Here is a 72,089-nt window from a genome sequence, read left to right on the forward strand (position 1 = left end):
AATAGCATCTACATCCATTGGATTTTGCCCGTCAGAATAAGGAATCATTTACCCTTTGTACTGATGATAATTACATAAAACTTACCATAATGTACAGATTTAGCCCCACCTACCCCACCCTTGTAGATACCTTTCCTCCATAAGTCATTTCTATGGGCTGCTTCACTTGCAAGTGATGAACTATGATAGTAATATGAAGTACTGATGGCTGACCCTTGCCACCTCTCTCACCCCCCTCTACCCACCCCACTCTATCCACCCACCCACCCCTGGGTTGCCCTATTTGCAAGTGAAGAAGTATGGCAGGAATGTCAGATACTCCACTTTGCTGATGGCTGATGAATACTCCTGTGAACAAAATCAAGAAGAAAAAAGTTTTAGTGTAAGTGAGTTTGAATGCTTCTAAAGGTGCACCCCTCAAATGTGGTATTATCAAATATGAAAGATGAAAATGTCCAGATTTTTTAATCATAAATGTGTACATCCATATCAAAATAATGCACTTGTCGGCTGCTAAATGTGCCTCATTTCACATAATAGGTAGGAATAAATACCACACTCATCTCAAGTGGAGGTCACTGCAAATCATCCCCAAGTGACATGGTTATGGAATGTTCTCTGTATTAATAAGCCATGTGACTTGGGGATGATATAAAGTGACCCCCACTTGAAATGAGTCTGGTATTTATTCCCAGTTATTATGTGAAATGAGACACATGTAGCAGCCGACAAGTACATCCTTTTGATATGGATGTACACACATGTATTGGCTACAATAAATTGCAAAAATTGCAGAGATATACATTTTTGGAATTACCAAATACCAGAATATTACTGTAAATTGCCCATATATAAACCGTAAACTGTCTTAAATAATTTGCAGAGTAAAAGTTGCGACCATTGGCAAACCCAATTGAGCACTTCAAAAACTTTTTCCTCTATAGTCTTTATAATACAAAGGGACAGTCTACAGTTATCTTAGGTTCATCAGTATGGATGATCACAACAATGTCTTTTCAGGAGGAAGACCATCGAGTAATAAGCATGCTCACCTGACCTGATGAACAAGATGCTACAGGGTTTCCTAGATGTAAGTCCCCAAGACTTTTGAAATAATTCAAAAACCAATTGATCATTTGTAGAAAAATGCAACTTTTTTTGGCCAAAACTTTGGCCATAAATGGCTGTATTTCTTAGCTATATTGAAGATTATAAAAGGTAGCAACAAAAACCTGCTCACTTGATGCACAACTAACCAGTCATGAGTTCCACTTCAAAATAAGAGAAATGAACGATTGCTTTTTGGATTATGCCAAAATGTCATAGGGGGACTTACATCATGGGAACCCTGTATTATACCATAATTCATCAAAACTTTGTTTCAGTTCATATTTGGTAGGGCAGTAGGTGTGTAATTAGCTGGTTGTGGTATCAAATCATGTACCGTATACTAACCTAATCCAGCAGATGTGTGTTTCCAACACAGCATTATAACAGTGCCAATGTCACCACCAAAGTAGAAGTGAAACGAAGTGCATTCTCAGCTAATACCTTTTGAGACCCAAGGTTTATTATTCATTTATGACTACATGTATTAAATTTCAATGTTTATCATGGTTAAGCTTCAACTGGATAAAATTATGACTAATGGCCATTCAATATACCTTGTCAATAGTTTGTAGCATTGTCTTATAGAGCTGTGTATGTATTTTGAGATCTTTATCAAATGCCATCGTCAGTATTTCTTGTAATGCTTCTATAGATATAGATCCTGTCTGCTGTCGATCCACAGTAGAAAACAGAATCTGTAATTATAAACAGATATCATTTTATTTACTACAACTTATTAATCAAGATATAAAGTACTAAAACACATTGCAAGATCAGTTCAATTGCTCAATGCATAGCTGACCTACAATTTGGTTCACCTTATGTTCGGTAGTGACGTACATGTGTATTTTGCTAGCCGCAGTATCGTATCATGCACATAAAGTTAAAAGCTCTCAGTGTGCAGACACCCCTACATTTTGGGTGGGTGCATATTTTTACAATGTTTTATAAATACATAATTGCAAACATATAAAATGGCTCAGAATGGCCATCCATCATCACTAGTGTGTCATATGTTTCAGACCATGATCCAGTTTAATATATCACAGTTTGCTTGTTGTAAAGACTCTGGCTGGGCGCTTACAGGGCGGCCCTGATTTGGTAAAATGATCTAACTTGAAAATTGCTGTTTCGAGTTTTTAAGTTTGAATACTTGTCGTTTTTCTTTTTGAATAAAATAAATTATCAAACACATCTAATATCTTAGAAAATATAAAAATCTTTTTCATGTGCAAAAATTTGGCTAATTTGGTTGAGTAGTTTTGAAATTACAACCATTTTTAGGAAGTTAGATTGTTTTACCTCGTAACAAAAACAAACATAGGGAGACTCATTAATTTGGTAAAATGATCTTTTGGTTGTTTTGCTGTGTTATCATCAATGTGTTAGGGGTTATCTGACGGTCTCTAGAAGGTCTTGGCTAATGTGGTAAAATGATCTAACTTTGAGATAGCTCATTTTACCACATTAAATACATGAAAAGTGACAAAAAAGTGTCAAGATAGATTCTGCTATCTTCAAAATGAAGCACGGTGGTGATTTGAGGATGTCACCAATGGAAAGAGCACCCTCACATTACCCAAGATGTGGATTTATCTCAAAATGTCCAAATTTCAAGTTAGATCGTTTTACCAAATCAGGGCCGAGGGGCATGGGTGATTATGGAAAGAATACGGTACCTGCTTTGAGGGGTATGTCTACAAACTTCCTAACATACACAAATCTAATCTTTTGCAACTTGGCTTGGTCCGAGTTTTTTTTGTCCAAATCATTTTGAAACCCATACTCCCCCTGTATTATGATGTTACCTATATCTTCCAAAACTGGGTGAGCCTTGTACCCAATTGTATATTCTATTCAAAATTGATACACCCTGTGTGGATGACTTTAGCAAAATCTTCCACAGGGGTAGTGTGGATTGGAATAGCCTATTGTGACCAAAGCATTATGATTCTATGTACTTGATGGCTCTATTTGCTACTACATGTATTATACTTACCACATACTGTGATATCAATTGCTCAATCATACTGGCATCTACCTCATCATATGATGCTTTGAGCTGCTCAGGTAACTGCAGCATTTCCTCACATAGGCAGGTCACAGTCACATACTCATCCATTCCAAAGAAAGTACTGGCACTAACCAACTCATACACCTGTAATCAATAAACATAAGAAATTTTTGATAGATAAACAGATTTTGTTATGGATAAATTTAGATTTTTTTAAAAGTTTATTGAATGTGATTGAATTGGATTTTTGAGGCACACAAAACTTTGCATACTTTTGATAACACCTTTTTCCTGTTACAGTGGTGCATGAACGACAGCTGCTAGGGCCTCCACTTTTGTCATTTGTGGGAGAAATGTACCAAGTCATCACAAATTGAAGATTTGGACATCATTTTCTATGCAGTTTGTTGTATCACTCAGCAGAATTAATAAATTTCCATCACCCACCTCACTTTATATTATTCTGCAAACATATGTATGTCAAATCAGGAAATGCAAAACAAACCATGATGGTATCATTTTGTGTTTTTACCACTAATTCAATGAAGGTTTAATAATGGAATCGAAAAAATCTTACCAAATAAGAAACAATAACTTCTGAACAAGACTTCAGATTAACTGCTGCCACCCAAGGAGATAAGGATGACGGTTAGGTTTTAAGGTCAGGATTAGGGTTAGGGTTTTGGGTTCGGATAATACTGGGAGTAGCCACCACTATTCTGAAGTTTTACAATAACTTAAGACTACCTCCAAGAGATAAGGATTATGGGTATGGTTTAGGGGTAAGATTACGGTTAGGTTTTTAGGTTGTGATTGGGGTTAGGGTGGTAAGGAGTATATGGTTTTGATTAAGGTCGGAACTATGGTTTTGGATAGTAATCAAGTCCTTCATCTTGATCCTTTCATGCTAAGATATATATTATGCATTTCAGTAATAATTTTAAAATGTTTAAAAAAAGGGGGGGGGGGACTTTGCAGTGTCACTTTCAACTGTTTTTTATCATTTTAACTTAAAAAAAACTTGAAAAAGATTAAAAGAAATTCAATGTATTATACTGCAACTACAACAAACAAGATTTTGAAACCATAAATGAAATAAAGTAGGGATCAATGAATTAATACACAAATGTAGTGAAATAAAAAGCTCAGAGTTGGGAAAAAAGCAAATGAAAATAATCATGAGAACTGTTATAAATAAAGGAAGCTAGAATGGAGTTACCAAACCTGTACAACCAGAGTAAAACAGCAAACTTTTGTAGTTGAATTGAGCTCAAAACATAAAAATGTAATCACAATGTTAAAGAGACAATCAGAGCCTTGTTAATCCATGACACCCTTAATTCTGAAAATTTTTATTTTTGTACAAAATATCAAAATGATTGATGGTACCCATCAGTTTTGATAGTTATTGGAAATTTAATCTACTTCTCCCAAATGCAACATTGGATCATCTTGAAATGACCAAAGAAAAAGAAGAATTACGCATCACACACTAGCACAATTAAACATGAAATTCCAAATGGAAACATGACTTGCTTTATGACTGTTAATTATTACATTTGAACAAATTATGTGAATCCTATGTTGCATTTTGATGTGGCAATCACGTCCATAATCACTAGAAACTGATAGGTACCAATCATATCAGAATGGTCGACTGCAGATCCGTCGGATAACGGTTTTTCAATGGGAAATGAACTTTGCTGCTTGAATGATGTTACGATGAGATTATAGCATTTATTCCGTGTTGAAAGGCATGTTCCGACGTATCTGCACTCGACCGGCCTCATATTTGATACAGCCAGGATAAGCATCAGGGTTTTTCTTCAAATTTACTCAAAGCTTGTTGATTGTTTGTTGGAGCAATTATGCAAATGAATTATACAGAAACCTCTGATTGTCTCTTTAAATCAACATTTTACTGTGCAATGATTATGAGTACTAGAAAATAAGTGTTTCTATAATCTATCTGGCTTTCTCAAGAAAGTGACATCAGTGCGTGCTCCAGTGCACGTAGTATAAAATTATGCACAATGACTCATAGAAATGACATGTTTGCATGTGCAATCAAAGGCGGTACATCTGTACACGTGCATCTGTACAACTCTGACAAAGTACCGATATTCTTGTGAAAGCCAACTGGATTATAGTGGAGGAAGCATATTATTTTTCTAATTAATATAAAGCTTATATAATATTTTTGGCAAAAAATGGAAGGCTTGGCAATTAAGATATATAGAAATAGAGAACACATGGTTATATATAATTCCCCTTGTGAGCATAACTATTGTACTGCCCTTTGAAGTTCACACCCATAAACACAAGACTAGACAACACTCACCCTTATATACTACAGGTTGAACAGCAATGATAGCAAAAAGCAGACCATTTTGAGATGATGTTAATGGAAAGACAATTTTCCAACAATTGTAAAATATCATTTTGATTTAGTGTAATATTTGCTCAATTCAAACCTTTATAAAACATCAACCAATCTTGTTTAATAGTTTTTAATAGGATATTCCGCACATGAACGTAGCAGAAATATTATATTTGATCAATTCTTTTCTGTGCAGTTTACACAAAGAATAAACTAGAAATTGGAGCTCACAAATGCACAATGACATGGTCGAACAAAGATATTTGAATTGGTTCTGTTCTCAGATTCTCAGCAAATATAGATTAGTTTCTACATATACACATTTGAATAGTTACAACTATATTCATTATTGTAAGTTCTCCTCATGTATACTGACATATAATGACACAGTCTGATACAACCAAACCAAATGAGGCAATTATTTGAGCAATTATCATTGTCCGCTTTCTCAATAACCTTCCATTCTTTTGCTAAAATCCCTACATTCCTATAGGTTGCTTACTCATGAGCTTCTATAATGCCAATTTTCTTTGCATATATTTTTGCTTCCTAGTTTTGCTTGTTATCTTAGTTTCACAATTGCTACCTTTAGCCTGATTGGTTCAGATTACTTCACATAAACACCTCAAAAGAAATAAGTCCCCCTCTGAACATGTCGTCATAACATCGTAAGGTTTCGTTTTGTACCAACAAAACTAACTTTGAAATAATTATATGACTGTTTACTAAGTGCTGTGTAAAAATGAGAGATTTCCATGACTTCAGGGCTGAATGAGCCTAAATTGAAGACAAAAAGTGCCCTTTTCAAAAGTCACAAAGTAGGCCTATGCTTGTCACAAAGTAGGCCTATGCTTGTTAACTGCAAGGCGTATTGGGACAAGGAATGGAACTGACCATCTTACAACTCACTGTGCTGAACTCTGCACCAAGGGGATTTGCATGGCTGAATGATCAAGAATCGATACACATTTCAGTAAATGTTCACTTGGTGAGGATTTTAAACTGCACTCAAACACATGGGGTTTTCCATTAGTAACAAGCCATGAATCAACTTTTGTGACAAGCATAGGCCTACTTTGTGACTTTTGAAAAGGGCAGTTTTTGCCTTCAATTTAGGCTCATTCAGCTCTGAAGTCATGGAAATCGCTCATTTTCACACAGCACTTAGTAAACAGTCATATAATTATTTCAAAGTTAGTGTTGTTGGTACAAAATGAAACCTTACGATGTTATGACGACATGTTCAGAGGGGACTTATTTCTTTTGAGGTGTTTATATATGTGACCTGCCACTAAGAAATGAGCGTTAATTTGCAAGTTGGTAGTTTCGGTCCTGGCTGCTGCGTTAGTGTTCTTTGTTTCACACACACCTGTTCAAGCCAGTAGTATGGATGTCCTTTGTGAATGGCTGCACAATGAGCCAATCATGAAAGACATACTACTGGCTTGTACAGGTGCACAGCAAACAAAGAACATCAACTCAGCAGCCAGGATGTCTCGGAACTACCAACTTGCAACTTAATGTCATTTTGTGGTAGCAGGTCAAATTTAATGAATAACAAAAGAAGGACAATTAATGAATATGAATGAATGAATGACTGTGATGAAATGAAATAAAACACAAACAGAAGGACTTCCAATTCAAGGTTTTTAACCTTGCATATGGGTCAGTCCATGTCGAAACAGATTGAGTGTACACCCACCCTCTTGGATTTTGCTCTCCTTTGGCTCAGAGGTACCTTTCATGGATCCCTAGGTGAGGTCACAAGAAAAAAATTCAAATTCCATTTCGTTTGCGAATGGCGGGCAATCAAAGTTTGGCGACCTCGACCAAAATTGTGAATTTAAGGGGTCCAAATGACAAAGTGCTCTCTTTGAGGGACACTTTCTTCTTAATTGAATCAGTTGTGATCCTCTTTTTGAATGTGGTCACTCACTGGCTGTGTCTGAAATACCTAATGCCAAAAAGATAGATTTGAATTTCGTTGGGATTTCAGAGGGGTCAAAATCAGCACTTCGTACTGTTCAATACAATTATTTTGATTTTGAAGGACCCATGATAATGTCACAGTGCACTTATAGGTCCTAATTATGTTCAGAATGGATTAACCATATGCCAATGTCTATGAGCAATTAAAAAAAAAGAGAAATTTCTAGACCCCTACAGAATTTTAGGCCACCCCTAAAGTGGTTCAGCCACAAATGACACTTAAAGTCGGCAAATTTTGACCCCTAATAACTTTAGGTGTACACCAGATATGAATTTCTAGTCTTTTGCATCTGAAAGAATGTAGTTTAATGTTACTAGGAACATAAGATTTGTTTTGTATTTTTGTGTTTTAGTATTAAGTTGACGCTTTCAAAAATAGTCATTTTTGCCTAACATACCATGCATACAGGATACGGTACAAAATGCCAATTTTAGTATGATATTTTTTATATTTTTGATCACTTTATAGCCATTTGTATTATTTATCCTGATATTTCAAGTTGCTCTTGAGTCAAGTAATAAGAAAAAACTACTTTCTAATCCTCTGTATGGATTTTTAAGGGGGTCAAAATGCACTTCCTGGCAACGATGCACATGCAAAGTACAGGTTATGGGGTCAAATTTTCAGAATGCTCCCAATTATGTCAAGTAATATATCAAATTACTCGTATGGTCATGAGGATTCCAAAATGTATAGTTTGTTATGTGTCAGACCTTTCAGGAGGCGCTATGACGAAAAAATGTTCATAGGTCAACGACCTTTTGAAAGTATCAAAACACAAAAAATACAAAACAAATCTTATGTTCCTAGTAACATAAGACTACATTCTTTCAGATGCAAAAGACTAGAAATTCATATCTGGTGTACACCTAAAGTTATTAGGTGTCAAAATTTGCCGATTTTAAGCACCATTTGTGGCTGAACCACTTTAGGGGGCCTAAAATTCTGTAGGGGGTCTAGAAATTTCTCTTTTTTGAATTGCTCATAGACATTGGCACATGGTTAAGCCATTCTGAACATAATTAGGACCTATAAGTGCACTGTGGCATTATCATGGGTCCTTCAAAATCAAAGATAATTTGATTGAACAGTATGAAGTGCTGATTTTGACCCCCTCTGAAATCCCAACGAAATTCAAATCAATCTTTTTTGGCATTAGGCATTTCAGACACAGCCAGTGAGTGACCACATTCAAAAGAGGGTCACAACTGATTTAATTAAGAAGAAAATGCCTCTCAAAGAGAGCGCTTTGTCATTTGGACACCTTAAATTCCCAATTTTGGTCAAGGTCGCCAAACTTAGATGGCCCGCCATTCGAAACGAAATTGAATTTGAATTTTTTCTTCAGACCTCACCTAGGGGTCCATGAAAGGTACCCCTGAGCCAAAGGAGAGCATAATCCAAGAGGGTGGGTGTACACTCAGTCTGTTTTGACATGGACTGACCCATATGTTATGATTGCACCTGCATTTTTGAAAAAGAATCTTGTATGTTAAACAACAAATCAAGTTGAATTTTAGGGTCAGTTATTCTAGAGTCCGAAGTTTACCGTTATCTAAAATCCATTTTCCGTGTTGTAATCCGTGTTGTAAAATTTGTAAATCTGTGTCATGAATAAAGCTTAAAATGTATAAACAATGATATTAATGTCACAAAAAAGTGTTCAATATCGCGATCAATGTGTTCTAATTGGAATATTCTCACGATAATAGGCCGACTATTACAATGTTTTTAGGGATATAGGGGGTTCATTCCTTGATAATGTACCTTTATTTCGGTATTATTAAACAGTATTGATTGTTTTTAACATTTATTTCTCTTATCTTTTAACAATTTTTGTCACATCATACAAAAATGTCATTTTCCGTGTTGTACCTCCGATTCAGTGATTTTCTTCCGTTTTCCCTAAAACTTCGGACTCTAAGTTATTCAGTGCCTATTTTGACACATTTTCCCTCTGAAAAATATTCTCAGTGAAACAGGGTACAAAAGATGATTTTTTTTACCAAATTCCTTCTGAATGGGACAAAATTAACTGGCCCATTTGCTGATTATATGCACCTGACTACCTTCCTTCACATCACAACAATTTGTAAACTGCTAGAGCTTGCTTAATAATAAGATTTGTCACCACAGCACATTTTGACGAAAAGTAAACCTGCCTAAATTGTCACTTATTGCAACGCTTAAATGCATGCAAGATGTAAAACTCTATGTATTGTCCTTTATAGTTACTGTCGCACCTAACCACATTTATTATTTTGACAAAGCTGTAAACATCATTATTTATCAACAAACAACCTATTGATAAATCCTATGACCCTACCTCTTTGATGAACTTTTGCTGCCCTCTTGTGAGCGTATCAGGTAATGTCCTCTGCAGCTCAGCCATACTTATATGCCTATGAACAGATAAGGTGCAAAATACACAGAATTCTGTCAGAATAACTTGCATTTTTCAACAGGGTCTTTTAAAGAACAGTGCATACACATACATGTAACACTAGTGAGTGTCAAAATAACAGGCCATTCTAAAAGATAACCATATAGGATTGGTTAATGTGCTAATAGGCAGTTTATTTGAATATACCTTCTGAGAAAGATTCAAACTGAATCTTCCAGAGGGAGAGTGAATATCATACAGGATTGGTAAATATGCTAATTCCATTTGAAATTCATACTCCCCTGTGGAAGACTCTTCATAAATCTTCCACAGGGGTAGTGTGGATTTTAAATGGAATAGCCCAATAATCAAAGTACCTACCCATCTTGGTCCGAGTCCAGTTTACGGAAGACAGCAGCCAATTCCTCCCTCCGTTCTGCCGATATATTGAGTGTCAGATCAGCAGACTTCAATGGGTTGGGGGATACGGCTTTAGGCGTTGTTGGACTGAAGGGTAGACGTAATCTACTGTTGGCATGTTCATCTTCCGGTGTCATTTCTATCTCCATCTCGGATTCAGGTCTGCCATGGCCAGTAGTAAGTGGTCTGCAATTATAACTACAAAGGTTAAGGATATGCTAGACTGAAGGAATAATCTACTGTTGGCATTATCAACTTCTGGCATCATTTACATTTTTGTAAAAAAACAAAATTTAAGTACTCTGTCATCTGGAAGTAATTGATTATTTTTTGACATTTCTTTAATCAACCACAAATGATTGTAGCACTTGGCTCTAGGTCCAGGGACTCTCCTCCCCCCCCCCCCAAAAAAAATCAAAACAATTTTGGAATTCTGAAAGTTCGTAAATACAATCTGACATCTCTGTAATATGTATAATAAGCAATCTTACTACATTGCCAACACTGTATGTCCTGATCAGGGTTTGAATTCGTTTAAAAAAATTTTGCGTAGCAGTTTTGGGCTAATTCATCATAATCAGGATACTTCCATAAACTAAAGCACTATGCAAAATTGGGTAGCAGTTACTTCAAAATAAGGAGCAAACTGCTATGCGATACAGCCAAATTCGAACCCTGGTCCTGATATGTTTTTTGATTGTAATGCATGCTGAGAGTTTAACTTTTAACAAAAATGTACGTCTGCTCAGTTTGGCTTCCCACCACATGATTTTCCTTTGCATGTGTGGAAGTTGTTTAATTGTGAAATAAACCAATTTAATAGCAAAGAAAAAAATAACCAGTTTTAAGCCTGAATGTACGATCTTTTTTCAGAATATACTTTTGTTTTTTTCAAAACCGATTTTTTGGCATGTTTGTAATACTTACACATGTTCCAAGTTACATCTATGAGCAAACTGTCAAATTCGCCCTATTTGTAGTAAAACCACTAAAACGGGATGATTTTCTGTTGGTCCGACATATTATCATAATTTTCAGATTATGATATGTTGGAATGATCACAAATCTTAGTCTCCTCTGGGAAGCCAGTTTGTTTACGCTCCCTCCAAACATGTGGAGGGAGCGTAACCAAACTGGCTGCATAGGAGACTAACTCTGAGGCCACACTTAGCGTCCTAATCCAAAAAGTGCGAGATATGATGTTGTTTCTTTGCAAATTTCCAATGTTTTTCGCGTCCAAATGTATTGGGAACTTTCATAATGATTGCATATTATCATTTTGGAAGAAAAAAAGAAAAATTTGCAAAGATCGTACATTAAGGCTTTATAGTCTAATAAAGACCCAATGAACAGATCACCCAGGTTACAATGCTACTGAAAATCACTGGCAAGTTCAGAATTTTGATTGCCAATGGCCTATTCCTGTTGTAATCCATACAACCCCCTACGGAAAACATGACCTTAATCATCCATGTAGGGAGTGTGAATTTCAAATGGGGTTACCTGAATGGGCGACTCCATTTCAAATCTACACCCCCTGTATGGAAAATTAAGATCATGTCTTCCACAGGGGGTGTATGGATTTCAATTGGAATAGTCCATTTTGTCCATCTCTTAGACTCTGTCTTACCTATCTTCCCCAGTTTGCTCTTCATCAGGTAATATAACCTCTGGTGTCTCAAGCATTATGTCAACGGATGGTTCCAGTAGTCTGTCATTATTGGTGGATTCTTCAGTGACTTCCATGTCATTGTTTTTGTCTAAATCTTTGGTAGGAGATTCCATCCTGTAAATAAGGTCAAAGTTGTAATTATTAGCATGCTACTACATTAATATTTTACTGTATCATATGTTTATGTATTATACTGATGTAATGTACCACATAATGTACCAAGGTTTGTAAACTATTCAGTATCGAAGTTAAGTAATGTTACTCTGTCAACATGATCACGCGCTTGAGTAATGAACCACGATCGAAACAATCACCACACAAAGTATATGGCATTCGAAGGCATACTAAAATAGCGTGATCCGGTAACCACAAGAATTACGTAACCACTTCGATGCTGAATAGGCAAAATATCTGATTCTCGATCATGGGAGGATGTACCTTCTGTGTCAGTGCACTGGTTTCAATGAGAATGCTGTCAGACATAACGTTTATCAAGCTTTTTACATGTGGCTGACTCAATCAGTGTCAGAGCCACTTCTGTTGAAAGCTTGACAACTTTATGACATATCCGATGGCATACTTGAATTACCAACATGAGAGCCTTCATACTTATTCTAAATCTTCTTAAATTATAAGCATACTCAAACATTGAGGTCCAACACATATATAGTCCGTCTACCTTCCTCGAGTCAGTAAATTGAAATCAAATTTTGAGATTTTCTCAAAAACTGTTAATTTTTGCAGGAATTTGTTATGCAAGTTGGATTCCTTGCATCACTTGCTTTCTGAAAATGTATACTTTTATATAATTCTCACCATTGCATTTAGAGATACAATAAAAAGCAATATCTAATTACTGACTCGAGGAAGGTATACAGACTATAGGAAGAAGAATAAATAAATAATACAGGCATTTGTATCACCATGACATTTTTCACCCTGTTGTGGCAATAACATCAACAGGTTGAAGCATGCAATGTCTTTAAGCGTGTGTGTGCAGGTAAACGGTAGCGATTTGAGGCTGCGTCACTGCCACATCAGGGTGAAAAATGGTATAGACTTATATCCAATGTCACTGCCACATCAGGGTGAAAAATGGTATAGACTTATATCCAATGTCACTGCCACATCAGGGTGAAAAATGGTATAGACTTATATCCAACGTCACTGCCACATCAGGGTGAAAAATGGTATAGACTTATATCCAACGTCACTGCCACATCAGGGTGAAAAATGGTATAGACTTATATCCAACGTCACTGCCACATCAGGGTGAAAAATGGCATAGACTTTCACTTATATCCACCACATGGATCTCAATGCAATGTTGTGAAGTGCAATATTATACAAATATTAACTGTCTATGAGTGCGATGGTCGAAATATAATCACGAGGTGAAAGATGGATTGTTCCATTCCACTCGCCAATACATCTTTCACCAAGTGATTATATTTCGACCATTACACAAATTTAAGACAGTTAATATTTGTTTTATATCACTCATACATAAATTTTATTATTAAACACTGTTTAATGTAGGAAATACATTTTTTCATCAACATATAACACCATGTTTTGCCGTGAAATACTTCACATTTTGAGGTCCACCCCATAACTCAATCGACGAGTCTAAGAGTCAGCTCACGGCTTGGCGCAAGCGCACTACGGCGCAGCACTATGATGGTAAAAACTATCACACGGAGAGGCTGATGGTAAAAATGATAAATGGTAATCAACCAATGAACTGTCTAGAATTTATGTATGAGTGATATAAAAAAAAATTGTGCTATAAGCGCAATTTAATGCAGGTATGGCACAATGAGGTGAGCTGGATAAAATAGGACAGGAATATAGGAAGAGGTCTCATTTTAAAATGTAGGAAGCAAACAGGAGTACTTGGGGGAAAAACCTGTGAGGATGGCCATGGAGTGGATTGGCAACCATTCTCACTTTATGCTGCTGCGGGGAATCGAACCTGGGCTGCAGTGGCGAGAGGCAAATATCATGACCCTACAACACCAACCCATCTTCCCTTCTACAAGTTCAACTACCATGTCTATACATGCATGTGCAAGAGGGTGTAGTCAGAGTTGACCCAAATTAATTAATCAACTTTACTCAAAGATATGCATTAAACTATGGAGAATATATGGATTTGCTGAGGCAAATGGGAAGAAGCAAAAAGGATATATCTATAACAAAAACACTTTCTTATAAAGTAAATGGAAATACTGGGATTTGAGTATGGAGGTGTGAATTTGAAGTATGTGCCAGAACGGTAAACTGCATATCCGTCAATACACGCTTTTTCAATGGGAAATGAACTTTGCTGCTTGGATGATGTCACGATGAGGTTAGCATTTATTCCATATTGAAAAGCGTGAACTGACAGATATGCAGTTGACCGGCCTCGTGCTACCACATTTCACAGCATTTCTACAGCGTAAATTACAGCACCAGGCCCGTACGCTGCCCCAAAAATTTGCTTAAAAGATCCGCATTATGGGAAGACGGTCCTCCTCCCTGGAATAAAAGGTCCACTCTTTCAAAATCTGCACCCCCACACAAATCCTGCATATGGTTATGTACAGCACATCTTATTTTTACAACAGAATTCAAGAGCAACATAAATTGAACCTCTAAACAATAATTGGTATACTGTGGTTAGCTTCAATAACAATACTTGGTATAATTCTGGTTTGCCCTGCGCACCCTGTGTTTTAGGGTTAGGGTTATAATTAGGATTAGGGTTAGGTTTATAATTAGGGTGGGTTAGGATTAGGGTCAGGGTTATAATTAGGGTGTCTTAGGATTAGGGTTGGGGTTATAATTAGGATGGCTTAGGATTAGGTTAGGGTTATACTTGTGCGCAGGCTATACCAGAATTATTCCCAATAACAAAACAGATAGTAGCAGTGTATACAATATTTTACCATCTATAACCCCAAATCTCACAAACATGACTTCTGCCTATGACTCTGCAATAAGAAATGTATGGGAGTATCTTCTTGTAAACAAGTCATTATAGTAAATTAAAACAATATATATCTTCATTCCCTATACAAACAGTCAACAGTCCACATTCCCCCAGTGGAAGATTTAAGAAATATCTTCCACGGGGAGTATGAATTTCAAATGGAATTAGCAGATCAACCCACTACTCGAAACTAACCCTCACTCTGTGGAAGATTCAAGAAGAATCTTTCTCAGAGGGAGTATGAAATTCCTTATATGTTCATTCCATTGGAAATTCCCAAAATTTTCCACATAGGGAGTGTGGATTTAAAATGGAATAACCCAATGAGCATGATGAAACCTGAGTTTCTTTAAAATATAGGAACTGTTAACAACTGGTAATCGGTTGTTTTGAGGACCTCATGAAGAATCCAAACATTTTTCTCATAGAAGAGAGAAATATCCTGTATGTGGGATGCAAATGCAGGTTTCTCAAAAGGTCTAAAGCAAAATTTTAAGATTCTTCAAAACTACCTGAAAAGCAATTGATGCCAAGTCATTAACTATCACTTTCCAATTACACCTGTATAATTGTGTCTAATTTTAACTTTATTATTATTTTGACTACATGTTTCATTTTTTAAGACTTTATTATTTTTTAAAGATTTTCTTATTTTTATTATTTTAACTACATCTTTCATATTCACAATCTGCACAAATCAATCATACATTGACTGCTCCGTGCCAGAAGTGGGTGAGTGCAACACCTGCCCTTTGAACATTTAACAATTTACACACAGTATATTGAACTCATCTACACTTGGCAGCTACACATGACAGCTATTGCACATGCCCACTTCTGGCACTGAGTAGTTGGCATGTACATGTACATACTTCAAGAAATAGAGATAAATGATGAATTTCTATGGTTTCAGAACTTACTGTAGTTGTGGAAGAGCGCCACCATCAGGTTTCTCGATATTCTTACTAGCAGGTTTCGGTTTTGGTACTATTTTTCCTTTCTTCTGATCCGCCTTCCCTTGCCCATTCCTCCTCACCTCACTTCTTTCTCTCTTCGATTTCTCAGATTTCTTATCGTATTTCCCACGACCTTGTACATGATAATCACCCCTGTTAGATGGTTTACTGTACTGTTTCGACTTAGACTGTTGCACAGTTTGTTTTGTATTAGTGCTGTCTCCATCAGCCGAGTGTGATCTGACTGTGTTAGAGTCCGAGTCCGAGTTTATAGCGGTCTCTACTGGTATTGAGATGGTTGCTGGGGCAGAGCTGGGGAGTGCATATTCAGCTTGCAAATTTTCTTGCCATTCTTTGAGTTTTCTGTTACTGGAATGTGATCTGATGGAAAAAATCATTAAAAAATTAGTTTTGACACATTATATTTAAATTACTATCCGGTATTTTAGAGGTAATAACACCAAAACTGATCATAATAAGGTCTGATGAGAATAGGTTACCTGAGAGGGAGCGAAATTTGATGAAAAAGGTCAAAAATGGGCCAAAAATACAAAAAGGTATAACAACCTTAAATATCAGATATTGAACTGAACTAATACATGTAACATCACTGCTCTTCTCCATCTGACTCATTAGCTCAGTTGGTAGAGCATCGGTCCGGTGATCCGAAGGTCCCAGGTTGAAAGTCTGGATGGTCAGTGAATTCTGTTAAAAACCTTTCTCATATTTAAATATCACTGAGGTGGTCAGCATCACATGAAGGTACTTCTTACAGGGGGAGCCTTTGCCCCCTGCTATGCCAGGCTCCCCCTGCTATGCCACTGCAGAGTATCTAGAAGAAAAAGGGCATCTGTACTTACGCAGGAAGCTTAAAGCCTTTTCCCGTATATAATTCCTGTATTTCGCTTGGTACTACTGTATTTCTCAAATTGGTCATTTCATCTCTATAATCATCTCTGGAACCAAAAAATTATCAGAACATAACATTATTTATGAACAATCTGCAAAAATATCACAAAATACTCCTTCACTACTTTTCATAATGTAATATTTAAAGCTTGAAGATTATATTAAAATGTCTAAGAAGAGCCTAAGAACTTTAAAGGTTGGTTTATAATCCCCAAAGCAGCATGTTTTTAGGTCAAGAAAAAATGTTGTTTGGTTGTCCTTGACCAACTTGTGGAAGACAGGGATGGTCGGTCAGATTTATTTTTCAAAGGTCATAGCCAAAATCAACATAATTAATAAAGACTAAATTGGGATCTTTCATTACTGTATTACTTCATTCATGTTACAGTTGTTTAAATATCTTTTCCAAATGGCAACATTTCGAAAAGGAAAAAAAATTCTCTTAATTTCCAAAATTAGGGCCGGTATTCTTTTGTACAGTAAAACAACATTTCTCCATTTTCAAGATTTCAGGACACCAAAACTACTTTTGTTTTGGCCTTAGCTTAGGGTGTGGTGTTACTATCTGAGGTGCTGTGAGGCAATAAACCTTTACACAAAATGATTGCCCGATTACAAAATATAGACCTACTTTGGATACAAAGTCCCCATGGCTTTACACCTATGCTAGGCATGTTCATAAAATTTTGAAATTTAATAAATTCATCTAAAATTGCTTTCATTAAAAAGAGAATTATTTAACTGAGGGGTCAATCATGTATGTAGGCCTACAATTGGCAATGTTATGAGGAAAAGTATGCTCGCCTGAATGTCCCAAATTTTGTGTCCCAGCATTATCAATGGCTTAATATGTGTGTATGTATTTTATGGCTAAATTTTTTTACACAAATGTGCTAATGTTTCATGAAATGTGGCTTTCACTACTTGATAGTATCAAATAGTATTCAAATGTAGTTTTACTCAAATTCATGTTTGAATGGAGTTTTGAGGGTCAAAATCCAAATTTTCTTCCTTTTCCTATTTGGTTTACACAGTTAAAACAGGATCTTGGTGCACAAGAAGCCCATCCTCACATGTTAAAATGTTATACACTATTCAAAACCTCACCTCAATTCCAACTTAGTGACTTGTCCTCCGATATGAAGGTCGTTGAAACCCTTGCGATGTGCTGGCACGCTATATCTACGCTTATGGCCTCTCATCTTCTTTACATGCTGTTCTTCAGCTTGGAATTTATCTGGCAAGCTTAGAGGGCTCCTGGAGTAAACAATTAAAAAGATTAATGCTATAACCTAGCAATTGCAACAAAGTTTTTTTCAATGTCAAGACTCTGATGGTTTGGCACCTAGATCATGGTATACAAACATTTACTGCTCATGAGGGATCTGGTGGAATCTATTGGTACTGTAGAATGTGGGCCAGCAATGCAGTGGCGTAACTAGGGGGCAGGGTGCCCTGGGTGCCACCCTTAGGGGGCGCCAAATTGACCAATTCAGCATTGATTCTGCGCCTCTCCAAGTGATGAAAGTCAAAAATTTTGCGCGCTTTGGGTGCATTTCAGCACAAAATCAATTGAAAGAACATTTTAAGATCGAAATTCAACTTCTAGTAACCAAAATTAATTAGTAGTAGACCTTATTTGTCCAAACTTTTACAATTGTTTCAAGAGTTGATATATGATATGGGGGGTAGGGGCACCAATTTTGTTTCTTGCCTCGGGCCGCTACCAACCCTAGTTACGCCACTGCTGTAATGTCGTTATTTTATCAAGTTATCATGGAGGAATGTTTGATATTCCTGCATGGTACATGAACTCCTTTTCAATCTTGAAGTAGCCAAACCTCCTTCGAGGACAGAGTGAAAAACGGGTACATTTCTTAAAAAGAGCATATCTTCAAAAGTTGTGAGCCGATTGAATTTTTTTTCTTTTTTTTTTTAAAGCTAATGAATAAAGGTTTTTTTACAAATATATTTGATCAACTTTTCTAAAATTGAGAAAGAAAAAAAGAGGGCGCAATGAGGGTTCGGTTTTTCTTGGGACACCCAGTAGCTCCTCAATCTTGACTCCATAGGAATGGTCTATACTGGTCTATACAACACAGCTGCACAACAGCGTGACGACTGTCCGAATGTGTATGACGCAGAAGTAAATCCGACCATGCCAACTCCCTTGTGATTGGTGTGTATTTTAATTATTGTAACCAAGGTTGTGCGTTCGCGTAGTAATTTGAAATACGTAATATACGATCGCAGTTGGGTCCATCGAATACAGCTGTTGGGTCGAATACAGCTGTTGGAAATTTGTGTTCATTCAATTGAAATTCCCAGTATAGTATGTATGTAACAGTATAATATGAAATGATTGACTTACTGTGTTTTTGTATTTGTAGTAGTTCCTCCATTTTGTCCCCATAGGAATGGTCTTGTATGTACAGGTAACACTCTGGATTTCATCAGTGGTGTTGGCAGTGTCTTGTACTGAGTTAGTCCAGCAAATAGGTCTCTTTGACGCTTATTAAGAGGAACGGTCTTCATCTGAACAGATGATCTGAGACAATCAAACCAGCAAATATAAGATTTACGTACATCATATTATCATAGTAAAATATATGTTGTGGTTTGACCCAACATCTTTCCTTGATCATGTCATCAATTAAGGGGACAAAATTCTAAGCAAGAAATGTGACACTAGATGGCAAAGAATAATGGAATCTATCTAGAAAAGGAAGAAAAAACATAGTGACTTTCTAAGTCATGTCTATGACCCTATCATCACGATGAGTACTATACCCTCTACAGGCCGAAGTTCATCATGAAAGATTTTGGGTCAAAGTTGAACACTCTGAGGAAGAATGTCGCCAAGAAATTCGAAAACTGTCAGGTTACTTAAGTTTAACTGCTTTGATTTTGGAAAATAGACATTGTACTCTGATTTTCTACAAAACTGATGAATCTATTTACAGCTAGACGTATGTTGTGCTATTTATTTTATTTGTTATTATTTAGTTTGGTTGCTGGAAACAAATTATACTGCTCCTGCTCAGCCACAGAAGGTCTTGCTTATAGTGCGCTACAGACAAGCACAATGAGATGCTCAAACTGATAAGTTGTTTTTGTGCCTCTCTTAACCAAATCTTTTACCACCTTGATGTGCCAAAATATGCTCACTCAAAACTGCTCAGCCTTGCCTGTGAGTTTGTCAAACATTACCCTCCCCCACACGAAATAATCACTTCACAGCCCTAATTAGGCTTTAAGTTATACATTTACCTGAAATTGATATTGCGAGGGATGTAGCACATGAATTATGTCGGTCTGTTATCTTTCGTAAGCCAAAGAAAGAAAAAAAGGTTTGTCTCAAAGCTTTGCGGCAGATTTGTAAAATTACAAGATATGAAAAAAATTTGTTAGTTTTTCCGGAAAAATCGGTGAAAAGACTTTTTCTCAATACCAAGTCGGGAATAAAAAAAAATCGCATTTCAAATTTGTTTTCAAAAAACTTGTGAGCTTTGAGACAAACCTATTTTTCTTTGGCCTTACCTTTCCCCAGATGACACCATTGCTGATCTCATAGGGGGGTCAGTAAATAAACTTACCTGAAACTTTTAAACTGATACGGCAAGGGGTTTGGTGCATGTATTCTGTCAGTCAAGTCATCTTTACCGACATCGTCAAAGTCATGTTCTTTTACTCCTGGTTGGGACTTCTTTATCTACACATTAAGAAAATTACAAAAAACAGTTACAACCCTCACAAAGTTTATTTTATATAAAGCCACTACCCAGCAAATACAAAACGTTTTAAAGAAAATGTTAAAAAGGGTACATGGAAAACGTTTGAATAACATTTTAAGATAGTTTTGAAAACATGATTCAAAATATTGTAACATATTATTTAAATGTTGACAATATATTTTGCATAAATGTTTACAAAAAAGAATTATAATAAAGTTTTTGACACCATTTTCAAAATGCTGTTGTAGCATTTTTTCACTTAAATAATTAGAAAATATGTTCACCACCTTTATAAAACCCGATATTTAAATGTTATTAAAATGTTTCAACAAAAAACTGTTTTATATATAAACCTGTATAACATTTTAGAAACATTTGTGTTTGCTGGGTACTTACTTGAAACACCAGATGTACAAACTGTGTGGTCTTACAATGTATACTATTGGGCAATTCCAGTTTAAATCCATACACCCCCTATCATGGAAGACACAACCTTGTTCTTCCACACAGGGAGTGTGAATTTGGGGTTACCTGAATGGGTGACTCCATTTGAAATCTACATCCCCTATGTAGAAGTTTGAAGTTGTGTCTTCCATAGGGGTATGGATTTCAACTGGAATAGCCCATTATTTGGGTATGAGCTCCATGTTTACACCTGTTGATATTACTTCATTCCCATGGAAAATGAGAATGTTCAAGTATGGTGGCTCATCCTCAAATACCTATGCCCTTTAAGTTCCAATACCACAATATTAATAAATGTGTGTCATTAACATACATGTGTGAAATCTCTGAAATAGAAATTATACATGTTATTTTTCAACACAAAATGTGAAAACAAAACTTATCAAAGTACATCTACCAGTGCATCAACCATAACAACACAAAAAGTGCAACCAGATTACAAGCTGATCAAAATAGGTTTGTCCTATGAGGATTGTGCTGTGCAAAGGTGATGTGCTCAAAAATTTACAATGTGCAAGTTAAAACCGTAGACCAACAGGTTACAAAGATTGGTGGTTTGGTGCTAATGTATAGCCATATCCCGAGTATTACAGACCATCTCCCTCATATATCATATCATGATATCATGCACTACATGTATATGGGCACCACATAATCTCAACTCTGCATGCATCTGATGAACATAGTGCAAAGCCCAGCATTCATATTAGACTAACTCCATCAATCGTCTACACTGCGTATGATTCAGTTGATGAATGAGGGCAGCAGTCTACATTCGAATACTAATGACAGTATGAAATGGGCTATTCCAGTTGAAATCCACACACCCCTATTGAAGACATGACCTTAATCTTCCAGTTCATCAGGAAGTGTTAATTGTAAATGTGGTTACCTAAGTGACTCTATTTGAAATCTACACCCCCTGTGTGGGATATTAACAATGGGGTTGGCTAGCTGAACGGGTGATTCCATCTGAAATTTACACTCCCTGTGTGGCAGATTAATATCATGTTTTCCATAGGGTGTTTATATTTCAACTGGAATAGCCTATTTTTTTAATTCATGACAACTTCACACATTTTGCAATTGACATGGATTCAGGAAATTTTCATGCTCGCAAATTGTGATGGTAAAAACTATGAAAAACTTTAGTATTCTTTTGTTTTTTCAACAATTACTGATCTAGTAAAAATATTGAATATTGACAATCAATCAACCAATGAACTGTCTGGAATTTATGTACATGTACAAGTGATATAATGAAGGATATGCAGAAGATAGTCTAGATGGCCTTAACATTATAATGGCTAAACTGTAAAAGGGTTATCTTCAATAATAATTTACTTTCTTTTGCCATGGTTTAAGTTAAGGCTCTTACCAATTCCCGGGTACCCAAGTTCCCGCCCATTCTTGGCCTACCCGGGACAAATGCCCGGGTCAGAGTACCCAAAAAACATCCAAAAAATGAAGGTTGGAAACCAGAGAAAGGCTGCTACGGTACTTAAAAAAAACCAATAATAATAATAAGTTGGATAAAGATTGAACAGCTAGCAATATATACTAATTCAATGTGTCCATGCCTGTTCAGTAGAAGCAAAATTGAAATGTACAACTTAATCCAACTTTGAATAAAAAAATGGCAATTTTTTTGTAGCAGCATTTCTCTGGTTTCCAACCTTAGCAGTCAAGTTAGCTCATCGATAAGGCGTTCGACTATGGTGCGAGTTCGAACCCTGGTGGTGCCTAGTACACTCTCATGGAAAAATTAAGTTTCCCCTGGACAAGGAACTTGCTGCTTATTGTCTCGTTTCTAACCCGTACGGAATTCGGAGAGCAGATCCTGGTTGCGAAGGTTATTTGTGGAATGTCTAGGGTGTGCGCTCTTGAAGCTGCAAAGTCCTCGAGTTGATGTTAAATGATTTTTGGAATGATGTGGTGCCGTATAGTGGTCAGCGACAACCTGTAAAGTGTGCCGAAGCTTGTGGATCAACGTCTAGGCGTTGTGCTTGTCTGTAGCGCACTATTAATTGCTGGTTTTTTAATAACAAGTAATTTATGACCTATAACTTCTTTTTTTCAATTTTTTTTACTATTAAAAAAAAATGATTTTTTTGTGTGTGTATTTTCGGTACCCGGATTCTCGCCCAAAACTTCAATTCAATTGGGTACCCGAGTACATAATAACCTGTTAGTTGAGAGCCCTAGTTGAAGTTAACTTTTCTATTTGCATCATGTAGAAAAAGGTTGTAACAAACAATTAGATTTTAAACAATGTTACAAAGTATTTTCCTGACTGTCTTTACAAGTTACATCTTTTAACTATATCAGATATGAGAGTCAATGAAAAAGAATGGACCACAAGCTTTGTGGTAAATGGAAGTAATATGTTAAACACCTTAGGCTGAAGTAACAATGAGATACACCCTTTTACATAGGGCCAACTTAGAGTGCAAGAAATCAATACAAACACTTGTGCTGCTGTTAATGTGCATCTGTAAACTCAACGATGGGACAAGCTCACGACTCTGACATGCCTTCTCTATAGCTTGCTGAATACTACGACCGCCTCCTTCACGAGATACGCCCTTCTGCTTGGATGGAACCTGATGATGGGATCAAATGTAAATGAAAAGAATTAGTAGGTGATATTTCTTACAGCATTTTAGACTTGCTAATTTTAAGCGAACCTTTCGTGAGTGTCATGAGATGATCAATTAAAGTAAAGCTTCCTTAATTAAGCTCAATCCTCTCCATGCAATCCTCTTCAACTGTTAAGGTATGACAACTGATTCTATTCTTATCATGTTGCTGACAGGGTGTTCGCTAGCCACCTGTCCACCCATCGACAGGTAAAATTAATGGCTGTGATATGCTAAATTGTATAAATTATCCTTGGGTACTCAATTGCCCAGTTACTGTAAGCACTGTGCAATATTATGTGTACCCCTGGGTGGTGAATTCTCAGAATGGTTCCACCAAAAATTGCTTGCTCTCCACCCTTTGGCTGGTCAAAAAAAAAAAATTGCCCTCCCCCTTTTGAAGTGCCAAAAAACCTTTGCCTCCCCTTTTACGTGCCAAAAAATCTTTGCCCCTCCCCTTTCATCTTGCATGTATGCAAGATGTTCTAGGGAACCAAAATGTAAAACTTTAAAATGTCACTTTTCACTTTTCCCCCTTTTGACCTGCCAAAAATTGCTCTCAATTCCACCACTTTTGACCTGCCAAAATGCCCCCCCCCTTAGCCTGCCAACCCCCCTCACAATAATTCACCACCCGGGTTCAAACATAATTATTTCACCACCCTGATTAATCATCTCAAAATAGAAACAAAACCCAAATTACAAAATGTAAATCCTAAAAAGAACAAAGAAAGTTATGAAATATCATGATGTAGCTATGTTAAAATGAAACTTGAGAAAGAATCTTTGAAAAGATAAAAAATTAAAATGTCTTCAGAAATTAGTAAGAGTGTTAATGGTTTCTTTATCTTGCCTCTCAGAATCCCAAGTATGGTACTGGTAGTCTGGTACTGTACCTGGCAGCCCCAGAGCCCAGACAACCAATTTTTAGTCAGATCAAAATTCACAATCTAGATCAGGACTACATGTTGTATCATCAGGTACCATAAAGACAATAACTGGAAAATGATTGAAAGCAATAGGCCCATTCTAAGAGCAAATTTTAAAGGTTTATCTAACTATCAAATACCGGCATGCATACAAACCTCTAATTAATCTACAAAAAATGTAGTACTTATATTCTACTAGCTACTAGAATGTATCGAATTAGTATTCAACCACTGTGTCATCTACCATGGTAAAAGAGATAAATGTATGGCACTATATTGCTAAATGAAGGAATGAAGTCATTGAGATGAAATTTTTAAATATTGTTTTTACCCGCAGCAGTCGCATAAGAGTTGCACCTGGAAAATCTGAATGAAAAAGGTATGGTACTGTACTTGTTACATACATACTACAATTTACAAAAAATCATTTAAAATAGAGTCTTGGTCGCATGTCATGAATTGGTCATCTTTTGTGTAACATGAAGTAAAATGAGAAAAATATCACCAATTTTGATTTAATTCAACACAACTTTTAATGAATTTTAGACCATTATAAGTATATATTTCTGGAAAGCTTATATTACAAGGATGCCAAATCAACACAGTATAACATCATAATACAGGGTGGGTAAGAAATATACAGGGTGGAACAACAATAAAATTAACATTTTTCTTGTCATGGCAAACTCCAACTGGTCCTTTTCTGAAAGTTATGTAGATCAAAATAAATATGGATTCAGAAAGTCATTGCATGGGTCCTTCAAACAAATTAGGAAGAAAAAGTTTGGTATCCCTTGCGTTCAACATACAGGGTGGTCAAAAATTGTAAAATAATTTTTACAATTTTTATGACATTTATCAATCAAAACTTTTTTCCTCCATTTCTGGCACTAAAACTAATAGCATAATTGAATTCCTCATCAAATTTCCTTAAAAATAGGTGTAGGCCTACTTTTGAATAAGCAGGGTGACTCAAGCAAGAGATAGTCCATTTAGAAATGTCGGAGCATAATATGCACACTTTGCACAGTAACATATAGGGAAAACTGTCTTAATTAGGATTTAATTAGGTAATTTATTAGTTGCATCTTTTGTTACAGTTGATCTACTATGAAGTAGATCTACAATCCAGGATGATATATTTGCAATTTGAGGTCCATGCTAGTTGTACTTTTTAAGATACAAAGGTTTGAAGTTTGCCATATTTTCACAATTTTGTGTATTACCCTATGGGGCTCCCCCGACCCGGCTCCCCCGACCCGGTTGTCAAATTGACTTTTTGTATTTAAAAAAGAACATAATTATCTACAAAATGACACCAAACTTTCTACAATAGGTATTATACATTTAGAATAAACCTAACTTGAAGTGTGACAAAAGCGTTTTCATGTTACGGCTGCTCCATTTTTGGGTGACCTATTTGTGACATGCGACCTGTTATGAGTTTAATCTGTGTACAAGGCTACACATTCCAGGGTCAGAATTTCGGCGTGAATCAGAGAATCGATTCTCGTAAACAGATTTGCGTGAATCAAAGTTGATTCCTGCAAACGTTTGTAGTTTACACAGAAGTTGATTTGCAAGAATCAAATGATTCCCACAAATTCATTCTGCAAGAATCAAGATTGATTCCCGCACTGTGAAACGAAATTCTGACCCCGACGTTCAAAGGCAAAGCCTAACTAATTGCATACATATTTTTAATTGTTACCGGTACGGTACTTGTTTTGTAGCCGCAGTTTTATCTTTTACAAGGTTCCTTGCGCCAGGCAGTTAGCAGTACCGTTACGCTTTAAAATCTGCAAAACATTATCGACTTTTGTAAATTGTATCGACTATATTGTATTAAACTGGGACAGATTGGTGTAAGCAAAGTTTAAATGAAGTTTTTGAACAATTCTTGGAGCAAAGTAAACGATTTTGTACACAATATCTCTACTAGAGATCTGTGTGTCCTTTCTCATTTCTATATATAGGTGATTACACAGAAAGTAATTAATTCAAAGAAGACATGATGCGTGCATAAAGCACAAAAGAAATCCATGTCTTCTGAGGCAGATTTGAAGAAATGACCTTTTGTGAAATCACCCCAATTTTTTTTTTTTTAATAAAAAGATAAACACTTCTTACGCTTGGTAATGTCGGTTTCAGTGCATCTTTGCTAGCATTAGATGGGTCCTCAGCACCACCATTACTCTGGTCATATATCTGTGGAAGCTCAATAGCAGACCTGCCTGTTGCATAGTGTCCTCCCATGTCACCCGGTGGTGGAGTTGCTTCATCATAGTCATAGACAACCCCACCAGGTGTTGCTGCAGCTGGTTGAGGGGAGAGTACTGGAAATGTTTGCTTATTGGGGTCTGGAAGTGACGAGCCCAATTCATCCATTGTAATCAGCATAGTTTTAGCAGTGTCTTGAATTCCTACATTGCTAGTTTAGGTCTTTGGTTGTGTGTAGCTTCCGTGCAGACGAATACATACTTTCACTGATTATGAAACTGAAAGTATTTAATTTTAATGAGGCTGTAGTAAATTGAGCCTCTTCATGGTCAATGTCAAATAAAGTAGCTGCACATGCATGAATAACAGTGTGCTTTGAAAGGTTGGGGTTTTTCTAGGGTCTGTGGTGTTAGTGTTCACGCCATGGTAATCCAATTAGTGAGCCACATTTCACTATCATGACTGTTCACATTCACGTCAATCAATGTTCATGATGTTTCATTTTCAGTAAGCTTAAAAAATAAATAAGTGATTTAAATAAAACTATACAAATGTACAATGGTACAAACGTTTTCTAGTCCTACTCAAATTTCATTCACGTCTATTTCCATGTCTGACAATTGTGTTGCTCGCAGAAAAGACAAATATTTCGGTCCTAATCTTCTGACTTTTCAACTCCACCATCACGCATCGAAGAGTCGCCAGATCAACAACAGGTGCAGGGAAAGTAAATTGGTCTGCACATGCGCAGTTAGTTAGGGTACCACTTTCTTCTTCCAAGTTTGCATTCATTTTTAACCCAAAAGAGCAAAATGAAACTCATTATTTTTCATAAAGTACGAATACACACTTAACGTGTATATTTCTGCATTATTTTGTTAATGATGTGAATTGATGTCAAGTCATATACAATAAAAACTTTCACTTTCTTCTCCGTTTCTCCTGCATATAGCTTCATGTTGTCAAGGAAACGTAGTTGAGGGCGGTAAGCCTATGTTATTTTAATGTTATTTTGCAGGTGCCTGGATTTTGTCAAGCCCCAAGCCTGTTTTTTTTTTTTTTTCGCTCAGGTACACCTGAGGGGTGGTGCAATAATTATGTGTACCCCCGGGGGTGAATTCTCAAAATGGTCTGCCAAAATTGCTTGCCCCCTTTGGCCGTGCCAAAAACCTTTGCCCCCCCTTTCGACGTGCCAAAAACCTTTGCCCCCCCTTTTGACGTGCCAAAAATCTTTGCCCCCCCTTACACATGCAAGATTTTGGGGAACCCAAATTTAAAACCTTAAATTGTCTTAACATATAATGCGAGCGCAGCGAGCAGGAAATTTTGCATATTTGAACGGGTTCGTAACGTTTTCCTACGCCTTTTTAGGGCGTAGGCCTAATATAGAAACGGTGCCCAAAATATCTGTGCCAAAAATTGCTTGCCCCCCTTTCGACCTGCCAAAATCGCTTGACCCCCCTTTCGACCTGCCAAAAATGCTTGCCCCCCCTTTTGGCCTGCCAAAAATCTTTGCCCCCCTATAATTCACCCCGGGGGTACACATAATTATTGCACCACCCCTGAGTGATATACATCCAGTTTAGACCTTGGAATTAAAGTAGACCTTTGAACCTAAGTAGCTCCAAGTCGGGCTTCTTCTGCAAATGCTTTTGCTTTGTCTTCACTTGAAATATTTTATAGGATAAGGCCAATGAAAGTCGATTTTGAGTTTCCCGTCACCCGCCCTCACTTCATTTTCTGACCCTCACTTGAATTCATTATTGTGATTTTCCAAAAAATACCGATAAAAACTGGTTATATTTGCAAAAAAAGTTATAAATATCCCTTTATTTTTTGTGGAAAAATCAAAATCAAAACATACATTTTGCTGTCAACCTTGCAGACTCTTTTTGATATACTTTTGAATCTCATTTGGGCTAAACATCCATCTTCAAGTGAGTGAGCAGCAAATAACAACACATTTTACATGCGTGTGGTCATATAATGAAAGGCAGAAAAATAATGAATAATGAATAATGAAAAAGTTACCTCACTTATTTTCAGAAATTATGTGACGGGAAACTCAAAATTGACTGTTAGGGGCCGAATATTTGATAGGATAATGGAAATGCAGACTATAAATGCTAGCTATTAAATTAACCTCACTCCCTATGACATAGTTCATAATATATATGCAGCTTGAGGTGGGCATAGAATATTAGCCTCATTTCCCATGAAATTATTTCATAAAACTGTGTTCTGTAGCCCATAGTGGAGGGTTTTTACCTGGGGATGATATTAGTTTCAATAATCATAGGTGTTGACAGATTGATAGTGGTCTGGAAGTTCAAGTTTATAGTAAATTACATAGGCCCTACTGCTCATGAACTTCTTTAGATCAGATTTTGTTTGCCAGCCAGCTAGGTCAGTGTGCATGGCCAATACAATACCAAATGCCCATAAACTTCTTAAATTTGCATTGAGAGGTAAGAAGGCTTGTTCTGACCAGGTATATGGATTTGATATAGGCCTACTAGTAATCAGCCCAGCATTTCCCTGATAACACAATGCCGTCGGCCCGACGTTGGCGACTGGTCGGCGAAGTCGGCAAGGGGTCGGGGTCCTGCTGAAGTAGTCGGGCGGACATCGGCCCTACGTCACTAAGTGAACGTCGGCCTGCTGACTTTGGGGCGACGTCGGGTTGAGGTCGGCCCTTCATCACTAAGTGAATGTCGGCTCGCTGACTTTGGGGCGACGTCGGCATAGGGCCTGCACTTTGGCTCGTTTTTTGCAGGTTTACATGGTCCAATAATCACAAGATGACTGACATGTGGTAACAAAGGAAGCAGTCACTGCAATTTGATTATGTCCCATATGATTGGCCATTCAAGACACCCCTGTGAATATACTATAGCGGCCTTTTCAAAATATAATACCTGTTTGCTTGACTGTATATGACAATACCCGGGAACAATACACACAGTATATGCATTGGACAAACTTTTTACAATAAGCATGATAAGTGATGATGTGACCTCCAGATTTATACATCGTTCGTCTCGCACACTGAAAACATTTGATTGAATGGACTGTAGGCTACTGCGCCGTGATTACGGTGAAGGACACCGGTTCAAATCCTTTGTTTGGAGCCAATCGATAAAAGCATGCAGGGCTTCTATACCCATGTACAGTTTATCCCTACATAACCTATGTCTTGAATACGCTGGCAAAGTTATGTAATAATCGGATTAATACTATATAGCAGTAGGTAAAAACAAGTTTTGAATAATCCGCGCTATAAAGTCCCATTCAGTGATCCCAGCGAAAGTTAGCCTTGATCAAGTCTTCCGCCTTACTTTTTCTCTATTCATGCTCTTCTTTAGGACCAATGGTCAAAGTATCAAAAAATGGATATGACTTTACTTAGTCTAGGCCTACTTCTTTATAGTTAATGAGTTGGTTATATCTTTATAATTAATGAGTTGGTTATATATGAGCTGTAAATTAATTATCATAATAGCCAATTACTAGGCCTAGATCCACTGGTAAATTAATGCAATTTGGATTTTACGAAAATACTAAATTGTGATTGTAGGTCATATGCCATGAGCTGCCATCCGTAGACATTTAAATTTAGGATATAATTAACCGTCAAATCTGTTTTCCGTACTTCCGGTTTACAGGAAAAAATGCCGTGCATCGTGCGAGACACGGCTTTCTGGTCTCAGTAGAAACAAGCTGGGTAACGGTGGCCGGATTATGATCGGTATTTTGTGCCCGGAAAATAGCGGGTCAAAAAGCCGTACGCTCAGTATAAACACGCTGTTAGTACGGTGTACCATCTCCGCCAATTTCCTTTTTAATTTCCCCTTTTTTTAATTTCCCTTTTTTTTAATTTCCCTTCTTTTTTTAATTTCCTTTTAAAATTAAATTAAAAAAAGGGAAATTAAAAAAAGGGAAATTAAAAAAAAGGAAATAAAAAAAAGGAAATAAAAAAAGGGAATTAAAAAAAGGGGAAAAAAGGGGGAATTAAAAAAGGGAAATTAAAAAAAGGGAAATTAAAAAAAAAGGGGAAATTAACAAAAAGGAAATTAAAAAATAGGGGAAATTAAAAAAAGGGGAAATAAAAAAAAAGGGAAATTAAAAACAAAAGGGGAAATTAAAAAAAGGGGAATTAGAAAGGGAAATTGGCGGAGATGGTACACCGTATGTTAGTCAGGTCAGAATTTTTATGTAGCTTGGCGCTGGCAACATGAGCTAGGGAGGAAGTATACCTTGTGGGCATGGTGTGCATTTTACCCAAACACTACCCCTGCAGTGCACAGTATGCCTGGGGTAAAGTATGATAAGAAAGTCCACTATCTAGCAATTCTAATGTCAAATAGATTTTCACAAAGTGATGATGGTAAATAATTATTTCGAAAACATAGACTTCAAAACTTTGGAAAGAAATAGAAATTTTTGGAAGATTTTTACAATTTTACATTCACTAACTATGGACGCCAAAGGACTTGAAACAAGTCTAAGCGAAAGTGAAAAAAAAATCAAATTGTTACGTTTATAAATTTTTTTGATGAAAAACAAATGGCAAAAAAACAAAACAGGAAAACGACAGTATTGACGAAGTTGAAGCCCCATTCAAATACATGTAGCTAATTTATATACTGTCAGTACCGGTATATAAATTACAGACTCGCGTAAATGCATTATTTTTTTGTCTTAGACACGCGGTTTTCGGCTGAACCACTGCATTAGCAAGCTATGTTAGCACATCTATGACAATGACGAAAGGTACAAAATCAGCCATAGGCCTTTAGATAGCAGAAGACACAAAAGTGGTGTTTTATGACCTTTGACATTCTTTTGTGGCGAGTGACATGGTCTTTCAATTCACGCCGAGTGTCCTTGACAGGTTTGACTATGCTTCAGTGGTCATGAAAGAATTCAAAAGATAACCTCTGCCCCAATAATCCCAAGCAATTGTCTGAAACTGCTCCTCGGATCATAAGAACTCAGTCCTCAAATGATAGTCATAATAATGTCCAAAATTTTGATGATTTTTACGATCGTCGGGATGAAAAAAATCAAAAAATCACTGAATGGGCCTTTAGTTCCCTCTCCTTACCCTGGCAATATAAATCAAAGAAAAATAAAGAAAGAAAACAAGAAAAGAAAATTAACCAAATTAAGGGATCTGGAATGAGCGTTTTGAGCGTTTCGATAGTATTTTTGTGGGACATGAGAGCACATCAGACATATCGAATTGCATTCTGAATACGAAGAATGTCTTTCTGATATCAAATAAATTTCATTGTTTGAAATTCACGATATAATACAAATTTTATGACAAATTATTAAAATTTGATATTTTTCACATTTTTGATAAATAACAGTCCTCGAAGTAAATATCATAAATCTAATGTTATATTCTTAAACAGTTCCTGGCATGATACCATACATGTAAAGGCCTATGTATAGTAAATTTGTCTGCTTTATCTGTTTTGTGCTGTTTAAGCAAATAGTTAAACATAATTTCCATAAAATGTAAGCTTTTACTGTCAGCTAGATATGTCCCCTTTTAATTTTGAGCAGAACAAGTGAGGTAAAACAAAGAAAATTGAAATTTACTACTACTAGCGCCAATGAATGTTATACGATTGTAAAACGGTACGATCCTCTGGGTGTGTGTGTGCGTATGTGTGTCCTGCACGCGTATTTTTTTTCTGCAACTATAACGTTATAAGAATCAAACTTACAAGAAAGATGGCTCTTGTCAAATCCTACAATTCTGTCAGAGAAAATATGCATATTTGCATTAAATTTTTAATTAATTGACATAATTGATTAATTAATAAATATTTTATTTAATGATTTACCATAATTCCAAATATGTCAAACAATATGTCAAATTAAAGCTAATGAAATGCTTTATAAATTGGTCAGAGCGCATTTTGCAGAATGCATTTAGTACTTTAGTTACATGATTCCAAACATTCTATTCCAATTTTTTGCTATACACGCATAGGAGCTGTACTTTTAAAATCCGCGCCTAATCAATAATAATAGTCTTTCACTCCATTGTCAAAGTACTGTGCTCCCTGTAGCTGTAGCATTATGGAGTGACCAGGTCCTAGAGTGTGATGGTTTTGTAGCAGATGACAGTGCTCATTCAAGCCTGTCAAGGTCAGTTAGTAGCCACTTGCTGAATGGATGGCCATGATCAGCTATCAAAGAGATGCCTTGTGCAGCTGCCAATCACAGTAGAGGTTTGATAACATTTTGTTAAAAACCCAAATGTGATATAAGGACAAAGCTGTGCATGTTGGTACCTAATTGTTTGGATTCTTACGTTGAAATTCCCTTGTATTAGTATTTTTATGTGTAGTGTATAGTGGTCATAAATTATATAGCTTTTAAATTTTGGGCATTTTTGCTCTGTTGCACTGTACCATTATGGAATTTGAGCAAATCAATTACCGACACAAGCAGGTATACAGTGTATTATATTATTTTTATTTCGTATCTCAGGAGCACAGCTCACTTGGTAAGGCATCAGAATTTGGTACGCTAGCGCTTCGAACTTTAAATCGGAAGGTGGTGAGTTCGAGCCTCATCACGGTCACATTAATTTTATAAACCAAATATTGTTCGAACTTTTCATATTTGTTTTTCTTTTATTGTTTCTTTTCTTTGTCTTTTTTTTTCTTGTTTTCTTTATTTTTTCTTTATTTTCTTTGATCCATATTGCCAGTGTAAAGAGAGGAGGGAACTAACGGCCCATTCAGTTATTTTTTTTTTTTCATCCGGACGATCGTAAAAATCATCAAAATTCAGATTTTGTACAAGACTGCAGAACTCAGTCTTCAATGATATAGTCAGTAATAAAAACTAATAATCTTTTGGTCATTATATGACTATCATCATTTGAGTTCTTATGATATATCATCCGAAGAGCAGTTTCAGACAATTGCTTGGGATTGTTGGGGCAGAGGTTATCTTTTGAATTCTTTCATGACCACCGAAGCAGAGTTAAACCTGTCAAGGACACTCGGCGTGAATTGAACTGACCATGTCACTCGCCACAAAAGAATGTCAAAGGTCATAAAACATCAACTTGGTGTCTTCTGCTAGTGGTTCAGCCCTAAGCAGTGTAGGCCTATTTAAGACAAAAATAATGCATTTACGTGAATCTGTAATTTATACTGACAGTATATATAAATTAGCTACATGTATTTGAATGGGGCTTCAACTTCGTCAATACTGCCGTTTTCTTGGGTTTTGTGCCAATTTTTTCATTAAATTTTTTATAAAAGTAACAATTTGATTTTTTTTTTTTCACTTTCGCTGGGATCACTGAATGGGGCTTTGCAACGCGATATATTCAAAACTTGTATTCACCTACTGTTATAGCATTAATCCGATTATTACACAACCTCGCCAGCGTATTCAAGACATCCAATGCAAATAATCACCTAGATTATGACGTATCATATCGTAAATATGGCGGAGTACTCAAATTCATTGAACAAAAGCATGATTACAAGCTATTGCAATCTACCGCGACACTCGTCTCACGCACATAACAAATGCACAAATACGATCAAATAGGTTGACGACAACGTTTGATTGAATGCACTGCATTGTGCCATGATTATGGTGAAGGACACCGGTTCAATTCCTTTGTATGGAGCCAATCAATAATTTCACGCACATCCTCTATTATTGCCCAATTATTGCCCGGGATGATTGCACACTGTAAAAGAGCTATTGTTATAATGTTTGATGAAATCGTGTTTAACTACCGTATTTGCTTAAGAACGGCACAATACAGATAAAGCAGACAGATTGACTACATGTGGTACATGTATATACATATTAATATAGGGAATGTGTGTGAGTCGAGTATTACCTAATTATAATAGGGGCGTATCCAAAAATGAATTCACGCCCCTTTCAAATGTCGAGCCAAAGTGCAGGCCCTATGGTTGAAGTCGGTGAAATTCCGGTGAATGAGTGCCGCCCTATAGACCTTTTTCCCTCTTTCCCATCATGCACTATTCCAGGGGGGTATGAGTGTCGCAAAATACATCATCTCCCCGGGGGAGTACAGAGTTATGTTCATCACATTCTGGAATACGGACATTTCGACTGGTGCCTTCATCACAAAAAAGGAATCCCCGATAATGATGATAATGGCGCCATCGTCACTAATACCTTTCGGGGGCAAATAAAAATTCCTTTAAAAAAGGAATGGGGCGCCCAAATTATGTGAGCTTGGACGTGATATGGTGAATTCCATGGCATGGTGTTTAGATTTGGTCCCGGGGATTTGGTATCATAATGATTTTTTCTAGGGAAGAGTAGAAGATGATCAAATGCAAGACAAATGTGTTTGATTGGGGAAGGTGTATCACAGGACCGTTTTGGATGAAATAAATTGAATTGGAATGAAGCTGTCGTGTCAATTTGCGATTATGTGGGGTGGGGAGTTCAATTTTGGGGCATATTGTAGTGATGATATTGCTTTGGATATTGAATATTGTTGAATTTCGTTATGCAGGGGGGTATATGATGGATAGTATAGAAGAGGATCTACCCCTATTTTGACCAAAAGAAAAGTTTTTATGAATGTATAACGTCTGTGATACATATACATCATAACGTCTGTGATACATATACATCATCTACTTGCTAATACACTGAAAATCTAATAGAGATGAAGGATAAAAGACAATTACAGAACATTCATTCTTCAAAAGTAGCTATATGGGTATACAATGTTTACAAGATAAGAACGTTAATGTTTTGTACATGAACGTAACATCTTTGATACATAGTTGTTAACACACTGAAAATCTGACTAGAGATTTACAATTTGATGATATCCAAAAGAATACTTACTAACTTAGCATTGAAGAATTAAAATAATTACAGAACTTTCATTTGTTAACATACACGTAGCAATGATTAACAATGTTGAAAATACAAACGTAACGTTTTGTTCATAAACATAACATTCCTCGACACATCTAGGATCCGCATAATTTGTTGATTAATGTCATAAACAGTCACAAAAGATTTATGGTCTGATCATTTTATCATTTTAAGGGGACCCGATATTGCATTTGGAAGAACCAGGCTTTTCAATTACTATCAAAACTGCTGGGTACCAAACTTTTTGATACAGCTTGTATAGTAATTTGTTCTAATTTCCATGCAAAAGGAGCCAGTTGTTTCATCCTTAAAACAAATAGGCTACACCATAATTTCCAATTACCCCCATGCAGATAGATAAGACCTTGGTAAGATAAGCGTGTTAATTGTTATGTCACTATCACTATCTTGATCTTGATAAGATGCCTGACTTTGAAACTTTGGGTACAAAAACTCATACTCTGCAAGTTAGGTCAAATTTTGCACTATGATTGTTTATTTGAGCTTATTGGACTATGCCATTCAGATTAGGCTATTGTAAGTGTTGGTCACCGTCTATCGGGTTCTAAGAGGCGGTAAACTGGTTACAAAGGTCAAAGTGGTTACAAAGGTCAAAGGTCTCGATTTATTTGGTGTTTTTACAAATCCATTAATTTTGTCTTTTAAACAAAGAATATACGCACACCATTTTATCCTGTGCATAACAGAAAACAATAATAAAATAAAATCCAAGCATATTGTGGATTTATTTCTGAGCAAGGGCATAATTTTAGCAAAATAGCACAACAATTGCGGAGTAAATCTAGTAAGACTGAAATTAGAAGCTACTCACAAGTACATGCCAATATTGTGGGACGCCTCCGTAGAGGGCGCCCCAAAAACAACATTTCTATGCCTTATGGACATGGTGTATTCACCCAAAAAAGTTTCCTGTGATGACGGGACACGCAGTGATATTTTACCGGCATCCGTTTCACTTTTTTTTTCGGAGTTGAAAATAAAACGAACACAAAATCTCTTACACAAATATAATCATACAAACATGCGCTAGTTGTAATGTTTGAATGTTTCCATGTTCCAGTGTATCAAGGGCGTAAATCGGTGGGGGACAGGGGGACACGTCCCCCTCACTTTTCAAAGTGGGGGGGACACAATATCAAATGTCCCCCACATTTTGGTCCCCACCCCCAAAAAAAAAAGGGAAAGGAGAGAAGAGAAAGGGAGAGAAAAAGAGAAGAGAAAGGGAGAAAAAGAGAAGAGAAAAGGGAGAAAAAGGGAAGAAAAAATGTTTAATTGCACGTAATTGAGTAGGCCCATCACTGCCCATACCTAAAAATCCGCACAGCCGGGTCGATCGTAAGTATAATATTATATAGGCCTGTGATTATTTTGTGCAAATTGCTTGAAGGCGGGTCCTCGGCCCAAAAGCCCGTCACATTTTATCACCAAAGTCAGTTTTAAGACGGACTCAATGCTGACTTCAACATCAATCCATGCATGCTTTAGTAATAATTCCGAATCTCAAATCTCAAGTAAAATTTTGCTAATTGAGTTCAGTCCCTTTTTTGTATGTTTTTATGATAACAGTGTAATATTTTTTGCACCAAATGACTTCAATTGGACCTTCATTTTGCAAAATTTTCCAACGTCTGAGGGGGGATGTTCCGCCCCCCTGCGTATACATAAACAAGTGGTCGCTTTCGCTTCTGTTTTAGTGAAGACTTGTCCACAAGTTAGGACGTCATTTCACAGTTTTTCAGCTGTTTCAAGCTAAAATTTTACACAATAATACATGTAGTGCCAAATTGGTCCACCAAATGGCTTCAATTAGGTCTTCATTTTGCAAAAGTTTCTTACTTCTGAGGGGGCACATCCCCCTCAGACATCCCCCTATGTCGCGAGGGCACGACGTGCAGCGCTGTCGCGCCAAAGTATCAATGACTAATAAGCTCTAATAATTCTCATTGTGTCCCCCCCACTTTCAAAAATGGATTTACGCCCCTGCAGTGTATGATGCGTAAGCCTCTTCCTCTGTTTGTATGATTATATTAGGCTGGCGGGTAAGCATCATTAATTGATCTCGTACACTGGTGTGTAATGTGTTGTTTGTACTGTTCACCCTTGACTGCTCATATCCATAAGTACCAGACTTGAGTCCTGTTTATCAGGGACAGTCTGTGTAGCTCAGTGGTTAGAGCGCTCGCCCGACAAGCGAGAGGTCTGGGGTTCAAGTCCCTGCACAGGCAGGTATGTCCGGAGTTTTTTCTCTGGTATATCTGCCTATGCATGTTATGTTTCCATTTGTAAATTCATGTTTAAATGTGCTAGTGTGCGATGCGTAATTCTTCTTCCCCCTGTATATTGATATATTAAGAATAACGATTAAGCGTCATTAATTTGATCTCGTGCGCTAGTTGTAATGTTTGAATGTTTCCATGTTCCAGTGTATGATGCGTAAGCCTCTTCCTCTGTTTGAATAGGTTTAATTTCATTACCTTCAACTTTTACTTTTACTCTCTAGTTGAAAGTAGGCCCTAAGTGGCCCTAATGAGGTTCTCAGCATTTAGGCATTTAGGTCCAGTTTTAAACCTTTAACTTTTACCTCATATCCTAGACTATGCCATAGTCGATTTTTGATAAATAAAAATATGTTATTAATCATGATGAACGCATTCAGTTGAACTCGAAATTATACTGATATTTATTACATCAAATACTACTAGTATAAAATAATTATATTTGTGACAGTAAAAGTAAAGTAAATGCAACATAAATTATGCATCATAATGGCATAACTATAATGGCACTTCAATACTGAACAATTCTAACTTTAGAATCTGTCTGCCAGTTTATTATTCGCAAAAACCCGAGTTATTAAAAATCTAACAAACAGAGGGAGTACGGTGACTGAAAAGATCAGATGTGAAAATCTATCAATTGTGCACAAATAATTGAATCAGAGTTTTAAGCTTAGATATAATAGCCAGAGTATGCAAAATTGGCAAGTGGACTACGGAGAAGTCTACCTCATATCCCTGCTTTTACCCTCTTTCAAGTTGAAGTCCAGTGCAAAATGAATATCATGATCAAATATTATTTCCCTGTTTATTCTTCTAGATATTATATTCATACATATTCTAAGCTAACTGTATTCTAATTCAATATTTTCTAAAATAACACATTGCCTTTTGAGTTATTCTAAAGACTATGGTAAGTTCTGAAATGTTAAACCCACAATGTACGATCTTATAATATGAAATTGGTTAATATTTTTCAAACCTGATTTTTTGGGCATATTTGTAATGTTTACACAATTGGTTGTGTTTGTAGGTCAACAGAACAAAGTTCGACATAATGTAATTTATATAATTCAAAGGATTGTGACAGTATGTCCTCCTGCGTGTTAAATGGCCAAAATAACTAACCAGCAGGGTTTCTTTCATTTTACCTTGTTATTTCAGCTCAAAATGGACAGAAACCCTTCCCGGTAATTATTACTAACATTATTTCAGCATTTTGAGTATAAAACAAATTTAAAATTTGAAGGAAATCGTCTTTAGTTTAAGTAAAGCCATGTTGTTTTCATACAATTTTAATTGATTTTGTATTAAATTTATACAAGTTTTTGGTTATTTCACGATCCCCTCCAGCTTCATCATAATTTTGCACCTACCAAAAACAAAACAGAAATAACAAAAACTGACAAAATGGGATATTCTTATCATTTTGGACAAATGCTATAATCAGCCTTCTGGAACGTTAAAATTTTACTGTATTTCCTAAAACTATTTATGAATCATTCAAATCATAAAAAACCTTATCATTATCATTACGGTATGTATCACACATCATATCAGTGGCGTAGCTGGGATATTTTCCAGGGGGGGGAAGCAAGCCTGTATGGGGCGGGGGCCCAAATCCACCAAACAAAAATTTTGCCGCCCCTTCCTCAAAAAAGGTTGACCCAATTTTTTTTCGGTGGTTTGAAAAAGTGAAGAAAAAAAAAAAAAAAAAAAAAAAAAAAAAGGAATACAAGGGATAGCGACTTCATTTTGATATAATATAGTTCCATTTTTTTAACAAAATTTTAAAATTGTTCAAATTCTATCCGCACCTTATATCGTTGGCCTATGGATTCTCTCTTTCTCTTTCTTTTCCCCTTTTTTCCATCTCTCTCACTCCTTTATTATTTTGCCCTGCGCTAGGGGGGGGGGGCGGCATCATATCCTATATTATACATATCCCAACAGACTCTACATTAGTAGATATGCAGTCTCTAAATATGGGCTAATCACCTAGTGGAACGTTATATTTACCCTTTTAATCAAAATGCTTAAGGATCTTCACAATCTTATATCTTAATCTTATGTAGGCCTACATATAAAACAGTATCATTAGCCCTAATGATAAGAAACGCGACCTTATTCCCCGGCCTTATTCAACACCAACGACCTACATTGCACAACCATGTGTTCCAATCATGCCTGAGCACTCCCTTTTAAAGGGGTTTTTATTTGCAGATATTTTCCATCTTAGCAAACACGCATTTTTCAACATGTTATAAAGTTTATAACATGTTTATAACGCCATACCGGTAGTAATGTTGATAACGATATAGTAAATATTTTAGTCAACACGTTTTTATATTAATGATTGCACCAAGTTTTCAAAAAGTGGTGTTTGGAATGTTTAACCCACTGTGGTTTTAACCCGAGTTTCTGTAAAATCGTTTTGTGTTTGCTGGGTTATTCAAATAAAAGCCGATAAAAAGAGTAGTTAGGCAAAAAAAAAGTTTGTTTCCTGTAGCGCGCATTTCGTTTTTGACGGCTCATGATTTTGCGCATTTGATTTTTTTTTGCTTAAAAATTCCAAAACTCTGTTTGAAACTACTGGATGACTAAGAACATTCACTCAGTTATTTTCAGTATAGTATGATTTCACAAACTTTACTTGCTGTTTTGTCAAAATAACCTGTTTTTACAGCTAAATAAATGGAATTTCATGAGTTGCATTTAATGTAAAGACATAAAGTCAAGAAGGACGCGTGATACAAGTCAAGTTTCACAACAATCTAATTATAGTAGGCCTATAAAAATAACCATGACTTCAAGTTGTAGCAATACTGATGAATACTCAGAATCGACCGTTTCAAATGTTTTACATTCAAGCTGTCATATTCAAAACACATTGCACCTCTATTTAATTTCCTCTTCAACTCTGAAAGACGTCATGCTTTTTGACTTACGCCCAAGAAAATATACTGCCCATTTAATCAAGCGTGTAAACTCTTTTTCCGTTACAGCTAATAAATTTTAAATAAAAACATTCATTTGTTATTAACTGTAAACTGAGACACATACATTGTATAGTCTCTTTCTGAAAAAGGTTCAGGCGACAAAAATTCATTTGGCCACCACTCACACAAAAATAAATGCCCATCCAATGATCCTAGCGAAAGTGTAAAATTTTTTTAAAAAATGGTATAATATTAAATTGCCTAAAAGTGAAGGATCATTAAAAGTTGTCATTAGGTATTATATCATGATTACAGTGACTTTACTATCACATGGCATGAAAAGAAACCATGCATGTGATATCATGATATAAAACAAATATTACATGCCAATATTCGTGTAATAGTAAAATATATCATTTGGTCAAATTTTGACTGATCTATTTCACTCGGCTAGCTACGCCTCATGAAATAGAAAAGTCAAAAGTTTACGTCATGATATATTTTGTACTATCACACTCATAGGCATATAATAATTATATACTGTGTTTCTAAATAATGAAAATTTTCAGTGGCAAAAAGCGCGGAGGAAAACCACAATATTGACAAAGTTGAAATCCTATATGAAGACCTGAGCGCAAGAAGACCGTAAGTCCACTTGGCCCTTGAACATGTATACACTAAAATTACGTATTTATGGTTTCTTATAGTTTGATAATTAAAACATGTTCAGGGGCCAAAACAGATCTTTCACAACCTTTCATAAGGTTTTGGTCCCCGAACATGTATTAGGCCTACACATTATCAAACCCTATAAGAAACTATACGTAACTTTAGTGTATACATGTTGGGGGGCCAAGTGGACTTACGGTCTTCTTGCGCTCAGGTCTTCGTTATATACTGCTAGGAGTAGCTCATTTCTAAGTGGTAATTAAAATTCTTTTTGGGTGGGTGCGGCGTGCCGCACCCACCCTGTATTCTCTGACTATTGACCTACTTTTTCACATGCCGCAGTGTTGAGAAAATATTCGTGCCGGTTATATCCCAAACACCCACAGAGGTGATAGTTTACGGCGAGTTTTGTAATTATTACTTGATTTTGCTATGTAAGTAATACGATAAAGTCGTCATAGGCAGTAATGTGTTTGTATTAAAAGAAATAACAAAAATCATTATTTAAGTAATAGAAATACTATTTGGAAATTGCAGCAAGATTTGCAGATGTTTTTATTTGAACAGTACCAGTTCACCAGTTTTGCTAGTTTTCCTAATCTTTGGGCTAAATTAATAGCATCGTGAAAACCAAACAGTCAATTAATTTATGTCAACATTTCCTTGTTTGACATCGCATGCAAACATTATCTTATTTACATAATGGTTTTGACCTCGAGTCATGAGTGGTGATTCATTGTTTAGGCCAAGTAAAATAAATAACGTGTATATCGTCCCGCCCTCTCCGATTTTTGGAGATTTTCAAATATTTTAGTTATTTTTCCTATTTGCTTCCTTACTTTGTTTATAAAATTGTTATGATGAAATGACATGTTTAGAAGTTCTTGGTTATCATTTATAAACACATTGCAAACACTTTCTTCAAGCTAGGGGTAGGGCTTTGGGGAAATAACAAAAATATTAGGGGCCTCCTCGATTTTATGATGTGTTGACAAACATTTGCCATTGCAATTTTACACAGAAATGAATGGTAAAACAATAACACGATAACAAATAATAAGGACCTCCCTCACCAATTTTTGAAAAAGTCCGGACATATACATTTTTTTTACTTGGCCTTAATTGGCATAGGCCTACTCATCTAAATATTTTACCGCAAAGTCCTATGGTGGAGGGCTATTTTGTTGTGTAGTCCTACAAAGGTGGGTGACTAAAAAGTAGCCTGTTGGTACATGTTTTACCGTACAGTCCTATGGTGTGGGTTTTTATTTTTTTATTTTGTTGTCCTAATTCGATTGCTCTTAGTTCGTTATTTATATAACTTCAAACACAAACCTTCTTAGGGATGCACCATTAGATTCTCAGGGTGGGGTAGGAAGTTTTTCAAAAAAAAACAAAAAACTTCACCCACTTCATGAGCAAAAAAAACTTTCCCCACCAACTATAAAAAATAAAAAACTTTCCCCGACCCCAACTTCCTACCCCCCTCTCAGTATCAAATGGTGCGTCCCTTAGTTTAATTCTTTCAATCAAAATTTCACTCCTCTGCTAATGATGACAAGTGATAATCGAAGTAATACTGCATTAGGCCAAATACAAAAATAAACATGTTTCACGTCCCCTCCCTCCTTTTTGGAGGTTTCTTCAATTATATTTTTATATTTTGCAATTCAGTTATAACTTTAAAAAAATTATGTCTAGGGAGTTGAGATGCTTTCTATAGCCTTCTCAATATACAAGAAACAATTTGGAAGGTTTCGAGATCATTAGAGGGGGCCTACCCCTCAGAACAACAAATAAAAAGAGGCCTCCTCCTTTTTGCAGGCATTATTGTGCACGCTAAAATAGCTCTAAATATAGGTATTTACATCGATTCTGCGATACAAAATAAAAAGGCCCCTCCTACTCCTTTTTTTCAAAAACCTGGACGTGAAACATGTTTTTTATTTTACTTGGACTTATCAATATGGAACTACACCTTTATCTTGACAATTCATTTGCTCGCCCTATTCCTTTTAAAGGAATTTTTATTTATTGTGAACTTGACTTACTCATTCTTTCATTTCTCTTGACAATTTTTCATTTGCCCACCCTATTCCTTTTAAAGGAATTTTTATTGTCTTTAAACACGGCTTTCGGCTTAACCGCGCGCTATAGCTGGATATGTTCAGTTAGCATATCTTTAATACTAAGTTATAATGTGCCAAAATTTTGATGATTTTTATAATCACTGAATAGGCCTTTAAAGATTGGGTGAATGTGTAATATTTTGTGTAGGCCTATATCAATTTCAATGAAGACTGCACCATATGAGCTTGATTGATTGTTATATGGTTTAAAGAAGACACTGAGACACATGCTGCATATTATTAGCACAAACGTATTATTAAATCATCACATTTTATTATAACATCATATACAGCTATATACAAAATACGAATTTAAAACGGTAAAATATTCAAATATCTATTTTGTGGGACAGGGCACGCATCGTGTTCCTTTACCCATTGAAGATTAATTTCATATCATATGACCCTTTAGGATCTTATCATATAATCTGTGAAATCAAAGTGCAGCCACTAGTGGCGGCGACATCGACATTTACCATTTTCGCGGCAATTTTACAGACATCATTATTTTTGACCTCCATGAAATTCACTTTGTCCGCTCCCCTATTATATATACACCAGGCACAAAAAGAAACTCGTCAGTTATATTCATCCTTGCTGTTCAATAACTTGATAATTTTGGATTATTCTGAAATATACATTTTGTTCATTGGACTTTGCTTTCTCGTTTGACACCCTGTTCGTGAAAAACGAACAAGAATTGACCAAGATATGCGCCTCCAAAGCCTCAAACCTCAAAATCAAAAGTTGCATTTTCAACGATTTTCAATGGGAACGCATCGTTGTATTCCCGGCGTTGTATTGCACACAAGCACCACGGGCCAATCAATAAAGCACACAGTGTAACAGGCACAATTGAATCGTTAAAATGCAACTTTTCATTTTGGGGTTTGAGAGTTTTGAGGTGCATATCTTGGTCAATTCTTGCTCAATGTTCACGAACAGGGTGTCAAATAAGAAAGAAAAGTCCTATTAACAAAATGTATATTTCAGAATAATCCAAAATGATCAAGTTATTGAACAGCAAGGATGAATATAACTGACGAGTTTCTTTTTGTGCCAGGTGTATATACCCCCGGATGAAACTGATCATCGCGGGTGGCGCCACAATGCAGCGAAATATAAAACACATTTGTTATAAAATAATTATGAGAAATTTCAGAAAAGGCGGTACATTTTCATTTTCACATTCTAAATTAGGAACAAAGAGAGCCCGTCATCGTCATCTAAATATAAGAACGTCGTACGTGCATTTCATCATTTTGCAGGAGAGACATAATTTATTTTTGTTTCAAAAGTGTGTTTTTTGAACGAAAAAGCCAACTGTACTGGATAAAAGTGCAAATTTCTATACATACTAAAAAGTTTACTGTTCTTAAAACAAGATAATTTAGGAGAAATTTTAATTTTAAAATACATTCACAAATACAATAATAGCAATCAGCTATCTGTACCTAATAAATTAACATAATTTATGCAATTCAAACATATCTCATAATATGTCTTTTAATTTATATTTTCATAATTACTGAAAAGCTTGATTAGTCATGTAGATCCAAAGATCTTTTATTAACGGACGTATGCAATATGTGTGCATATCATATTTGTATTGCATTGTGGGAATGTATCAATTATTAATTCACTGTCTGGTCTAGACGTCAGTAGATATGATCGGTTTCCGATTGATAGAGCGAGTCCAAACCTTTGAATTTCTGAAATAGAGTCATCTTTCCTTTTTACTATTTTTATTATCGTCATTTAAATGTCAAACTCAAAAATAAATTATTATCATGATAAGGACAAGACAATGTAACAATTTCATTTATATGTACAATCTACAATATTTACAACTTATTATTACAGATAATTTATAGGTCCGAAGGTCGCCTATGATTTTAGTTGGTGTCCATGCTCATTTTGCTCGTTTTACATGAGAATTATGATAGCGTTACCGGACAAAAAGGAGCCTCGGACTCCATCCAAGATAAGGTACCAACTTAACAAATGTTTACTTAAAGTCCTGGAAATGGTAAAACATCTGCTATATTATAGGGATGGCCCGCCGATTACGAACTGATCAAACTGTACTTAAGAATTGTAGGCCTCTTTTTGTACTATTTAGCCCATTTGTGGCCATTTTGGTAAAAATGCCCCCTTTTGAAAGTTGCCTTACCCCCTTGTCTCACCCTCACCCATCTGATAAATTTCTGGCTACGCTACTGACTAAGGAGAGAAGCAGGGCCGTTCTCTTTGGCCATGTTGGCATAAGTTTTGAACCACAAAGGGGTAATTAGGTCCCAGGATACCGAATGGGTCATTTTCCCTCCCATTTGTAAAAGCATGCATGGACACTTAACCAAGATCTAAGAATACCATAGGTCAACGCACTATGACCCAAAATGATCTCATTCTTAGACACACAGTTAGTGATCTCCACAACCATAGCTCAAAATGTGACCACAAGTTGCGGGTATGAGTTTTTGTACACACTCAAAGGTTATTTTATGCAACTTAGCTGATTGGGGTCGAAGAACTGTGTACTGACAATTGGAGCATGTTGTTTGAGATCATAGTGCGTTCGGGAGTTCGTTACAGGCTGTGAACCTCATTAATAAAAAGCAACAGCCCGAATTACATTGAAAATAATGATTATAGAGCCAACAACGAATGCTGATATCGCCCATCCCCTTGCCTTCATTGACGCACGTCTTGATTCGGCATGAAGCCCTTGCGTCCACAGCGAACTAACCTGAAAAGACAAGTACAGAAATAAAGGTTGAAATTGATACGTAATTGTTTGAAGTTACGTTATACGCAGTATTAAATGACACATTGACCCATATTCGTTAATAGGATATAAAATTTTCAAAATGGAAATAGCGCAGGCAACTTTAGTACATCCTCGATATAGACGTATTCAAATGAGTACCATCGTGATTGCTTGCTTGTATAGAATATGGGTAATTAACACTCACTACACCATGTTTTTAATCATTAGATAGGCCTACAGCAAACAGTGAGTTCAAATTAGTTAAACCAATCAGCATCACTTTAGGCGCGGCGTCCAAACAAATCCCTTACGCGTAAGGGAAATCCCTTAAAATTCCCTAAAGAGAAATCCTTAACATTTTTGGAGATATCCTTAAAACTTGTGTAAGTTGATGGGTATGGATGGTGGTTGGAAGGCTTCGAATCCCTAAGCTAGATGTTGAGTTCGAGAGATAAGACATAATATAGCACTTGAGATGGCCAGACACACCGTTTAGATGTATTGTTATCAAGTGGCTGTGGATCCAGGTTCTGTAGAGCGGTAACATTGATCAGTATCATGCACTACGAGCCGCCCATTGTGATCTCTCAAGTGGCATATGGTCGTAGATAATCAATTCCCGACATGAAGAAACTCTCAAGTTGTGCTTACTGGTTCGATAATGAATTCATGTCCACAAATTTGTTAAGGATTTGCATCAAGTCGTAATGCAGAAACTGCACTTCTTTTCAAACCCCTAAGATTCCTTTCCATGTCTGTAACGCATTAGGGATTTGACTGCGGGATTCCCTTACGTATTAGGGTATTGTTTGGACGCTTCGCCTTACTTCATAACTCTTAGGTTTGACAAACAAGTTTTTATTACGCCTACAAGTAGACTTATAAGGATATGAAACGTTTACAATAGTTTATAACCAGGGAAGTTATTCAGATTTAAAAACGTATCGTGGCTCCAAACATCTTAAACTTATATATCAAGGTCAAAGTTGAAATCCTCAAATCTTACCTGTGCAGAATACACAATAGCGATAATTCCAAATATCAAGCAAAAGCACACAGAAAATATAGAACAAATGAGATACGATTCAGGTTCCGTCCCTGTGTCGACTTGACCACTTCTTACAATGACGATATTAGCAGGAGGAAGTCCTGATGACGGTGGCTGTGTCGTTTGCCATCCCTAACAGAATACAAATAATAGGAAGAGAAATCGTCAATGAGATATTTTTTATAGAGGCTATTCCGATCGTCAACACAAGCCCAAAATGTGGATATTGTGGGAACATAAATGGCCTGCCCATTTGCCTGTGAAGTGCAAGACTTTTAAAGAGGAAGTCCAGCCAGAGCAGTTCCAAACCTGCCTGGTTATCAAATTATTAATTATCTCTGAATTTGACAGGTGCTAATTGATGCAATAACATTAGAACATCAATTAGCACCTGTCAAATTCAGAGATGCCCTCGTCACTGTTTAATTTGACAATCAGTCAGGTTTGGCTCACCCGGGGGTTCACCCCAGAAGAACAGTGCTATGGCGGGGCTTGCTCTTTAAACCATACACAATGGACTTAGGGGTCTCTTCTAAATTAAAGGAATAATATTTATATGCCGCTGTGATTTCCACAACTTTTTTTGAAGTTTCATTGATACTACTGTAAGTACGTTAAAGGAGTATTTCGTGATCCTAATATCCTCTTTTTATGACATTTTCAGTAGATATCCACGAAAAAAGCTTATTCCCAAAATTTCAGTTGATTCCGATTTTGTGTTTGCGAGTTATGCTTGATTGTGTGTATTACACTGCTCTATAGACAATGTGTTGTAATTTCGTTCTGGTATACCAGAACGAAATTCAAATTTCACGATATCTTTGCAAAACGAATACATCTGCAAGAAATTTTGTGTACATAAACATTATGTAGCCAGAGGTATCCAGTGATATAAAAATCTAAACTTTTTTTGGAGAAAAGTGGGGAGATGATGCTGTGGATCACGAAATGCTCTTTTAACTATAGGGGAGAGCGGGGAGTGTTCGCCCTAAGGGCAGGTTCGCCCACCCCTTGTTTCTCAGCACTGCGGCTATCGGGGAATTTGGTGATGGCAAAATTAGGTGACATAGGTCATTATAAACTTCTCATATTAGCTACGCGACGCGACATATAGGGGCGTGTTCATCGAACTGCAGCCAAAACAAAAAAATTACACCAAAACGTAATTTTTTCTTGCATTAATAATGTTGTATTATCATTGATACATAAATACAGATGGTTTTAATGGAAATCTGTATTTGGAACATATGGGATTTGTTAAAGATTTAATGCCGTTATAAACTCCTTATTTGATTTGTATTTTGCATACCCTGAAGAAAATACAAAAAGCGTATTATGCAAAATATTGATAATTATACCATTAAACAAGGTAAAACTACTGAAAAGCATGTTTTTTAAGTTATGTGGTATCAGTATTACTCATACCACCGTTTATGTCCTAATCCATAATCCCCTGAAGTTTTAAAATGATACATTTAAGCTCACTTTGGACCCCTACATTTTACCCTGACCCGGCACCTGCAACAAATTTAGTGATTCCCCAGAAGAGAATGAATGCCCTGTATACTCTTCCTAAATGTTTGCATATGTTATTGTTACGCAATGTTTAAACCTTTTTTTGTGATTAGGGTGAACTTACCCCATCATATGAGCGAACCTGCCCCAATATGGGGCAAGTTCGCCACTTTGCACAACTTTTTTGTTTGCTCTATCCTGTTGCTATTGTAAGGCCTATAGTTCTGGTATTGTGGTCGTATATAGCATCAATAATAAGACATAGGGCTTTCACATGGGCTAATCAGGTCATCCCTAACCTTAAAATTGACATCGCTAGGCTGGTCAGAAAAAATAGGGCGAACACTCCCCGCTCTCCCCTACATGATAGGCTCCAAACATATAGCTTAACCACTGGCTACGTCACACACACCCTCATGACTTAAGCATTAATAGGCATTCGTAGAATAACTATTACTAATTAAGTTCACTTAATCATTAAATCATACATCATTGGGTCAAATGGTGTAATAGAAGATTATAAACAGGGTGCAACAATTACATTTTTAATGAACATGTGGTTCAGTATGGGAGTGTCTATTTCTTTTCAGGAGTATTTTTTCAACCTCAAGACCACACAATCAAACAGAGTTGAAAAAAAAAACACCAGAAAATATTATACTTTATAAAAAATTATAGGGTGCGATGCTTGCGTCTATTGTATAAACACAGGGTGATAAAAATTTCCTTCGTTATCAGACCTAAGTTAATTATTCAAAGGTTAATTCAGTAAATTCACTTTTAGTCATGAATAATCATAATAAAACCAGAAAGAATACAATCTCTTTGTTTGTCATTTTAGACTAATTACTTGCAATTCTGAAAATTGACTATATTACATGGGAAAATGTTTTCAAATCAACACAAAAGGAGAAAAAGTACGTCATCAAATTGTTTTCCAAAGACTTTCTATGGTACCGTGTCCGCACATCCTCCACCCTGCAAGTTCGTTAGGTTAACTGATCATGTCATTAATTAGCATCAATGGAAAATCCTGGTTTTGGTTCAAATTAAAACGAACGAACTACGCTTTAAAATATTAGACCAAAAAAAGAAGGTTGCAAGAATGGCAAGTGTTTATCTTCAATTTGAAAATATCATTATCATTTAATTTTTACAAGAAAAATGTCACGCTTCCACCCTGTTAGGGGGCTGTAATTTTCTTCGGAAGGGGTGGGGTGGGGGTGGGGGGGGTGGGTGGGTCATGAATATACTGGGCTGAGGGGTCATTGACTTTTTAGCCCCAAAATTGGGGTTATGATCAAAATTTTAACACGATCCACACACTTTCTTCGCTCTTAAGTTTTGGCGCGCCCCACGACATAGTTCCGGGAATGAATAATTTTTCTTGAGTAGCCTATATGTGCTGGCGGAAGGGGCGGGGGTCATAAAAATTATCGATCCGCGATAGGGGGGATCTTAAAAATTTAGCCCGCGATAGGGGGGTCATAAAAAATTACTCCGGTCACCGTCATATTCATGACCCCCCCTTCTGAAGAAAATGACATCCCCCTTTTAAGGGTCCCAAGACACGTGACATTATAATGACAAGTATTTTTAAATAAAAATTTAAAATTAAAAGGCCTCAGTTCTGATTACTTACCGCGGGTTGTGTTCCTGGATTATATTTCTTGGTATCGATTGGTGCACCAGCTGTCTGAGGCGGATAAGGATTGTATCCTGCGTTGGGTGGGCCAGGGTAAGGAGGGGGAGGGTAGGCAGGGTTGGCCTCCGCCGTAGGGTAAGGCACACCTTGAGGAGGATATGGTGCTGCAGCGTCAGGAGGAAGGTATGTGGGTTGGGGTTGTGATGGGTATGGGGTTGGGGTTGTGATGATGGGTATGGAGCTGTATTTGCTGAAAGCCCTTGATTTGGTAATGATTCTGATGGATAAGGCGGGGATGCTCCTGACTGACCACACGTCGGATCTGTATAAAATGGAAATAATCATCGTATCAGTGGTTTGATTTGGAGTCATACAAAATTGAACCTCATCATTACGATAAAACTGTTAATAATATAACTACATAGGCCTACTAGTAACTCGAACTCTGAAACTGAAACGCTTTGTGCAACTCAAAGGGCATGTCTCTCTAAGCATGGCGAGCGGCTTCCTAAGCCATCAGGCCTAAGCCCTAATAGCCTTATATATCAGTGCTTACAATTGCACATTATAGGCCTACATCACCTAGAGCAGTGGCGTGTCCGTGGGGGGGTGTCTTTGGGGCTGAAGCCCCGCACTTTGTTAAACATCATGTAAAACCAGCCGTTTTTTGCGATTTTAGCAATTAAGCCCCCTGAATAACTCTGACTTTGGACCTACTTTGATCAGCTCGTAATCGGCGGGAATTGTTAGGCTTTTACCACTACGCCGAAAAGTAGACCCACGTTAAAGCCATAATGTACGATCTTATAATATGAAATTGGTTAATTTTTTTTCAAACCTGATTTTGTTTGCATATTTGTAATGTTTACACATGTCCCAACTTGCACCTAAATGGATTCGACCAAATGTGTTGTCTTTGTAGGTCAACGGAGCAAAGTTCGGCATATTATCATAATTTAAAAATTATATGATAATATGTCCTCCCATAGAACATTGTAGAACTGCGTGTTAAATGGCCAAAATAACCAGCGGGGTTTCTTTCACTTTACCTTGTTATTGCAGCTTTAAATGGACAGCAACCCTTCCCGTCAGTTATTACTAATATTATTTCAACATTTTGAATAAAAAATAACAAAATCAAAATTTGAGGGAAATCGTACATTAAGGCTTTAAGAGTGATACAGTTGACTATGTCTGTTCTGGTGCGTGTTAAATAAAGTAGACAAATATAGGACTTCAATTAAGGGATCTAGAATGAGCGTTTATGGCGTTTCGACAGTATTGTTTGTGGGACATGAGAGCACCTCAGACGTATCGAATTGCATTCTGAATACGAAGCATGTCTTTCTGATATCAAATAATTTTCATTTTTGAAATTCACGATATAATACAAATTTTATGACAAATTATTAAAATTTGATATTTTTCAAATTTTTGATATATAACAGTCCTCGAAGTAAATTTTATAAATCTAATGATATATTCTTAAAGTGTATGTAGCTGGGAGGAAAAGCCGACGATCAATTTAAAATTTTGACCTTTTATATTGAAGATGTGGATTTTTTTCCCAAAAAGACCTAATTTTTTTTGGTGTTTTGGGAAAAAAATCCATATCTTAAATACGAAAGGTCAAAATTTTCAATTGATCGTCGGCTTTTCATCCCACCTACACACTTTAAGTATATATCATCAGATTTATAAAGTTTACTTCGAGTACTGTTAAATATCAAAAATATCAATTTTAATGATTTGCCATAAAATGTGTATTACATTGCGAATTTCAAAAATCAAAATTATTTGATATCAGAAGGACATTCTTCGTATTCAGAATGCAATTCGATATGTCTGATGTGCTCTAATGTCCCACAATAAATACTGTCCAAACGTTCATACCCCTTCCCTTAATAACTTGTGATAATGTGATGATTCTGGCAAGATGTCACAAGCCAATAGTAGTTTCGAGACACTAGTATAAAGTTAGCTAGTATAAGACTTCGACGCGGAAAGAAGTGCATTTCCTTATTATTTTCCGGTGCATTTAGGTATCTAGGCTTTATGATATGATTCTCGATTTGGAATACTTGAACAAATTGAGGTCAAATTGAACAAATCCAAATTTTAAAAAAATGAAAGCTTTGAATGACAGTCAATCCAAAAATCAATCAATCAATCAATCAATCAAGCAAGTATTCAATCAATCAATCAATCAATCAATCAACATTTCAATCAATTAATCAGTCAATCGACCAATCAATCAATCAATTGATGATAATAATACCTGTAGGCCTACAGGAATCTATATATACCGGTAGCTGTTTATTTTAAATCTTGGAAAATAAGATATAAACCAATAATGCATGTGATGTAGGCCTATACTAGTGATTTTTTTGTGCATCAAAAATATCTAACATTACCCAAACCAGGCCATTTCTTACAAATACCGTAATAGCAGAGTAGTTACTCGGAATCAGATAGTGCGTTGGCGTTGAACTTTACAGTCTAAATAACACATTTTGTCACGTCATTCTTTTGGTCAATATGCTCTTTGTATTGAAAAACAGAGATGTGTGGATAATGGGCATTTGCTTGTAATTCTTTTGTTACATTATTCATAAAAAGGTTGGTATTTGGTTAAGAGTTATATATAAGGTCAATAGGTGCAGAGTTGGGATTAGATATACGTGCAAAAAGTGTATAAATGTATAGATCTACAACATAATGATACACGGAACAGGAACTAACTTGTAATGCATATCGAACTTGTGCAACTCATGTGACGTCATTTCTTCTGTGAGTCATCTTGAACAAAACAGGATCCAAAAAAATTTGTAAATATTAAGGCAATTTTGGCCACTATTGCACTATTTATTTTAGATGCCACTATTAAAAGGTCACAAACACTTGATATCTTTAATATGAGTCCCCCTATTTTTGATGTAAAAATGATGATTCCTAGGTATAGGCATATCCCATATATGCAACATCACCACCCTGGCCTTCCAAAGAAAATGACCGCCTTAATATATGTCACGAAAGAAAAAAATGCCATTGGATCAGGTGACATCACCATGGATAGTATTTTCAATGCGTCGCGTTCGTTTGGCTAGAATATTACTTTAAAACGAAATGAGAATATTATTTAATAACTTAAACATTAATACTACTAGGTCAAACATCAAATTCATGCTGATGACGTCACCACATAGCAAGGAAAGAGTCTCATGACTATTAATTGACGTGCGTGATGACTGAGTCCGATCCGGACCTCACTTTCTGATTGATGGGCAACCAGCTCAGGAAATCCTTCATGGACAATTTAGCCTATGTATAAACTAACATTAAGATACGAACTTAGATTTTTGGAGGGTGAAGAATCTTAAAAAAAACGGGCATTTTTTGTATAAAATAAAATCACTTGCCTACATGCAAATGTGGTTATGAACATTTGCTGGCTAATTCGAGCGGTTTAACGTGAAAATGTGCATATCCAGCATTGATAATTTTTTTGTAGGGATTTTTTTTCTCTCAAATCAGGACCCATGTCATGGTCAGTTTTCTTGCAAAAAAGTGACCCTCTAGAGCGGCACATCCCCGTATACCTTATAGGGCCTAGGCTACACGTCTGACTCTGATCTGTCCACCTGTTCCCCCGGCCTGTTTCCTTGTAGGCCTACACATAGATTATGAAACATTTTTTCATCAGCTTTCATCCATGACGTTGTCTTTTTTAAAGACAATTCTTGTTTTGCAATGATAAACAATTTTATAAGCTTTTATAGCTTTTTATATTTATTGTATTATTAACAAATGGATAGAGCAGTTATAAACAATAAAATTATATGGGGGCGTGTAGGCATACATATTGACCGATCTTATTTATTTCAAACCCTGTTTTAATATAACTTTAATAGTCAAATATTCATGGAACATTTAATCATGTTTATATGATTCGACGAAAATAATTCCCCAGAATAATTCTTTTGAGCGACCTACCTTGTGTTAATGCCGTGCTGGCATATCCACTTGCAGTACCAGCGTTGTATTCGTGCGATACTCCGGTTCCATCCATGCTATATACTTTGGGATGCTATTCAAATGTATCTATATCGAGTGAGTGTACATCCCTGTGATTGCTATATTGATGGTCTTTTATAGGCCTACTCACGCAATTGTTGTGCTGCATAATGCGACACAACTGTGTGAACCAATTTAACCTTTGAACAGAACACAGTGTGATGGCGCTTATCAACGTCAGGTATTGGTCAGGCCTGGTATTGGTCTGGTGTTGCTTCAGCCTGGTTGGTGTTGCTTCAGCTTCAGTTTCACTTTTCAGTTCACTATATTGAAGCTTTATCAAGCTTGTGCGGGGTTATTAAGTGCCCATAATTTCACCGTATATGCATTCTTCTCCCGTGTGTTATATTTTACGAATTACCCTTCATAGCCCACATATTAAAGGGGCATTTCGTGATCCGCAGCCTCATCCCCCCACTTTTCCCAAAAAAAGTTGAGATTTTTACACCACTGGATACCTCTGGCTACATAATGTATGATGTACCAAATATTTCTTGCAGATTAATTCGTTTAGCAAAAATATCGCCAAATTTGAATTTCGTTCTGGTGCACCAGAACGAAATTACAACACATTGTCTATGGAGCAGTGTAATACACATAATCATGCATAACTCGCAAACGCAAAATCGGAATCAACTGAAATTTTGGAAATAAGCTTTTTTCGTGGATATCTACTGAAAAATGTCATAAAAAGAGGATGCTAGGATCACGAAATCCTCCTTTAACCCTGTACGCTAAAACAATGCAATATCTGAAACCTCGAACCTGCACGCTCATAGATTTAGATAATATTTGCACGGTAGACTCGAAGGGGGTGGGGAGTAAAGTATACGCCCCGTGTATTCGCTCAATTTACTATACTACTTTTACATAACTACTAACTTGTCTGATCGATATAAACTCCTCAACAAAAGTTTGGAAAGTTTTTTCAAGCATCTGTATCTCAAATTATTTGTGACATATTCATATCGTGTTGCATATCAATGGATAGCTACAATACTCCCCTTTACAATGACACCCCATTTGTAACCATAACAATCTTCACAGCTGAGTACACGCCTTGTTAATGTAGTGGGGTCTCAAAAAGAATTTGCCAAATTGATCATTATTCTGTGCAGCAAGCTGCAATCCCATATCTTCACAATCTGGGACCTAATGCAATCCTCCAAGATGACACCGCTCGCCCCATGAGTCAACGACTACCTACAGAATTGGGAGTAGAGACAAAATGGTCTGCCATCAGGCCAGACCCGGGGGCCAGACCTCAACACGATTGAACACTTGTGGGACCAGCTTGATCGTGCTGTGCGTGCCAGAGAAGCCCATATGCAACCACATTGAATGACCTGCGACGAATCCTTTTTGAAGAATGGAATGACATCCCACAGTAACGTATAACCAGGTCGGTGAGCAGCATGAGGTGACTATTGTGGCTGCCTGTGGTTTTTCCACCCGCTATTGAGGTTAGTGGCTAGCGTTGTTTGAGCACAGAATAATGGTCAATTTGGCAAATTCTGTTTGAGATCCCACTACATTCACAAGGCGTGTACTCAGCCGTGAAAAATGTTATTGTTTCAAATAGGGTGTCATTGTAAAGGGGAGTATTGTAGCTATCCATTGATATGCAACACGATATGAATATGTCACATATAATTGGAGATACAGATGCTTGAAAAAACTTTCCAAACTTTTGTTGAGGAGTTTATATATATATACCATCAAAAAAGTACGAATATACATTCTGTGGTGTTAAAATTCTGGTATTGGATTTTTCAGGCGCAAGGCGCAGAATGCGCATCATAAATTACGAGTTTTGTTCTGTTTGGATCTAAAAAATATAGTTAAATTAAATGATTTAATGAACCAAATCATCTAAGGAGAATAATCGCACTTCTATTAATGAAAAAGTTCAAAATATTGCTATATACACGGGGTTACCATATATACTGCTCCAATAAAGTATCCTTACACGTGGAAAAATAATCACAATTTCCAAACTGGACAATATTGGGGTAAATGTGTTTTTTTAATAGATGCACTATCTAATCCTGCACATTATGACACCACATTGAATCCAATGTGACTTCAAGAAGCAAAGTTACAAGCATTTGATTAGACGTAGGTACAGTTTTAAAAGTGACAAACTGACGTATTCAAAACTTCGCAGACTAGACATCTGGTTTGAGAGTGGTGAATGGCTGATTTATGCGTTTGGCTTTAATTTAAAGCAAAAGGAACAAAAGAAAACTTAAACAAAAGAACTGACAAATAAAATGAAAGTTATGAAAAGTACAGAGAAGTAAAAACTGAAATAAAAACTGCTTTAAATAACGCTTCAATGAAGAAACTGTGTTGTCTCTTTGTTGCGGCTTGTTGGATCTTTTTGCGCTTTGTATAGGCCAGTTTGTCACTTTTAAAACGGGACCTTCGACTATTCAATTGCTTGTAACTTTACTTCTTCAGGTCACATTGGATTCAATGTGGTATCATAATGTGCAGGATGAGATAGAGCATCTAAAAAAACCAAATTAACCCCAAATATTGTTTAGTTTTGAAATTGTGATTGTTTTTCCAAGTGTAAGGATACTTTATTAGCTTTTATTGGCGCAGTATACAACAGGACACCATATAGGCTAATTACACATAGGGCCTAATCATCATTTTACAAATGAAATTAGGCCTAAGCCTAAAAAATACAAATATTGTAAGATACCACTGTCGTGCGTTGTTATATATACAAATATATTTGAAATTTCAAATTACAGGAGTGTTGACCTATAATAAATTCTCGTTAATAGGCCTATTGTAATTTATAGTGTCATTTCTCATCTTCACTGCAACATTAGGAAATGAATTTAGAGAAAACCTTCTGTTAATAAAATACTATGCTGAGCCACCAGCCTGGGTGGCTCACGCTCCAATAATTTCAGATGATTGAGCTCAGTAATACATCAAAGAATGTCTTCCAATTCATGAAAACAAATAGATAATCAGCTATTCAGCTTATCGGATTAAAAGCTTAGAGGGACGGTCTTGCTGCTCAGCGAGTGTTTGTAATTATCAGAAGGTTTTCTCCAAATCCATTCTCTAATGAAACATAGAAACGTGTATTGGTAGAATTTTTTGTTTCTAATGGCTTCGATTACGTGTTGCGTCATATAAACATCTCAAAAAAAGTAACTATCCCCCTTAAATAATGACCATTTATTCAAAAACGTCTTCCTGACCAGCCACACAGTGTCAACACCCTATAATATAAATATTTTTTCCATACAGCTCCATACTCCGTTGGTGAGCTGATTGGCTATAAAAATCGATAGCTAGATCGCTCAGTGGTAAAGTATAAACTCAAAATGTATTCAATTCTATTGAAATCGATACTCTATTATTGATACAGATAAAGAAAGTTTACATATGCATTGTGTTATAGACACGGTGATTGAATATTCTATACAAGCACCTGGATCTTAGGTGAATGGGCTAAATGTGTTCCTTTGTCATGTTTATATAATTGTAAATTCTCAAAATTAAATATATCACAATTTTTATTTACGATTTAAAAATCGTTACTTATAAAATGCAGTAAAATATATCCACATCAAACAGCAATGGCCGCTAATTAGTGTATTAATTTCAAGGTAGTGTATTAAAAGCAACATCATATGGGAGAGCATGCACAAATCGTAATAATGTGTATAGACATTTGACCATTTTTGCATTCTATATTGTACACATATGACACCTGGCAGCTATTACAGATATGGTCTTCTTGCACTAGTCCCTTGATAATGTGTAGAATAGAAACTTGGTGACCGACTTTTCCTGTTCGTATCGCTTTTTATTTTGTTCGGAACTTTTTCTGCTGACCGGTCTTGTCCTCGCGTTTCTTGTTGAAGGCCCAAGCAGGTATCCGCATTGCTTCAGCACATGTTTTATTTACCCCTCTTTGTCACGCTGGCGGGCACGCTGGTTCTGTGACTACTTTTTCTTTCCTGTCCACGAGCGTATTCACAACACTGATTTTATGTTAATGGATGGTGAGATGTGATATACATGTATTGGTCCGTATGAATCTTTTTCCGGTACACAAATAACTTGATCGAGCCATCTTATTTGCGAGTAATGAGCCGGGATGGAATTTTACTTGAAGAGGTCAGTAATTGATTTAAAGCAAATAAGCTGTCTGTAAATGCAAGCAAGACAAATTACATGCTACTCGGTACAAGTCGTAAAACATGTAGGCCTATTTATAATGATAGTGTTAACATTGTATTGGATAACACGAATTTGGAAAGAGTTATAAAATACAAAATTTCTTGGAGTAACAATTGACAAGAATCTGACATGGAAAAATCATGTCGATAACATGATTGCAAAAAACACGTCTATAATTATTGTACACTGATACTAATATGTACGGTATTATATATACATGTTGCACGGGGCAGCACTTGTAAAACATACTTAGATAATCTCCGGATAATCTTTCAAGCTGCAAAAAGGGCACTTCGAATTGTACCAAATAGTCATTACCTAAGTCATTCAGCTGGAGCCATCTTAGCTCATCTTATTTGCGAGTAATGAGCCGAGATGTCTAAGAAGGGAATTTGACTTCCTTCTTCTGTCTCGTGGGTGAACTTGAAGCGGTCAATAATTGGTTTAAAGCAAATAAGCTGTCTGTAAATGCAAGCAAGACAAATTACATGCTACTCGGTACAAGTCGTAAAACATGTATTTATAATGATAGTGTTAACATTGTATTGGATAACACGAATTTGGAAAGAGTTAAAAATACAAAATTTCTTGGAGTAACAATTCGTCGACGTATCGTTTCCACATTCTATGCTTGCATATGATGGGAGCTGTAGCTACTGCTTGTTGTTCCAGCCATTCCATGTATAAATTAACTGCAATGGGACTTACCGGTGAACCCATGGCCGTACCAAACTTTTGTTGATAAATAGTTGTCAAGACAAATTCCAAAAGTTCCATAATGTCGTCCTTGACACTAAGTGCGGTAGAGTAGGATTTCGGTCTAGACAATCTTTTATTATCATGATTATATCAAGTGCCATATCAATCGGAGTATTGGTAAAGACCTTCCAATATCTGTGGACCACATCATGTTGCGCAAAACAACAATGTCTTAGGTTGGGAGGACGCTATTATATTAGATCAAGGGAGGCCAACAAGAACAAAAGACAGATTAGAGAGGCAATTTGGATCAGGAGACGAGGGCAAAACACCATGAACAGAGACGAAGGGAACTACTAGTATTTCTTACCGAATATTTTTGACCAGCTTCTGGCGCCGCTACCGGCAGCAGCTTCAGGAGAGAATTAGAAGCATGGTTACCAGTCTGATGAAGTGGTACGTAGCAGCATGAAGCTGTAACAAGGTATGTGACCCAAAAATGGATTTGATATTTTGCCATATTTTGCGTCTTGCCATAGCAGCTTAAATCAAGTTGTCAAAAACAAGAATGTAACGCTCAAAAACAAACTGAGAATTTTCAACACGTACGTAGAAAGTATCTTCTTGTACAACAGCGAACTATGGACAATAAAAAAATCAACCGAGGAAGAAATTGACACTTTCCAAAGATCTCTCCTGAGAAGGCTATTAGACATCAAATGGCCAAAGAAAAGCAAGGAAACAAAATGGAGTAATAAAATCAAAAAAGACATCTCCTGAGATTACTTGATGATACCCCAGCAAAGCAAGCTCTTCAAAAAACGACACGTAAAACGACCAATAGGGAAACCAAAAACTACGTGGATATCATCAAAAAGAGCTGAAAGAAATAAAAGAAGACTTAAGGTGGTACTACACCCCTTGATAAATTGACACCCCTTGACTATTTTTACATTTTTCTCAAAAACTAATAAAACACTGGAAACAAAAGTTATGTATATTATAGGGGCAAGGAATCCAGTTATACTACACTGGAATTTCAGTGACTCAAGTACAGCATCAGAGGTCTCAAACCACATCCACATCGAGTCTCCGGGACATTTTGTGGACTTGGATAAAGTCCGCATACTTGACAGAGACAGCAGGTGGTTCCAACGTGGAGTCAAAGAAGCAGTTCACATCAAAGCCAACCAACCATCTCTCAACAAAGACGGGGGCCGGTTCAAGCTTTCAGGAGTCTACGAGTCTGTTATCAGGTCAAAGATCAAGAAAATCACGACCTGATACAGTCACTCACTCGCTGATGAAAGATGGAGTACCATCTGAAAATTCCGAGGTAGGAATTAATTCCTTGTGATTGGATCAAAAGTTTAAATCAAAATCATTAAATGTATATTATTTGTCATTCATTGACCAGCGAAAGGGGCGCTAGACCACTAAATACACCGGTCTACCACACACTGTGGGTGTTCCATAATCTTGTCTTATCCAGCCTTTATTAACAACAGACATCTACCTCTATTGAAATAAGCTGATTGGTACTTCAAACTTAACAATGAATTCAAGGAACAGATCACTCACATAATCCCTTGCGTTTTCGTTTCTGAACAATAGATGAGCTCCCGAAACAGAAAAGATAAAACGACAGTATGCATTTGAAAATCGTTGATATTAAGAGAATTGTGTAAGTTGTTATGTTGGACAGTCATAGTATACGTCGTATTTACATGGCCACACAGGATGGCAAATGCCAAGATCACAATTATAATAATGATAATAATATCGGGAAATATATAATATTGTCCCAATGATTGTGCCGACAACTATCGCCACTGTTTTTTGCCTAAGTATAAAGAATTACTTTAAGTCATCAACTGACTTAGTTAAGGCTAATATAATTTATTCATGGCATTTTAATAGACATTTCACACAAGAGAATGATAGTTGGGGTGGGGTCATTAAAATAATGCTGAGATAAACTGCCATTTATGTGAACAGAAGCTGTTTCTCTTATTGTTGTCAACAAACTGTTTAAAACGAAACCAGTTTTCTCTTTTGATATGTAATTTTTCCTTTCCTTTGGTATTTTTTGATTGCTTCTCTTCCTGCTTGAGGCTTGGTAGTAGTTTGTAAAGGCGTTTAGACATATTATAATTAGCGCGGTATAAAGTGTATACCTATGTTTGTGTGTATGTATGTAAGTAGCGGGGGGTATGTGGGTATGTATGTCTGCCCGTAAATATGTGCCCGCTTACCCTCTCACTTTCGACCTGCCAAAAATTGTTTGTGCATCTATTTGGTTTGCCGAAATATCCTTGCACCCCCCCCATTTTACCCTCCCCCAGTGATCATATTTATTGCACAGCCCCTTACGTGGCCAAACATGATGGAAAATGCAAAACGCACAAGTATGATTTTTTAAATTCTTTAGGGCAATCATGTGAAATAATCCAGATAATTGTGCCGACAACTATCGTCAATGTTGCCACTCTCAATGCCATCCTTGATGCATATCTGGATTCCTCATGACGTCTTTCTTTCCACAATGCACCGACCTGAAAGAGGAGTATAAAACGGGAATGAAACGCGTGGAGGTACGCTACATCAAAACCGGGGGCACTTCAATATGAAATGGATATAGGTGTAAGGCTGGCACTTTCGCAGTAAGGGGCATTCGGTGAGAGCAAAATGTAAAAAATATGGGGTCATTGGGTGAGAGCATGATTTTTGGCTTTCGGTGAGAGCAAAATGTAAAAATATGGGATCAGTGGGTGAGAACATGACCTTTTTTTAAATGGAACCTTTGGGTGAGATGAGAGCCGAAAAAGCATCACAAAAACCTCGAACATCGAATTTCTAGTTCTAAATGGCATCAAATTTCTTTTCTTTTTTTCAAAATAAGTAACAAAATCAGTGATAAATGAAAGTTGCGGTTCAAATTGAAAATAAGGGTCTTTGGGTGACAGATCAAATGGAAAAATAGGGGGTGTTCGGGTGACAGAGCATGTGTTCGTAAAACAATATGGGGTGTTTGGGTGGCAGCGACGCTGAAAAAGGGGTCTTAACAGCTTTCTCACCTCCAAAGTGGGAGTGCCCCCGGGGATCATAGCCTTGATTCAAGGCGTAAGGCGTGCATTAGTCATGATAGTTGGATTTGTCTACATTTCGATTCTGATATATAGTAGCCCCGGATATGAGAGTAACCATCTGGTTTGAAGACCCAGCATACTGCAGTTACTGTCCGTTTTCCTATACATAATACACAGTGCTCTTTCCCATTGACGCGTGACCTCTACAAATAGCCTACGTTAAAAGTATGGGGATATGCCTAGTTAACGTCGCTGTGTGAAAAATAACCGGCCAATATTAAAAGTACTCTTCTAGTGTTCTAGAAAATATAGTTTTGTAACATGTCCTAAATTTTTAGCTAATTTAGATGTTTGGAAATATTCGTACTTTGGTGTTTTAGTTAATGTTATAGGTAATAGTACATTGCCTAGTTAACGTCGCTGTGTGAAAAATAACCGGTCAATATTAAAAGTACTCTTCTAAAATTCTAGACAATATAGTTTTGTAACATGTCCTAAATTTTTAGCTAATTTAGATGTTTGGAAATATTCGTACTTTGGTGTTTTAGGAATGATATGTAAACGACAGATAACACCAAAAAATATGAAGAAATTATTTCCAAACCGTGTTAAGTCTGCAAACCACCATGTTTCTCATTTTCAAGAACGCTGGTTAACAATAAGCACGTATTGTCTCATTTCGTAAACAAAGACCACACACAATTGTTCTCTAGCGCTCGCTTTATAATCGTTCACCCAACTGAAAGTATAATCCCAGCTTATTGCTCCATTGTACGTGTAAAAGCAGAAACATATGATGTGTGTATTTAACCAGAGAAGATATGATTTAATCAGTTGAGCTGTTTTCAATGAGTGTTATCTTGGTTTAATAGCTTTTAATGGGGTTTAAGTCCTGCAAAGGTCGAATTGAATTCTACTGTAGACATGACTGCATCATGGTATAATCGCGAAGTAGCATTCTAATTGTATTTTTGCTTCAAGTATAATAGAGGAGGGTATGTCAATTCAGAAGCTGCCGGGCTTGAGTTATTGAAGTAAAATGTTACACCGGGGATTAAAATTTGAAGAAAAAAATAATATCACAATTTGTTGGTTTGGTACCAAGGAATAAAAAGGTCAATGGTCATGTATCTCCAGGATGCCTAGTTATTAAGCTATAGGTCAAAGGGTGCAATAACAATTGACGTCAAAAGTAAAATATCCAAAATGCTCATAAAAATTGAATAAAAATAGTCTAAAATTATTCGTCTTTACAAATGATTATGATGAATACAAAGAATGTACAATTTGCTATATGATAAGTCTTCTAATTCTAGAATAATCGACCCACGTTCAATGTAGCAAACTATATTGTCTTTTGTTTTCTTTTGTCAAGACAAATAATTTGAGACTATGTACATTGCAATTGGAGCATTTTGAAAAGTGTACCCCTTTCATATATATCTAGAATGCCCAATTAATGAGATCTAGGTCAAAAAGGTCCAATGGTAAAATCTGCCGTAGTTTTCAACGGAGAAATTAACTTTGGATGTAATAATATCCGATGTTTGTCATGTGGCGATTGAAAACGCGTTTATGCTAAAATAGTGTACGTAAGATTATCATACATACCTGTGCAGAATACCACATAGCAAGACAACCCAGTATACAGCAGAAAAAAGATAAATATGCACAAAGAAAGTTGGAGTCAGGCCATCTTCCCCCGCGAACTCGAACAATGTCATAATTGTAAGCAGGAGGCTCCGATGGTTGGCGACGTGGTGTCGGAATTCGCACAATTAAATTAGGAGACTGCTCCGATGGTTTCGAGCTCCGGACGTTGACATTAGGAGTAGGTACCGGTTTTTGACGACGTGGTTTCGAGCTTCGGACATCGACGTTAGGATATGATCGAGGTATTGATTGCTGGCGATATGGTGTCCGGAAAATGAATTTAGGAGAGGGCTCCGATAGTGGGAGATATGCTGTCAGATTTCCCTTCATAATAAAATAAGAAAAATAGGGTAAAAGTTACATATTTTGCTTTTGGGGCAATTGCCTGAATCAGTGGCGGCATCGGGAAATTTTCTGGAGGAAATGGGGGAGGGGCAGAGGGGGCAGAGGGAGCAAAATCGGACAAAAACGGTGGGGTTAAATTGGTATTTTGTTTCACAAAATAGTTCTGAAAGTGCGAGGGGAAAATCAGGGAGCAAGTTGGCCGGGTAAATACCCCCGCGAATCTTCTTGGTGCCGCCACTGGTATAAACCTAAATGATTAGTATATACCCATACACGTAACAGCACTCATCCCTACGCCATACATAAATTCTCCCAGCCACATTTCCCTAATATGAAATGTTTTGAAAAGTAACTCAATTAATTATAAATACCAACGACTGCATCAAATTACCCATTTCTGCTTTTAAATTACGGCAAAATTGTCGGACTGAAAATCACTTTATTCTGTTGGTTATGTGTCACCTGATACACACTGTTTGATTTTTGAACATATTTTGCCAATGGAAGGCACAGCTATAATGCTTTTATAAACACCTACCAGTAAGTAATTACACCCTTATCCATTTCGATTTGGATTTGGAAGATACCTTCTCTTAAATAACAGTATTGCGAACCACCAGCATACATAACTCGATCATGGAAGAAAGAGATAAGAAGGAACCACAACGAACGCATTCACTTTGTACACTCCCTTTACCGACATTTAATTGACATTGTTATTCATGAGGATTTACTTTGATCAATACCCCGCGTTAAATAGGTGATTGGTATTGTACTCCATGTATTTGCATGTCTTCTGGAGCGTGTCTGAAGGATGATTTGAACTAATGACCTTCCGTGCAAGCACTCTATAGGATTTTCTCTGGTGACGTGATCATCGGTCATTGATGGCCTACATCTTTTCTTCCATTTCGCCCAATTTTCCCGAACTTTGATGACTTTTTTCTCAGAGTTGGCAGTCTTTGGCACTGAAACGAGTTAGCTAGTTACGATTATACACATATAAACTATTAAATTAAACAGGTTTCATGTACCGGACTCAACCGGAACATTGTACATTATTTAAGAATATTTTGCATCTATTTTTCATCGAAAAGTCACCAAAATCTTACCTTATTTGCTAAAGATGAAACTCAGCAAAAAACGGCCGATTTTGATGACCTTTTCGATGTTTTAAGACATTTTCTACATAACACGATCAAGAAAACAGTTTGACTGTAGATCCCAAAACAAAGCTACTATTCAAGTTCAGAGCATCAGTGAAATTCCATAATCTTACTTCTGGGTAGCGTTTGTTTGTTCTTGGATGGGTTTGTTATAGTTTTTTTTCAGTAATTATTTCGCCAAGCATCGATCGCGGTAAATGGATCATACATGAAAGTAAGTACCATTGATAGCTTTTCTTTTCATGCGTCAATAGATATGCGGATTAAAACTTGGCCGATCGAAGTCGTTGTGGTTCCTTCTCATCTCTTTCTTCCATGACTCGATGTAGAGAGTCTTTCCTATTGAGAGGAAATATTGCAATTACACACCGTATTGCCTTTTAACAATAACCAATGACACTAGCACATATCAGAGAAGATGTAAGAAAAGGAGGGAGAACAGAATTATATCCTTGAGATAATCCCGTAGGTAATCCTGTTGCACCTATTCATAGTCCTTTATTCTCAAGTGGTGCTGGGTTAACCAACAATTAAAATGAGAGGACATTCCTGAACCTCGTTCAGTTGGGGATGATTTGAAGTGACCGCCAATTATGACCATTTGATATTTAATACCAGCAATGTGAAAAAAAAGAAATAACGAAAGAGAATATATAAAAAAGAAAATAATGTACCCTTTTACGGAAGGAGCAAAGTTTAACAAGTTATAACTCCACTTCTGCAGTACGAATGTCAGGTTATTATTTCCAAGTCTTTAAAAAAAATTGCAGGCAGAGGTGGGAATCGATCTTGGTACCTCCCGGTTAAACAGCACTGTGCAAGACCACTAAGCCAACTAAATATCTGTTGTGAGATGTGTGACATTAATCTTTGATATTGCTTAATGGAACAAATCGCGGAATTAAATCAGTAATAAAAGAAGTAGATTCTTATATAGCGGTCAAATTGGATAAAAGGGAAATATTTGTCCCTGCTCTAAAGAAAATATAGGTTAGAAAAAATTATCAAATAAATTTAAATTAAAAATTGAGATTTTATATTTATTTCTTTCACGAGGCGGCATTATCACAGACAAACACTGTATAAGCTAAAAACTCGACCCTCATCACTAGATGCTGTCATAGCTCAATGGTAGCCCAGCTAACCAAAAAACGTTTTCTGAACGTTGTGAGAACGTACCGTTGACGTTTTCTAGACGTTCTGATAAAACGTTTTTAAAACGTAATTTTGTGGAGGGTTTTTGACGTTTTAAAAACGTTATTAAAAGACGTTCTAAAAACGTTTTCGCAACGTAAAAGACGTTTTTAAGACCTATCTTTCCGTTACCAAAGACGTATCCAGGACCTACAGAAAACGTATTGGACGTTCTAGCACGCAACTAACGTACTAAGAACGTTGCAGAAACGTCCAAAACGTCCTGAAAACGTTATAGCAACGTAAAAAACGTATTGGAGGATGCATTACTCACCACCAGAAAACGTATGTTACGTTTCTACTACGTTTTTAGAACGTTTTCTTGACGTTTTAGTGACGTTTAGAAAACGTGCTATGTTTTATTAGTTTAAGACAATGAAAATAAAGCGAAAATGTAATTTAATAAATGTCCAAAACAAATATCAAATATTATTAAATTAGGCCAATACAAAATTCATGAAACAAGTTAGTTTGGCAAATTAGTGATACTTACGACTTACACGACACATAATAAATCACACCAGACAATTAATGTTGATTTGATGTGTGATTCATTAAACTTTATTCCTGTGTATGAATACTATTCTTCATTCATTTTCGTTGAAAATACTGCTGAAACATAAATTAATTTTATACAAACATGCTATGCAAAATCACCCCATGGAACATGTGGAACTTGTGTTACCATGTATCGAGTCAACTATTGTCATGACCATTGATGACTGTTTATACACTCTATTACTCGATTTATAATAATTATTGTTTAATACATATGCATGGATGGAATACTCATGAAACCCGATTATTGTACATTTATAGGATAAAAAGTTTTAAAACATGATTTATATACATGAAAACTCTCAAATATAAGTTACTATTTATAATTGAGGTTCAAGATCTAAGAGGGCGGGTTCTCCTGAGAGGACAATTATTTCTTAGAGAGTTGATGATGACTAGACTTGAAAGTGCTCGTAACTTTTGCCAACACTTTGCTAAAATTAAGTCATAATTATTGTTCATGGTTTACTTTAATTTTGTAGAATTTTGCCATAGGCCTACTATGTTCGTAATGTCTAGACCCTCTCAAATTTAATTAGCATTTATGCAAAGTAACGTGGTCCGGTTTGACACTTTGACAAGAACGTATTTGCGCGATGTTGACAAGTCGCAACTCCCAACGAATATATGGCGACGGAATTAACAACACGTTATACATTTTGATTGACCAAGTTTTAAGGCAGAATTCTGTAAAATAAAAGTACCATGAACATTTATGCATTTATTTTAGGCATAATATTGACAAATGTACAGTTCATGAGCCTTTTCACGGCTCATTACCTAAATTGATTAAATGTAGGCCTATAAAGATGATAAGTCTGCATTTCCCTTATGGAACTAGCCCCGTTCTCAAACCGCGACGCCTCTCGAACAGCGAGCGCAGTGGAAAATCATCATACAGGTATCAGAGTACAGAGTGCTAGGAACTACCGGTACCCAAAGCATTAACGAGCAAATTAGTCCTATAAACGAAACTACTTTCGTTTTCGGCCATCATCTCCTCCCTGCCAGAAACGTAAATCCACAAATGTTGAAAATTATCTTCTTAAAAGAAATATTTTTACAAACGTCATTGAGATTTGAAACCCACTCCCAAAAACCTCGATCTTTTTGGTTGTTCCTTTAAGGGATGGGGTATGAACGTTTGGACAAAATTTATTGTGGGACATGAGAGCACATCAGACATATCGAATGGCATTCTGAATACGAAGAATGTCCTTCTGTTCTCAAATAATTTTGATTTTTTTAAAAATTCGCAATGTAATACACATTTTATGTGAAATGATTAAAAATTGATATTTTTTTGAAAACTTTATAAATTTGATGTTTTATACTTAAAGTGTATTTATTTAGGATAAAAAGCCGACGATCAATTTAGAAAATTTTGACCTTTCGTATCATGGATTTTTTCTCCCAAACACCCAAAAAAATAGGTCTTTTGGGGAAAAATTCCATATCTTCAATATGGAAAGTCAAAATATTCAATTGATCGTCGGGTTTTCCTCCCAGCTACATCCACTTTAAGAATATATCATTAGATTTATAACATTTACTTCGAGGACTGTTAATATCAAAAATGTGAACAATATCAAATTTTAATAATTTGTCATAAAATTTGTATTATACCGTTAATTTAAAAAAAAGAAAATTATTTGATATCAGAAAGACATTCTTCGTATTCAGAATGCAATTCGATATGTCTGATGTGCTCTCATGTCCCACAAAAAATACTGTCGAAACGCTCAAAACGCTCATTCCAGATCCCTTAATGTCATTAAACACGTCAAATAATTTGAATACGCATAGTCTAGTCTCAAAGATAAAATAAAACTCCTCAAATTGAATTATTACCTCTTTACTAGTGTCCCCAAATACAACGTAAAAACCACTAATTTACATTGTTTACACAACATACAGATAATATCATCACTTCCGTTGCTGATGGGCAGAGCGATTAACTGTAAACCGTTGACAAGAGCGTACTTGCGCGATTGACAAGGCGCAACTTGCGAGTATGGCGACAGAAATAACAACACGTACGGCGTGTAAAGCACACATAGTAGGCCTACGCTTCGGATCGGAGGCGCATTGTGAACATCGCGGAAGTATGCTCTCGTTTTACAGCAAATTAAAATCACGGTATAGTTACTATAATCGATAAGTCGCTATAATCTGAGGCAGAATTTAAAAGTCCGAGTACATTTTCGGTCTGGTTGGCAGGATGTCAGACGCAAATTAGTCTTTTTAATTCGGGCTCAGATTATAGCATGCCCTCGAGCGTCAAGTCGCAAGCCATACATGGCCTTTAATGCAACTTTGACCAAAGGGCCGTTCATATTACGCCGCAATTGCGGTGCGGTGCGGTGCCGCACTGCAGAATACTTCAATAAATGAAGTTCAATACATTTTAACTTGGAAATGCGACGAGTAGCGTTGAGTTGAGGCAAAAAGTAATCGATTTATCGGTACCGCATCGCACTGCATTGCGGCGTAGTTTGAACGGACCTCGACGCTGCAACAATAAGGCTTTTTGAAGTATGACGGGCACAAATGGAGATGGTGTACTTTTATTTGGGTAATCTTGTGTATGCTTTCTTTCAGCATACAAAAGATTACCCAAATAAAAGTACTCCTCTTTGTGCCCGCCATACTTCAAAAAGGCTTAATATAAATCAAGCGATTGTGGAAACGCACTCAGCGAATACTAGGTGATTATACACTGGTGAAGTGACGTAATTAGTCGGATAAACTACCATAGCAATAGATGAATAAAATTTTGACTGTATCCCCAACGCTCTGCAGGGTCTATTGTTCTATTGTTTCCGATTAGAGCGCTGACATATTGGAAAATGTTGCCAATCAATATTCATGAGAGTGTACATTCAATGTCCAGTTTGCGAAATTGGGTGAGTTGTGTTTGGTAGGTGTGAAATACATCTGACTGGGCGTTTTAATTACGTAACGAATAAAGGCATTGACATCATCGAATGGCTGCCCAGTGATGTTATGTGTTTAGTTATTTATATAGGCCTAATAATTATTATTAAATGTATTCGTCATTCCTTTCTTTTCCCTTCTCTGTACTTATTCTTTCCTAGGCCTACACTTTATCACTCCCTCGCTCGCATTGTCCCCTCTCACCCTCCCTCTCTCATTCCCATCCTTGTCCTTATATTTCTATTTATCTACTTGTCTTTATTATATCTTTTTACTTCTCCCTTCCTCCAGCCCTCTCTCATTCTCCATATCATCTCCTCCCCTACTCCTCCCTCCTCCCCTCCCAAGACTTCTTACAGAGGTGAATCTGCCCCTCCCCCCCCTCCCTCTTTGGGTACGCCACTATGTCTATACCAATCTCTTTCTTAAAATAAAATTAAATGGAAATTTATTAAAAACAACCTTTATAGGCCTATACTTATACTTAAATGTATACGTATAGCGATTACCATTATAGTGTATAGATATATGGACTGGACATGGCAGCCTTCATACATTCTAATATGTAATCGATCAGAAGAGCATTCAATTTATTTAAATGAAACGCCTAACGTCAGGTGGGTGGTAAAAATGATTGCATCGACAGCTAAAGCCTCCTTATAGAATTCAGACCCACACAAGCACACATTTGGGATACGTAAGTACAATGGTACCACTTTACACATGACTGCCCTTACACATGACTGTAGTGTGGTCACTTATTGATACTCGCTTGTTGTGTAGAGCGTTAATATGATGCCGGATCAGTGACTAATTTAATGGAGGAACCCTTTCTTCGAAACAATGGTACCACTTTTATGAATAGCCTGTCGCAACTTCTAATCGGCATCAAACGAACAAAAGATTATATAATCTATTGCGACTCTATTTCTATTAAAAGCTCTTTGGTATCCCCCGTATGCCTACAACGTCCATGCGGTACCGATGCATTGAACCATATATTATGTCAAAGAAATGCTAATCACTTGCACCTGTAAGATTAGCCTGTTTGAAAAGAGCGGTATTGTATTCAATCTATTAATATTATATGATTGAAGACAGGTGATGAGTGCAACCTGCTGTAGTGCAGAGCGATCTATTCAAAAATTGTATTCATCTATTGCTATGGTAGTTAATCCGATTAGGACGTCACTTCGCCAGAAACAAAAACATCTTAACATGCTTATGAGAAATGTTTTAAAATAAAAGTCTGATATATAATCACAGCTATTTTAAACTTAAACCTTATATTTATCGAATATATATACTTCAATAGACAGTGAGCACCTTGTCCGACAATGTTGTAAAACTAGCATGTTTACCAGTACAGTGTCTGTGGTCTTCAGTTTCAATGTGTCCCCTAGTCTTGTTCTTCCTCTTCCTGTTGGGAGCCA

At 36.5% G+C, this 72,089-nt stretch overlaps 2 protein-coding genes and 1 long non-coding RNA gene across 4 annotated transcripts in view; all 3 read right to left on the bottom strand.

Annotated features, from left to right (window-relative positions):
* Positions 1–254: 254 nt before the first annotated feature.
* On the bottom strand, positions 255–27,675 carry LOC140166215 (uncharacterized). 2 transcript variants are annotated; one of them, XM_072189616.1, is made up of 13 exons: positions 26,709–27,675; positions 23,479–23,613; positions 20,408–20,523; positions 19,183–19,359; positions 17,919–18,068; positions 16,763–16,858; positions 15,867–16,283; positions 11,928–12,083; positions 10,259–10,483; positions 9,821–9,896; positions 3,110–3,268; positions 1,665–1,805; positions 255–348 (listed from the first exon to the last, which is right to left on the bottom strand). In XM_072189616.1, exons 1-13 carry the CDS (start codon positions 26,976–26,978, stop codon positions 280–282), a joined length of 2,187 nt encoding a protein of 728 aa, XP_072045717.1. In that variant the 5' UTR covers positions 26,979–27,675; the 3' UTR covers positions 255–279. The 2 variants fall into 2 exon arrangements, with proteins under 2 accessions (XP_072045717.1, XP_072045718.1); XM_072189617.1 differs by having other exon boundaries at positions 23,545–23,613; positions 26,709–27,674.
* Positions 27,676–44,788: 17,113 nt separating this feature from the next.
* On the bottom strand, positions 44,789–51,071 carry LOC140166820 (uncharacterized). Its single transcript, XM_072190308.1, has 3 exons — positions 50,724–51,071; positions 47,525–47,698; positions 44,789–46,497 (listed from the first exon to the last, which is right to left on the bottom strand). Exons 1-3 carry the CDS (start codon positions 51,069–51,071, stop codon positions 46,357–46,359), a joined length of 663 nt encoding a protein of 220 aa, XP_072046409.1. The 3' UTR covers positions 44,789–46,356.
* Positions 51,072–71,609: 20,538 nt separating this feature from the next.
* LOC140166216 (uncharacterized) overlaps positions 71,610–72,089 on the bottom strand; it is a 2,135-nt gene continuing 1,655 nt past the window's right edge. The window contains exon 3 of the long non-coding RNA XR_011860831.1: positions 71,610–72,089. This exon is cut by the window's right edge and continues 71 nt beyond it. This is a non-coding gene — a long non-coding RNA (uncharacterized lncRNA).

Source organism: Amphiura filiformis, chromosome 12 (assembly GCF_039555335.1).
Source record: "Amphiura filiformis chromosome 12, Afil_fr2py, whole genome shotgun sequence".
In the NCBI taxonomy this organism is placed as follows: domain Eukaryota; kingdom Metazoa; phylum Echinodermata; class Ophiuroidea; order Amphilepidida; family Amphiuridae; genus Amphiura; species Amphiura filiformis.

Bases quoted from the DNA above. Each gene is read 5' to 3' on its own strand.
- LOC140166215 (XM_072189616.1), bottom strand. From the start codon at position 26,978: ATGCTGATTACAATGGATGAATTGGGCTCGTCACTTCCAGACCCCAAT. The intron at 16,859-17,918 runs GTGAGGTTTTGA...TTTTGGTTCCAG, and splicing joins GTCACTAAGTTGGAATTGAG to AGATGATTATAGAGATGAAA. The intron at 3,269-9,820 runs GTAGGGTCATAG...TATTGATTACAG, and splicing joins AGCAAAAGTTCATCAAAGAG to GTGTATGAGTTGGTTAGTGC.
- LOC140166820 (XM_072190308.1), bottom strand. From the start codon at position 51,071: ATGATTATTTCCATTTTATACAGATCCGACGTGTGGTCAGTCAGGAGC. The intron at 47,699-50,723 runs GTAAGTAATCAG...GTATTCTGTTAG, and splicing joins ATCCAGGAACACAACCCGCG to GGATGGCAAACGACACAGCC. The intron at 46,498-47,524 runs GTAAGATTTGAG...TTGTCTTTTCAG, and splicing joins CTATTGTGTATTCTGCACAG to GTTAGTTCGCTGTGGACGCA.